The sequence below is a fragment of the Halichoerus grypus genome, chromosome 2, assembly GCF_964656455.1.
Source record: "Halichoerus grypus chromosome 2, mHalGry1.hap1.1, whole genome shotgun sequence".
Taxonomy (NCBI): Eukaryota; Metazoa; Chordata; class Mammalia; order Carnivora; family Phocidae; genus Halichoerus; species Halichoerus grypus.
Window position 1 is genome coordinate 190498811 of NC_135713.1, and position 70260 is coordinate 190569070.

The following is a 70260-nucleotide window of genomic DNA, read 5'->3' on the forward strand; positions in this document are numbered from 1 at the left end:
GATCGCTTGGCCGACCGAGCCACCCAGGCGCCCCTATTTTTTATTTTTTTAAAGATTTTATTTTTAAGTCATCTCTACACCCAGCCTGGGGCTTGAACTTACAACCCTGAAATCAAGAGTCACGTGCTCCACTGACTGAGCCAGCTAAGCATCCCTGGGAATTAGGATTTTAACATGAATTCTGGGGGGACACAAACATAGCAGATCTGCAGGTGCTATGGCAGAGTGGGAAAGAAGCAGCGTGAATCGAGACTGGGAGAAACACGGAATCTGGTCAAAGCCTTCAGGAGGAAGAGCGGCGGCAGAGGGCGTGTGGTAAGACCAGCTCAGCAAAGGCCCTGTATGCTAAAATAGAAATTTGGATTTTATTCTATTGGCAATGGGGAGCCATTGGAAACTTGTAGGCAGAAAATGGCACTTTTTGATCTGTTTTTAGAAAGAGAACATTGGCGGCCATGGAGAGGAGGGATGGAAGTTGGAAACGTCTGGAAGTAGAAAAGTCAGTTGGGATATTTTGCCATAATCCAAGGGAAAAAATGCTAAAGGCCTGAACCGAGACAGGGGTGGGAGGGATGGAGAGCAGGGATTGGGGTTAAAGAGATTTCTGATAAGAGGCTACACAATTTGGCGACTCAGTAGATATGGAAGATGAGGAAGAGGGAGGAGTTGGAATTGATTTCCAGGGTTTTGAGTTGGGTGATTGCATGTAGTGGTCACAGCCAACAAAACAGGGAAATATGGGAGGAGGGGCAGGTTGGGGAGCAGAGGGTAGGCTCCTTTGGGACTTGTTGATTCTGAGCGTATGAAAGATGTTCAGATGAAATGACCAGATGAGACAGGATAGGCTCAAGTCTTAGGGAAGACTTTAGGCTGGAGATGTTGCAGTACAAGCCAGGGAGGGGCATTTGGGCTCAGAGGAGCTGAACCAAGAGAGGGTATAGAGGGAGAAGAGAGCTGAAATAAGATGCCGGCAGAGGGAGGGGTGAGGGAGACCAGAGGCTGGTGAGAAAGAGTGGTATCTGGGGGAGAGTGGAGGCACTAAAGGAGAAAGGGTTCCACGCAGCTGAGTGGTAAGGGCATGAAGACAGGAACCAAACCATAGTTTAAAGACAAGGAGGTCATTGGTGACTTTAGCTAGAGAAAGTTCAAAATCAACCACAAGCTGCATCTCCATTAAACCCATGGACTAGCGCATCTGTTTCCATGGAATGGTGGGAAGAGGGTTGAGAACTCCACAGGAGTTGAGGAAATGGTGGTGGTGAGTGTGGCTGGCTCCTTCGAGAAGTTCTGGCGAAGGAGAGAGGGTGGGGCATGCAGGACTGGCAGCGTCCCCCTGGAGGTAGTGAGAAAGTGTGTCTTATGAAGTGAGAGAGACTAGAGTAAGGCTTTAGGATTAAGAGGAGTGAGGCAACAGAGGGAGAAGTGAGATCTCAACTGGGCTGCCCAGGGCGCTATGCTCAGGCCCCAACTCCTCATTAAACTGGTTGTTTCAGTCAACACTCATTTTCCCATGTAACGCTTAGGTTCTCCGACCAGACGCCCAAAGCTATTTCACCTGAAATCCCCCAGAAGCACAGGACAGATTATCCATGGGAAGGACATTCTTCGCTCCAGCTCAGAGCTCTGGCATATCTGGAATATCTCACCATTTTAACGATGTTGAAACGAGGAAACTGGTCTCCCAAGAGTGGGCAGGATGGACCTATTCTGATTTGGGTCATGTATCTACGAGGCACAGAGCCTTGCTTAAGTCCCACCAAGGAAAGGGGAGCTTAGGGCAAGGACACATATAGTGGGGGGTCTAGAACCAGAATGCAAATGGCAAAGCCTTGGAGAAGGTGACGGTGTTTGGCCCTTGTCTTGTGGTTGCTCTGTTTCTCTCTGGGCATCTCCGGCCCCCTAGTCTCTGGTCTTTGGGTTCTAGCGGTCTGAATGGACTAAGACAAGGTCCTTGTCTGAAAAGTGCTAGTCCATCTGGCACATTCTACTTGAGCGGAATTCAAGGTCCTGCTCTGCAACCTCGCTGCCCCCCCCACCCCGTAAATTCCCGTATTCCTTTGTCTCTAAAGAGCTCACCTCGCTCTGTATTGCAGTCCTTTTTCTATGTCTACCTGGCCATCAAGTTGTAAGGATCTTGAGGCCAGGGATCATGTGCGATGCCAACATGCCTGGAAGCAGCTGGTAGAGACGGCTCTTCAGTGGATGCCTATTACCAAATGAATGAATGAATGAATGAACACATGAATGAATGATTTTGGTCTCTGTTTGGGCCTAGCTCTTTCAAATATGTGCATATAAACTGCAGTGGTGGGTGCCTGGGTGACTCAGTCGGTTAGGCGTCTTCCTTCAGCTCAGGTCATGACCCCAGGGTCCTGGGATCAAGTCCCGCATCGGGCTCCCTGCTGTCCGCTGCTCCCCCTGCTGGTGCTCTGTCTCTGTCTCTCTCTCTCAAGTAAATAAATAAAATCTTAAACAAACAAACAAACCAACCCTGCAGGGGCAGGTAGGGGGGTGGGAATACATTTCTCACGGGCTGTTTATCACCATCTCCCCAGGACATTGCCTGACCCATGGCATGGGCTCATTGTTGGTGGACTGGATGTACCAAAGGTCCTGGGTTTGGGTCCTGCGCTGGGGCTGACTTAGATATCTTTGAAGTGAAAAGCAATAAACATTCCTCCTTACATTTTACAGATGAGGCAACTGAGCTTAGAAAGTTTGTACAACCGGGGCGCCTGGGTGGCTCAGTTGGTTCAGTGACTGCCTTCGGCTCAGGTCATGATCCTAGGGCCCTGGGATTGAGTCCCTGGTGTAGTCAGGCTCCCTGCTCAGTGTGTGTGTGTGGAGGGTCCTGCTTCTCTCTCTCCCTCTGCCCTTCCCCCCACCTCATGTTCTCGCTCTCTCTCTCTCACTTTCTCTCTCTCTCAAATAAATAAAATAAAATCTTAAAAAAAAAAAAACAACAAACGAAAGAAAGTTTGCACAAGCCTTCCCAGGTGCATGGTAGCATCGGATTTTCCAAGCGATGGGGTGCTAGGTTCTGTAAGACCTGTCGGTTCCGAGTTGCTGCTCAGCACGGAGTCCTCGGCGCACATGAGCTTGGACAGCTCTCAAGCAGAATTCAAGCAGGCATGTTGTTCTCTGCAGGCTGGAGGGCTCCTCACTGGGGCTTGGATTCCAGGAAGGGGCTCTCTCACCCAGGTCTAGGGTGAGGGGAGCGAGGCACTTGTCACCGGCTCAAAATGCAATGGGGCACCCAAAAAGTCATCAAGAGCCATACAACACAACACAATACTAAAAAAATATCAGGCTGGGTCCCTGTTTTTTATTTTTTATTTATTTATTTATTTTTTTTAAGATTTTATTTATTTGCAAGAGAGAGAATGAGAGACAGAGAGCATGAGAGGGAGGAGGGTCAGAGGGAGAAGTAGACTCCCCGCTGAGCAGGGAGCCTGATGTGGGACTGGATCCCGGGACTCCAGGATCATGACCTGAGCCGAAGGCAGTCGCTTAACCAACTGAGCCACCCAGGCGCCCTTATTTTTTATTTCTAAAAAATTTTTACTGGGACGCCTGGGTGGCTCAGTCGGTTAAGCATCTGCCTTCGGCTCAGGTCATGATCTCAGGGTCTTGGGATCGAGTCCCTCATCGGGCTCCCTGCTCACCAGGGAGTCTGTTTCTCCCTCTCCCTCTGTCTCTTCCCCCTGCTCATGCTCTCTCTCTCAAATAAATAAATAAAATCTTTAAAAAAAAATAAAAATAAAAATTTTACTAATTTATTTTTTTAAAGTAAGCTCTACACCCAGTGGGGGGCTCAAACTCATGACCCTGAGATCCAGTGTCGGAAGCTCTACTGACTGAGCCAGCCAGGCTTCCCTGGCTGCCTGCTTTTTGAAACTAAAGTTTTTTTGGAACCAGAGTTGGGATTAGGGTGAGGTGGATGAGGCAGAAGATTGGATGTGAAGTTGGATCTTTATTTAAAATTTTCATATTTTTTACCCTAAAGTTTTGCATTGATTTTGATTTAAAAAGTACTGCATTGAAATATTTTTATTTCTTGATTTCTGAGTTTTGAGCCTTAAATTTCATGTCCCAGGCATGGGACATTGCCTTATTGGAAACCCTGGGTTCCAAGACAGGTCAGGGCCAGGCCACTGAGATTCACTTCCCCTGGGTCCCTGGCTGCCTGTACGAAGGAGCCGTGGGCCTAGATGCTTTCTGTCGTTCAGACGTTATGGCATGAGGTTTTGCTTTGGCTTCTCTAGGAAGTTAGGTCTCCCCTTGCGCACCCATGTCTGAATGTTGAACTCCCATCTGCCAGCCCCCATGGGTATTCTAATTGGGATTGCAGATGTCCTCTAAACCCTGCCCTTGGGCGCCTGGGTGGCTCGGTTGTTAAGCATCTGCCTTCGGCTCAGGTCATGATCCCAGGGTCCTGGGATCGAGTCCCGCATCGGGCTCCCTGCTCAGCGGGAAGCCTGCTTCTCCCTCTCCCACTCCCCCTGCTTGTGTTCCCTCTCTCGCTGTCTCTCTGTCTTATAAATAAATAAAATCTTTAAAAAAAATAAAAAAATAAACCCTGCCCTTCCCTCCATCTCTGCTGTCTTATCAGCCCCTGGTCCCTCTGCCTCCAGCTTTCACAGTGCTCCCAAGGTCACCTGGACAAAGTGCACATCTGACCTCAGTGTTCCCCAGCTAAACTCTCTAGCACCTTTGGCATAAGTCCCAACAGCCTAAACAAACCCCCTTCCTGAGCCAGCCCAACTCTCAGATCCTATCTATGTCCCAGGCACACCGGACTCCTCGGGATATGGGCGTGTGTCTGTCCCCTTTCTTTCCTGCGTCTCTGTGTTTGCACACATGGTTCCTTCCCCTTGGATCTACTTGTCCCCTTCATCTTGTCCCCTTTCATCTACTTTCAGAGCCAGCCCAAGGGGCTTCTCCTCTGTGCTTTGTGACTCTCCTGCTTACCTGGGTGATCCCATTTGCTCTTCTGTAAGGTAGTTAGAACAGTGCAGTTCTTTATTTACAGGGCTCTGCCCCCCACCCAAGTGTGAGCGCCTCAAGGGCAGGTCATGCCCATTTTGTATCCCCCCTGCCCCATACCACACCCCCAGTACGGGGCCTGGCACAAGATAGGCTCTTAGGGAACGAAGGAATGCACGCATGCAAAGGACATAATTTTGTTCGCCCCTTTAGGACTTGCCACACTGCAAGACTTTGAGGAGAGCCCTAATCCCTGGCTTTCTTCTAGAGCTCATAGCATCAGATTTGGAAGTTAGGGGGTTCCTGGTGCCCCAGCACCGGGGAGGACAGATGAGGAGGCTGCTTTGGGACAGCTGGGCCATTCCAGGGGAGGAAATTAAAACTAAATTGAATTAATTAGTGTTCATATTGAACCCTACTTCTTGAGTGTGCTAAATCTGATTAAACAAACAACAAAAAAGATAGAATCACTTTGCTACCTTTTTTTTTTTTTTTTGGTAAGAGAAAAGGAAAAAACAACAACAACAGCAAAGATGTTCATTTAAGATACGGCCCAGGGCTGGGGGCCGGGGGAACCTGGTGAAGGTTCCTGTTGTTTGGGGTCGGAGGTCGCAGGGGCAGCCGCTGCCTGGGGATCAAGCTCAAGGTTCTGGAGTGATGGAAAAACCTGGCCTGACGCTTTTCCTCAGTGGACCCTTAACTCGCTAACAGGAGCCAGCTGAGCGAACACAAACAGAGGGGCTGGAACAGGCACAGATCCCAGCTTCCTCTGAAATTTCCAGGCCTCTTTTTTCCTGTCGGATTCCAGACAGATGAAATTTTCCTGGCCCCAGCCCTGTTCCTGGCAGCGTCTCCTCTCTGAATCACCGTAAATCAGGGCCGGGGGTGAGCAGAGGGATTTTCCTGATTGACAAGCGGCTGCCCCCGGGTAAAATGGGGGCTCCATTTCCTAGGCTAAAAATAGCTCTGGGGTGCTTGCCCAAAGCCCTCTTCATCCCAAGGTCCTGTAGGTATCTGCTTTGGATTTTAAATACTCGTGTCTGCCTATGATGATTATTTCATCGAGAAGGGCTGCGGACGTGCAGATGTGAGCCTCCGGGGGCCCCGGTGGTCGTAAGCGACACCACTGTTCGTGGGATCACACGGGGAGCCTGTGCATTCCTCAAAGCCTTCATCATCCGTGGAGCCCCCAATTAATTTCAATACAAACACCGGATTTGGCCTCCCCCACTCCTTTGCAGCCATAACACATGAGGTCATGCCGTTTTTTCGTTAAGTTTTGGGGAGACGGGGTGGGGGGTGGGGAGGGGAGCTTCCAGGTCCCTGAGGGTATGTGTCCTGCATGGCTCAGGCTGGGCTGTTTACTGCAGGGGGTCCACCTGCCCACCTGAGTTCTCTTTCTCACCTTCCTTCCATCAGAAATTCTGAAATCTTTTACTCTTTCTTTTCTCAATCCCTCCAGTCTCGTCTGCAGCCGTTTGGCTGCTCACCCACCACTCCCGTAAATTCTGTGAAGACCCCCAGAGCCTCCTCACCTTCTACGCATTTGCATGCACAGCTTTGTCTACCTGGGACAGCTTTTTACCTCTTCACACGGCACCTTGTTCTGGAAGGTTCCACTGCAGGAATTTCTCCCTCCAGGAAGCCTTCCCCATCACTCCATTCAGGGAGAAGTACCACTCCCTCTTCCATATTCCGATAGCTCCCTGTTCTCGAGGAGAACTGTAGCCTGCATTAGAATCACATGGAGGGTTTGTTAAACCACAGACTGCTAGGCCCACCCCCAGTTTCTGAATCAATAGATCTGGAGATCAATAGATCAATAGATCTGCAAATTGGCATTTCCAACGAGATCCCTGGAGATAGGCATGCTGCTGTCAAGCCCCCTTCCCCCGGTGACCACCTCTGCTGACAGAACCCAGAACTACTGGGTTGCAATGACCTGTTTATCTGTCCTTTCCTTTCCCCAGGAGGGCCAGGGCTGTCTTTTTCACCTCTACATCCCAATGCTTAGCACAGCCCCTGTGACACAGTGAAGCTGCCCACTAGAGATTTGTTGATTGAATGAACTGTGCATACGTTTGTGCATAAGAACGACTTGCCGGTTGCAGAGCTCAGCCGAGGGAAGGAGGGCAGGAGTCCCTTTCAAGGACTCGGCTCCTGTCTTCCAGTGGGGCGCTGCTGGGCAGGAGGGCCGGTTACTGGGGCTCTCGGGCTCATGAGTGGGAATCACCAGTCAAGGTGAACGAGTGCAACCCCCTCTCCCAGAAAGCCGGAAACAGGCGAGCCACTGATTCAGCTGCGAGCCAGAGATGCCAGAAGGAGGGATGTGGAGTCAGGATTTCCATTTCATTTTCTCCCTCTGGGAATGCCTGATGGCAAAAGGATGCTGGGCACCCTGTCCCTTCCCTTGAGCTGTCCCTTCCCCTTCTGTACTTAGAACTGTGTTTTCTGCAGTTTCTTTAATGCACCCTTTCTTTTTATTTATTTATTCATTTGAGAGAGAGAGAGAGAGCCAGCGAGAGCATGAGAGGAGGAAGGGTCAGAAGGAGGAGGAAGAAGCAGACTCCCCGCCAAGCAGAGAGCCCGATGCGGGGCTCGATCCCAGGACTCCTGGATCATGACCTGAGCTGAAGGCAGACGCCCAACCGACTGAGCCACCTCGGCGCCCCTTTAATGCACCCTTTCTTTCGGACCCCCACACCTTTGCTCATGCTGTCACCTCTCTCCATGCTCCCCTTTTTTCTTCTTTGCTGGTGGACATCCAAAACAGCCACTCAAGACTGAGTCCAAACGTGGCCACCTGTGTGCAGGTCAGAGGCTCATCGTCTCCGCTGGGCTCCCCCACGGCAGCAACCTTGTGGCCTGTTGTGTTAGTTCAGGTGGGTTTGGTTCCTGCCCCCCATGGAGAGTCTTGTCTGTGCCCCTGTCTCTGTCCTCCCACCCGGTTTACAGCGGGCGCTCAGGGCACTCTGAATCGGATCCCATCTGCTCATCTTGGAGAATATGAGGGGGTGAGGGGGATCAGCTTGGGGCTCCATACCACAGGCGTCCCTGTCCAGCCACGTGCTCAGCTGAAAGGGATAACAGGTTGGGGGCGGAGGGGCGGCTAGCGCCCAGCAGCTGGTGTGGCTCAGAGAGCAGGCATGCCGAGTCCAGTGGGAGAGGGTGGAAAGCCTGGTTCTGCTTCTTACCATCTCTGTCAACTTGAACATGTTACTTGTTATTGAGCCTCAGTTTCTTCTTCTGTAAGATGGGGATAACAACCCTCACTTCCAAGGCTGTGGTAAGGAATAAAGAGGATAACGTATGCCAGGCTTCAGCCCAGGCCTTGGCATGGCTGCCTTCCCCCTTCTTCAGAATCGGGTCCCTAAGCTTTCTCTTTGTCAGTCCCAGAAGTGGTCAGCTTTCCACAGATCCCCTCCTTAATTTTCATATCGTAGTATAGGACAGCAGTCTGAGAAGGGCTGGGGCAAGTGGTTTTATCCAGGCTGATTTCAGCTGGAAAACCAGCCCTCAGACAGGAGGGAGGAAAAATTATTAAAGGATTAAATCCCAAATAATCCTATAAGCCCCAGGAGGCTCAGAAAGCAATAAGCCACAGACTTAAAATCTGATCTGTGAAGTCATGGGGGCGGAATCAGCATCCGAAGGCTGGGAGTGGACTTCAAGTGTGCAACACGGTCAGACCTCTTCTAAAGAGTGGCCTCATTTTCGTTGCTCGGACAGCATTTTTCTTTTTCTTTTTTTTCTTTCTCATCTTGTCATGGTTTTTAATAACAATGAGTGAGCTGTAGGAGTAGGGGAACTTCAGCTAAAATTGCATAAAAATAAAAATTTAATTAAAATACACAAGTCGTGAAATTCCATCCTTGTAAAGTGAGATGTCTTGGGACTCTGCCCCAGCAGATCTTGCTCCCCAGGCCCCAGGTTCACACTGGCTTCTGCTCGACCCCTAAGAGGAGGAGAGGCCGAGAGGCCAGCAGCCTGGCCTCCCGTAACCAGATGAGCAGGGAGGTGCTTCCAGCCCCTCCTCCACAACTCTCTCCCGGATGAAGGAGACCCCCGACTGGCCAGAGAGGCTGGGGGTGGGAGGGAGGTGGGGGAAAGCAGGACGCTGGAGTGGGGGCCATTTTACGGGACTGGAGGCAGGCCCCCCGTGTGTGGGCTGTCGGAGGGACTGAACACCCTGAGCTTTTCGGGGCAGAAAGTGTGGCTTTCACATTTTCCCAGGCAGAGAGTAGAGAGAAGACCTGGCTACGGGAGCCCGGGAGTCATACATTCTAGTCCCAGTGATGTCACAACTCACTGGACCACTTGAGCAACACTTCTTTGTGGGCCTCAGTTTCCCCATCTGTAAAATGAATCGATTAGGCTAGACCAGGGATTTTCTTTTTCTTTTTCTTTTTTTTAAAGATTTTATTTATTCATTTGACAGAGAGAGACACAACGAGAGAGGGAACACAAGCAGGGGGAGTGGGAGAGGGAGAAGCAGGCTTCCCGCTGAGCAGGGAGCCCGATGCGGGGCTCGATCCCAGGACCCTGGGACCATGACCTGAGCTGAAACTAAGAGTTGGAAGCTTAACTGACTGAGCCACCCAATGCCCCACAGATTGGGTTTTCTTGTTAAGATTTAGTTTGAACCAAGGGTGCTGAGCCTGTCAATGTTGAAACACCTCTCAGGGCTCTTCTGGTTGGAGCAGCGTGTGATGTGCCCATTAGGCCGGAGCCCAGCTTCCTTTGCCTGGCAGTGCTCTCCTCCCTCCTGCACCTGTGCATGAGGCCCCCCCTCCCCCCACCCCACTCCCATCACCTTCTTGTTTTCTATCTTGTTTTCTGAGTCATGGGACTCTTTGAGAATTGAATGAAAACTACCAATGCTCCCTCCAGAGAAATGCACATAGAAAAAAATACATACGTGCTATGAAAATCTTCCTTTTTTTTTTTTACAGATTTTATTTATTTATTTGTCAGAGAGCGAGCACAAGGAGGGGGCGCGGCAGGCAGAGGGAGAAGCAGGCTCCCCGCTGAGCAAGGAGCCCGATGCGGGGCTCGATCCCTCCCAGGACCCTGGGATCATGACCTGAGCCGAAGGCAGACGTCCAACTGACTGAGCCACCCGGGCGTCCCCAGATTCGTTTTGTGAAAGAAAATGCCTTCATCGGAGATTAGCTGATGGGGCTGTAGGCCCCAGGTCAGGGTATGAACGGTGGGAGCAGAGCAAAGGGACAACTATCTTGCATGAGAGAACCACTCAGTCTGGGAGCCTCTCGCCATCCGGCAGGTACCTCCCTCTTTCTGCCCTGGTTGGCCTAGACATGGAATCAGCACTTCCCCATGACCTCAATACCGAAGAATGTGTTGCAGACTTGGCTAAAGGTTTGAGGACCAGCAAAGTAGAGTAGACGGAAACCCTTTCTGTACTCAGTCTTTTGGTAGCAAGTGATGAAACATCAACTCAAATTTCTTAAGGGGAAAAAACCCAGGAAAAATGAAATATATTGGTCCCCTTAACTGGGAAGGTGACAGTGGAGTCAATGTTCCACTGAGTTACAGAACTCAAGGGAACGCCATTAGCATTGTGGCTGTTCTCCCATTGGCTCAAGGGGATCCAGAACGCATCTCTTCTCATCTCCTTGTCTCTCTTGGCTTGGCTTCTCTTGGTATTGGCTTCATTCTCTTTCCTGTAGAGAGGCCTCTTCCATATAGTTGGGAAGATGGTCCCAACATCCCCAGGCCTACCTCACGCCAGCTAAGTCACCTCAGTATCGGGGGATGGGGTACCTTCATTGGATTGGGCTGGGCCTGGGTCAGGTGCTTACCCCTGGCTGGTGGGCTGCGATATTATATAGAACAACATTTCCAGAAACATGGAATTAGGGAGTAGTTCTCTGTTTGTTTGTTTTTGATTGTTAAGATTCTATTTTTTTAAGTAATCTCTGCACCCCACGGGGGGCTCGAACCCACAACCCCGAGATCAAGAGTTGCACACTCCACCAACTGAGCCAGCCAGGCGGCCCAGCAGTTCTTTGTTTTTACTGGATGGTGGAAGGAACACTGGGCAGATAAAACACACACACACACACACACACACACACACACAGCAACATCAAAACAAAACAAATGTCTCATCTACCTCGCTGGTCCTTGAAACTTTACCCATATAATATGTTGTGTATGAATGATTCTGTATGTGGATTGAAGTCATGGAGGGAGGCTGATTTCTACCTCTGGGTGCGTCCAGTACCAGCAGGGTGGTGAGATGATTCACAAATTGTACTAATTTGGAAGAGGATGGGGTCTGATAATTGGGAAAATCATAAGCAACATCCCAGTATCCCTGGTGGTGCTGGGAGGAGTGCATGGAACGGGATAGGCATTGACTTTATTCAAACTCAAAGGATTGGGTGTCTTAACTGGATACCCCTGGATCATGCACACCAAATCATACAATCCTGTGGATTCAGGATGCCCTGAAACCCATCCAGTGGAGAGCCCCCATCTTGGACCCTGCCTCTTTCTGGCCGTTATTTTTTTTCTTCATGCTCATTCACTCACTTAAAAAAAAGATTTATTTATTTATTTGAGAGATAGAGAGAGTGTGTGCCTGCGAGCACCAGTGGGAGGAAGGGCAGGGAGAGAGAATCTTCGAGCAGTCTCCCCCGCTGACAGCAGAGCCAGACTTGGGGCTGGACCGCATGACCCTGAGATCATGACATGAGCCGAAACCAGGAGTCGGATGCTCAGCCCACTGAGCCACCCAGACGCCCCCATCCACGCACTTTTTCTCAGGCAGCAGGCCCCAACCTCACTTGGCTGCCTCTAACTCCACTCTGAGTTGTGATCCCTACACCCCCAGGAGAATTTTCTGGACGGTTCTCAAAGGACTACTGGGCAAGCCTGCTTGCTGCATTCGTACCAGTTTTCCTCCCGCTCAGGATGAGGTAGCAGTCCCAGGAGACTAAAAAGTTCCTGCTGCCCCACCCCTCCCTCCCCCCACCCCCCCCACCCCCCCGCCCCGCCCCAGCTGCAAACCTGTCCTTCCCGATGATGTCATCTCTGGCCCCAGGGCACCAGCTGGAATGAGCAGCTGCGGGGGTGACCCGCTGCAGGCAGCTCCAAGCAGGAGAGCTGCCACGGCGTGGTCCGGGGCCTCGGGATTTACTGCTACCTGCTTTTTTGGGATCTGACAACTGCAGAAAGGGTTGGAGACAAGATTTTGAATTTGTCCCAAGGAAATAATTCAAAAGACACAGGCAAGAAAGGGGTCCACTGGTATGGTAGTGACCCTGACGAACAGCATCCTGAAGGGCCAGTAATGAGGATGAGCAGCATTTTGCCCCGCAGGTCACGTTTCTCCACCTGCCTTCACAGTTACGTCATATGCTAGGTAGGGACTTGGCCCAGGTTTCTATAATGAGTGAGAGGCAGAGCTAGACTTTAAGCCTGAGCTCTCTCAGCTACCTATCATGCGGGAAACAAAGGCAAAAGAAAAATTCAATTTCCCTACTACTTACAGCCCACTGACAAGTCCCTGAGACGGAGTGACATTCCTTTAGGAACTCGGCTGCCTCGATGTTAATACCTTGCTAAGGGCAAAAGGCAATCTTAGCCCGACCCCCAGGATCCTGTAAATCTACCTTAACATATAAAAATTCCTTTGGAAACCTCCTTTATCTCTACCCCCCAAGATACTTGTTGGCAATCATCCCCCAAGCATATGACCCACCGATATACATCTGAAGGATCTCATGACTAAGGCTTTATTAGACAGTAATAAATGACCCTTTCCTAACAATAACTAACTCCCTCAAGCTCCGGAAACCTTGCTCCCAAATTTCCTTAGAGACTTTCGCTATCCCTAATCCCCTCCCAACTTGAAAGTATATATTGCCACTCCTCATGACCCCATTGTAGCTCTTTCTGCCCACTGGTCCTGTCCCCGTGCTTTCATAAAACTGCATTTTTGCACCAAAGACCTCTCAAGAATTCTTTCTTGGCTGTCGGCTCTGAACCCCACCATCTTTCCTACATCACCTCCTCCAACTAGATCCCCTCTGTCTGGTTTTACCACTTGCCTTGCACAGTTTAGGTGAGCTAAGAATGCCTTCAATTTTCTTAAATTTATTTTTTATTTTTCAATTAGCAATAATCGCGCCTCGGATAAACCTCATTGGCTACGATACTGCCACTGCGCAAAGCTTATTTTTTATTTTTTTAAAGATTTTATTTATTTACTTGTCAGAGAGAGAGCACAAGCAGGGGGGGCAGCAGGCAGAGGGAGAAGAAAGTTCCCTGCTGAGCAAGGAGCCCAATGCGGGACTCGATCCCAGGACCCTGGGATCATGACCTGAGCCGAAGGCAGACGCTTAACCGACTGAGCCAAACAGGCGTCCCGAGAATGCCGATTAATTGTGTCTTACTTGGTGCCGGGCACTGTACCAGACATGCTCCCATCAAATCTTCCCCTGACCTTGTGGGATGGATGTTATTTTACAGATGACTAAACAGGCTCAGAGTGGGTAAGCCATTTGCCTGGAGTCACAGCTGTCTCTGTAGAACTTTCTGGAATCTAGTACTCACTCTGAGCCAGGCCTCAAGTTTCTGGATGGCTTGGAGGGCTGTGGGTAGAGGCCGAAAGCAAAAGGAAGCAAGGGGAGCTAATCTGGTTCTCCTGGTCTGCATAGCCCTGTGCTGAGCTGCCCCTCACGCAGCCGCTAGCATAGACCGAATCCTGCAGTGCTTACCGTTACAATAGATTGCCACACCTCTAAACAGCTCAAGTCTCCGTGCGCACTGACCAGGTGTCCCACAGATCTACCTCAGTTCTGACACTGTCTATCTGGAGATAGCATCAGGTCCCAAAGGTTAAGGGCTCTGTCCCGAAAGACTGCGGCTTCTACCCCCACCCCCACTTCAGAACCCAACTGCAAGTCCACCTGCGCTTCTGACTTACCGGCTATAGATCAGAGGTTCCCGTGACCCCCTCCTTGGTTTCAATTAATCTGCTAGAGCGGCTCCCGGAACTCAGGGAAACATTTTACTTACTAGATTACTGGTTTATTATAAAAGGATATATAACGTAGGGACAGCCAGCTGGGAGAGGTGCATAGGTCTCCGTATGGGGGAAGGATTGTGGAGTTTCCCCGCCCTCTGAGTGAGCCACTTTCCTGGAATGATTCAATCATTGGCTTTTGGTGACTGAACTCAATCTCCCGCCCCTCTCAGAATCTCCCCAGAGGTCAGGAGAGGAGGGAGTGAAAGTTCCAACCCTCTAATCACGTGATTGGTTCCTCTGGTGACCAGCATCCCCCTTCCTCTGGTGACCCAGGTGCTTCCCCAAAGCACCTCATTAACATCACAGAAGACATGCTGATCACTCTCTAAGCTTAGGCAATTCTAAAGGTTTTAGGAGCTCTGAGTCAGGAAGGGGACAGAGACCATGTATATTTCTTCTTAGAAATCCCAGTATCATACCATGTTATAGTGTCATCATTTATTTATATATCCGTCCCTCTCCTTAGACTGGAAGTGCCTCGAGTTTTTTGGAGCCCAGCACTTGGACCAGCTCCTGGCACATGACAGGTGGCTTGTAAATGACTATTGATTAAATGAGTTAATCGGAGGAAGTGTGGGTAAGGGGAAGAATGGTGACAGGATCAGGTATTAGAGGGAGCCAGAGTTTCTGTGCTGGTCAGTTTCGCTGCACTAATATCCCATAATAAGCCATCCCCACACAACCAGTGTTCACATATTTCCCGGCTCACAGCTGTACTTGGCTCCAGGCTGAGGGGCAGATAGGCCCCACGTGTTTCTTCATCTTCTTGGGCAAGCTGCTATGTGGGACATGCCCTTTTTGTGGTGAACAGCAGGAGCAGAAGGTGTCCCTTTAGGCTGTGACTTGGCACGGGTACCTTGTCACTTCTGCTCATATTCCATTGGCCCAAACTGGTCGCATGTCCAAGCCCAACATTACTGCGGTGGGGAAATATATTCTGCCCGCTCTCCTGCCTAAAGGTCACAAGGTGGGTGAGAGCAAAGAGCTGAGAACAGTCTACTACAACCTCCCTTAAAACAAAGCCCTGAACCTACTTATGCCTTCAGCGAGAATCTAGAAGTGTGCCTGCTGGTCCCAGAGTTCCACTTGAGGCCCCCGTACCACGCCCCCCGCCACCCCCCGCCCAACTTTCCTCTTTGGGTTTATGGCAGAAAGTGACAATTGCCCCCATCATCCATTGTCCCTTTCTTCTTTTTAGTGATAGACTACCCCAGATTTTATGTAGTTGAGCACATGGTGCCACTGGAGGCCACGATTCCCAGCCTTCTTTGCAGCTAGATGCGGCCACGTGACGAAGCTGTGGCCAGTGGGGTGGGTGGAAAAGTTGCAGGCACCTTCTGACGCCAGCTGTGTGAGGAGGCTGCCTGTCCTCCCCTCCTCTCTCCTCCATGCCTTGGTGAATCACAGATGGAAAATCAACGTTGGTTGGAGAGTGTTTCAGGCCCTTGCCTGTGGCAGCCAAAATGCCAGTTGGAGCTCTGTCCTACCGTAGGTGACTCACCCCATGGGCCCCGTACCTCTTCACCCTCACCTTTCAGAATGTCCAACTGGTACAGCTCTGTGGCCACTTTATGGAGTTTCTTGCTCCCCGGCTGTCAACCTGCTTCTATCTAAGCAGTGCCATCTTGCTTCCTTCCCTTCTCTGGCCTGGGCTCCTGGCCACACTCCTCTTTCTTTCTTGGCCGAGACCGGGGAGGTTCCCTCTAGCCCCCTGAACCCCTCTTCTTTATTCTGGCTTCAGTTCACAGTGACGTGTCAGCCCTGAGCCATGTCAAGTCTCTGATGGTGAAGACAGCAGGTAACCTGTGACCCATATTTCCCAGAGTCCTGTGGGAATTTGACATTTGGAAATCCTTCATTACGCAATAGCCTTTGCTTCCATAAGATGGAAGGGAGGAAATACTGAATGAGCATCTACTGTGTCCTAGGCGTTTTCCCATTTGCTTTCTCATCTAGCTGCCAGATAATATGGAGACAGCAGAGGCCCAGAGAGTTGAAGGCCCTTGGCCAATACCACCGAGCCAGTAACTGGTAGGGCTGGGATTTGAACTGAGGTCTCTCAGACTCCAAAGCCTGGGCTCTTCCTTTGTGCAATCTCCAAACAAGAATGTGCCCACACCCGCAGGGGTGTTGAGGGGGAGTGTTTGGCCAGAGATGCAAGAATATAGAAGGATCAAATGGGGGGGGCAGATAATGGAGGAGCAAGATGATGGAGAAGGAAGGTGACAGAGATGGGGGAGGGAGGTGATGTGAGGGTCAAAGGGTTCTGCTTTGACAAGGGACTTAGGAATCAAAGCATGGAATCTTTTTCCACACTCGCCTTGCTGGAAACTCCTTATATCCCCACATGTGATGAGCTCACCCTTCTGCTGGCACCGACCCGCCTCTCATCTTGGCCCTGGCAGGGACACACCAACATTTCTGCAGGAGGAATAAAGCAATAACAGGAATCTCATTTTTCTCCCTAAAATAATACTTCTCTGTTCTGCCAGCAAGCAGGGAGCTGTTCCTGCCTGTAGTCCTGTGGGAAGCCCGTTCCCAGTCCTGCAGGATTAGTCTGCCGCTGGCTTCCCAGGAGCCCCCAGCAAGCAAGGCAGCCCTCGGGCCCCCTGAGCTCCTGGTGACACATCCCTGAAGTCTTCCTCAGCCCTGGAGGGTCACTCACCTCTAGGACCCCGGGCCAGACTTTCCGGAGCAAAGGGACACTGCTCTCACCAGCATGGGCCTCAGGCTCCAGTAGTTGGTGGTTTCTTCGGCATCTCTTTAGGACCTAAGCAATTTCCTACAAGGAAAGGATCATTGGAAAAACCATTTTGTACAGGAAGAATTTAATTTTTCTGCAACAGGCTTTTGTTCCTCTAAAAAAAAAAAAAAAAGGAGTCCTCATTTACCTAAGGGTCTGAACGCCTGGAAATTTCTTCCCTATGTGCACATTATCCACTTCCTGGCTTCAGGGATGGAAGGACTTGCAGAATTTGGAGGATATTAAACAGATTCATAATGGACCCAGCAGTATAAACATGTCTCAAGTGCAGACAGGAATGTCACAAGCTCCTATTCGGTTTAATGTAAAACATAGCAGTTGTGTCTGTGTTCCCATTTTACAAATAAACAAGGTGAGGAGATGGACTCAAAATTGTCCCCAGGGAGCCAGGTGCCTCTGTTCCTGGCAATTTCCAGGCTGCTTCTGCCCACAAACTACTCAGAAAAGAACGCTTAATGTAGCCTGGAGCACCCTGGCCAAAAGGCAGAGCAAATGGGAGGGGCCCCGTAGCCCCTGTAGCCAGATGGTCTACAGCCCTTCCTACCCTTCGCTGGGACGTCCCCAGTAGCTGGGGGGCTCCGAGCCCCTCGGAGTGTGTCACCAGAGGGATGGGCCGGGCGGCCGGGAAGGTGCAGGTGCATCGGGAGACCTGGGTTCAAACATCACCTCTGCCCCCACCAGCAGCGGGCTGTGAGATCCCAGGTAGCCGACTGCACCCCTCTGCCCCCCTTCGCTGTGAAATGGGAGAATAGTCCCAGACCTGTGTATCTCACCTCGCGCTGGTGAGTGCCTCCTGAGACCAGGTGGGTCAGTGTCCTTGGTTAAGAGGTAAATGATTCGAGGGATGGCCATTTGCCCATTTTAATTCAAAAGCGGTATTTCCTACCACTGATTCTTTCAAACCCAGAGGTGGAAGGATGTGTCATTGTCAGAAAGTCTAAACACGTTGAGGCAGGATCATTGACTCAGGGGCCAAAATGACTAATTTGGCTCCATTACTAGTTCGGTGTGGGGAATAGAAGCCAAACCAATGAGCTGGCTGGATTGACAAGAGGGTTCCGTCAGAATGCGCTGCCGGGTGGCCCCGGCTGGGGACACGGCCTACATCTGGACAGGGAAGGATGGTAGATGAGACATCGGGAGGATGGACCGTGGAGCCAGGCTGCCCGGGTCTTGCTGGGTGACACAGGGCAAAGTCCCTAACCCTCCTATGTCCCGGGTTCCTCATCTGCCAAATGGGGAATAATCGAAGGCCCCTCAAAGGCCCCCAAAGGGGACGATGAAATGACATCATGTGTGTGGAATGCTTCAGAGAGTGCCGGGCCCCCAGCAGGTGCAAATGTTAACTATGACTTGTGTCAGGGGAACTCCGGGCATTAATAGTGAAATATTTCTGGAGAATAAAATAAATTCAGATGAGGAAACTGAGACTCATCAATGAGACATGACCTGCTGCAGTTCATACAAGTTCAACCACCATTTGACGGACATTTCCCAGGCCTTGTGATCATTGTAATAATCATGTGGTTAACCTTTGTTGATCCTTTTCTCCATTCCAGGCACAATGCTAAGCGCATCTTGTGCTTTACCTAATTAAATCCGCACCACCATTCTGTGAAGAATACGTCATTATCCCCATTTTACAGATGAAGAAATTGAGGCTCAGAGAGGGATAGGACTTTGCTTGAGCTCGAAGAGCCAGTAGCTGGGATTAGGAGAGCTGGTTGTAGGTTGGGGGGTCTCAGAGTCCATGTTCTTTTTTTTTTTTTTTTTTAAAGATTTTATTTATTTATTTGACAGAAAGAGACACAGTGAGAGCAGGATCACAAGCAGGGGGAGTGGGAGAGGGAGAAGCAGGCTTCCTGCTGAGCAGGGAGCCCGATGCGGGGCTCGATCCCAGGACCCTGGGATCATGACCTGAGCCGAAGGCAGACGCTTAACGACGGAGTCACCCAGGCGCCCCGTTCTTTTTTTTTTTTTTAAGATTTATTTATTTATTTTAGAGAGAGAGCATGCAAGCATGGGGAGCGGCAGAGGGAGAAGGAGAAAGAATCCTTGAGCAGACTCCCCACTGAGCGCAGAGCCCGAGGTGGGGCTTGATCTCACAACCCTGAAATCATGACCTGAGCTGAAATTGAGCCAGTTGCCTAACCAACTGAGGCACCCCGAGTCCATGTTCTTCTTCCCCAAAATGCTCACCACCGCTTCAGCCAGGCCCAGACCCATGGCTCTTGATTCTTGGTCCAGACTCCAGTCCTCTCTGCATTGCCCCCTATGGCCTCTTCCTCTTTACTCCAGGCTCACCAGTGCTTAGGTATGCAGTCTCACCTGATGGAGGGGCGTGGGACAGGAAGGCTTTGCTTCCAGTCTCGGGTCTGGATCTCCTCTCCGGGTGGGCATCACCATGTCCCCAAGTGTCCTTGTCCAGCCCTGCATTTTTCACTGTGCTCGGTGAGTGCTTGGAGTGCCCCCCTCCCTCCAGGTTTTGCTCTGCTCTTATCTAAGTCTCTAAGGATACTCTGTTTTCAGACAATACATTAGAAGCCTCGAAGCCTTCCTGAGATGTGGGAAGGGAGATACTTGCTGCTCCGAGGCCTGAGGAGGCCTTGGACCTCACCCAAGAGTTCCTGGCCTCCTGGCTCTTACGTCCCCCAAGGCATCTGATCTCCCACTTCTCTGACTGGCTGGTGTGTAAATTATCCCCAAATTTGTCCCAAGGAAAATAGAAGAGAGAGGAGCGGAGAATCAGAGCGAGGAAATGAGGAAGGAAATGCCAAAATCTTGGGGAGAGAAGAATCCCTCTTCCTTACTATCACTTTGGAGCAGTACCTATTGTCTTAATGGGGCAAAGGGGCCCCTGACCTAGTGCTGTTTCCTCTAACCGCGCCCCGTCCATGGGGCGAGCAGTGCGCGGGGCCAAGCGAATGTGCCCACCTCCGGCCGACAGCCCCCTCCTCCACCACGCAGAGGAGCCCTCTTCCAGGATCTGCACGAGCTTCTTTCCAGAATCCATTGTCTCCAGATACCCTGATGTGTGTACCTCTAGCTCTACAGCTGTTTGCAGTGTGTATGTGTGTGTGTGTGTGTGCACGCGCATGCGTGTGCATGGGTTAGACCTTACGGCTGGGCTATGCTCATGGGTCTGCATGAAGCCCTTAGGGTGCAGGATGGAGCTGGCGGTGGGAAGAGAAGGGGGCTCTGGGCTGCAGGCCAAGGGGCCGGAGGCCGCCTTCCCCATGCGACAGTGTTTCCCGTTGAACTCCAAGGAGTCCAGGAGCTCCAAAGTCAGATGGGGCCTTCCAGGTTCTTATGACAGAATATTTATCAAAGTTGGAGGATACAACATATTTCATGTAAGAGCCCGTTAATATTTAGCTCCCCAGGATTCAGACACACGCAGGGGAGCCTCCATCTGTATTCTCGCCCCAGGCCCTGCACTGTTGGGGTGGCCCTGGTTTCCAGAGCCCCCCTCACGCCCCCTCCCACCTGTTTTGTCACCACAGCAAACCCGGCTGAGTCTGATCATCTTCACTTATAAGTGAAGGTCTGGGACACTTGAGAGCGTCTGCAAAGCTGGGCAGTGGCCCCTCCAACTCCACATCTGGCCCTTCCTGCTCCCTGGACCCCCTTCCCGCATGGGGAGCTCTCGGAGGTGGTGCTGCGCTCCCCTGTGGGCGCACAGGCCCAGTGGTTAGCCGGGCAGAAGGGGGCACCTGCAGGCTGGCGATGTAATAGGACAGACTCAGCCGGGCAGAGGAGGCTCTAAACTGGGGTCAACCAAGAGCACCTACTTAGAAGAAGGAAAAATGAGAGCCTTGTCGACCTTCAGATTGGCAGTTCCTGACAGCTCCTATTTCAAAACCATAACCTCATCAAATTCCCCCCGCCGGCCCCCCTAAAAGCTCCCTTCTCCCAACTTAGAGTTTTCCATTGTAGAAAAGGGAAGAAATGCGGCTCTAATCCTCTTTGTTCCATGATTTCATCTCCTTCTCTCTCTTCCCAGGGGACTCCCGGCAAACAGTGGGAGGAGGGAAGGTGGGGCAGGGAGGGTAGCCAGCACTCTTTACATGGTCTGGGGGTGTCCTCCCAGACCTGGGGAAGGTGGGGTTGGGGCAGAAGGGAGGGGAGCAGGAGGGGATAAATCTACCCCTCCCCCAACAGCCAACAGGAGTTGGAAACCTGGGAGGCTTCCTTAGGCCACCCTCCCCTTCCCTCCGTCCCAGCTCACACACGACTGATTTCCCCTCCTTGACTCTGTCCCCAATGATCCATCACGAATCCGCTCGCTGCCTGAGTGCAGGCGTCATCATTTCTCACCGGATTTTGCAACAGCTGCCTAAGTGGTCTCCCAGACTCCTGTGCTGTCTGCCTTGGGCCCATCCTCCACCCAGCTGCCCAAATGAGCCCCCCGGGGCCACCGCTCAGCGCTCAGTGGCTCCGCACCAGCCGCGGGATAAAGCCCAAGCTCCCGCGTGGCACTCCAGGTCCTCTTGTCCAACCGCAGTTGTCCCAGGGCCCCCTTGGCACCCTGCGGCCCTTACGGTGCTGTCCTCTGAAATGTGGCTCCTGGGACTTTTCCTCCTCCAGGATGCGTGCACGCGCACACGCACGCGCGCGCACACACACATGCACGCGCACATACACACACTGGCTGCACCGACCCGCTCATAGGGGCTCCTATAACCCCATGCTTGTCTCTATCATGTAACACTGATCACTTAAAAAAAAAAAAATCATGCACTTACCTCTCACCCACTAAGAACCTCGAGGGGAGGATCTCTTGGCTTTCCCAGGCCCTAGCAGAGCTCTCGGCCAATCAGCCCTCCCCCCCACTCATGGGCTTCAGGGAAGCCAGGCAAGCGGTCCACTCCCTAACCCTCCGCCTCTCATTTCCCTTCACCTAATCTCTCCTGCTGCCAGACACACACCACCGTAGAGCTCTTCTTTTCTCCCTTTGGTTCAGTCGGTGGAGCATACGACTCTAGATCTGGGGGTTGTAAGTTCGAGCCCTATGCTGGGTGTAGAGATTACTTAAAAATAAAAATAATAATAATAATAAAAGAAAAAGGGCAGATGAATGTGCACACATCAACTCTTGCTCCCTCCTAAACTAAAATCACACTAAAACAACAACAACAACAAAATTTTTTTGAAGGCATAAACCCACAAGAACAAAAAGACCAGGAGAGGAAGGAAACAACCCACAACAGAAGAAAGCTCAATCTTCTATCAGCCGCAGGGAAAGCTGAGAATCAACCTGATTCTCATTGCCTGGATTTTAGAGGGGGGAACCGTGACACTGGGAACCCCTGGAACCTCTGGGGACTATGAGTGAGTGCTCAACTAAGGGAGACGGGTTGGCTATCTGAGAGTGTCAGATCCCTGCCACACTCCGAACAGCTGGTGGCACAGGACTTCTCAGGGCCTTTAATAAGCTGCCGTGCAGTGTATATTGAGACTGTCCAGAAGGGGGATTCACTAGGCAGCCTGTTATAAACATTTTGATCCTCGAAACATTTTGTGTTCCACCTTTTAATGTCTTGGGGGACACAGCTTGGGCAATGCTGTAAACACTAGCCTGTGGCTGGGAGCGGGTGGGAACACCTCTCAGAGGTTAGTCCAAGTCACTGTTTGAGTAACCTCTTCACTCAGGTCAGCTAAGTCCAATAATTGGTTCATTCATTCCTTCATTCCTTCATTCATCAATGTTTATTAAATACCAGGTTGGGCATGCTGTGGAAACAAAGATGAATAAGTCACTGTCCCCACGCTCAGGGGGCTGACCTCCTGGTGGGGAAGTCATTCACTGTCTGCTCCCATAGGGCCTCATTCAGGTAACAGAAGGATCTAGCTTTTTCCCTTCCTCTCTCTAGAACCATCTTCTTCTGGAACATTCAGGGCAAGCACGCTGCCTCTGTGGGCTCCGGGGTCATTTAGTCCTCTGTGTGCCTTCCCTCTGCAGCTTCTCCCTGGCTCCCCCTCTCTGAACCTGCCCAGTTCTGTCTGGGGCCTCCTCCACCTGCTGGAGTCCTTCTGAACTCCACTAACAGAGCTGGTGTGTCTTACAGGCTTTCACTCGAGGCTTGAGATAATATGGGGTTTTCAGACAGGAAGCCACTTGAAATTGAAAATCATCCATTGCTAGACCAGGGGTCAACACACCAGGGGCCAGATAGTAAACATGTCAGGCTTTGTAGACCAAGAGGCAAAAGCAAGCATATCAAGTATATACTTATATAACAATAGAGAGAGCAAATTTCCACAAATTTTTAATTAATGAAATGCAAAGCATAATAATAATTGAGTAAATTTCTTTGTAATACAGGTCTACTAATGAGAGGAATGGAATTATTTTGGGGGCGGGAATAAAACATTTTGCTTAATCAGTGTTCAGTCAGCGTTCCCTATCATCAAACTGATCGCAAATGATCATCTGTAAAAACCACTTTTGGCTCACAGGCCTTACAAAAACAGGTGGTAGGTGGGTTTGGCCTGTGGACCATGGGACATTCATCAGCCGTTCCCTGCCTCCCCAACTAGCTACCAGGCCGGTCTGTCATCAAATCGTCTTCTTCTGGCCTTTCTTCCAGTCTTTTCTCCATTTACCCCTCCCCCACCCTGCACTGTTTCTTTATTATGCAGAGCATTTAAATCTGGTTGGGCAAAATGTTTCCTATCTAGGTCAGGAGTCAGCAAGCTACTGTCTGTTAGTGTGGTCTGTGAGGAACCTCCAAACAAGCTCTCAAGGATATTTTCTTTTAAAGCAGCTTTATTGAGATACAATTCACATATCATATAATTAACCCATTTAAAGTGTACACTTCAATGGTTGTTAATATCTGCACAGATATGTGCAACCATCACCACAATCAATTTTAGGATATTTTCATCACCCCAAAAAGAAACCCTGTACCCTTTACCAGACACCTCCCTACTTCCCTAGTCCCCCAGTCTTAAGCAGCTATTAGTCTACTTTCTGTCCCTATTAAGAATAGTTTTTATTTTTTTATTATTATTTTTCTAATAGTGCCACCTCCAATCTTTTTTTTTTTTTTTTAAGATTTTATTTATTTATTGACACAGAGAGAGAGAGAGCATAAGCAGGGGGAGTGGCAGAGGGAGGGGGAGAAGCAGGCTCCCCGCTGGGATCATGACCTGAGCTGAGGGCAGACACTTAACTGACTGAACCACTCAGGGGCCCCAAGAATAGTTTTTATATTTTTAAGTGATTTTTTATTTTTTATTTTTTTAAAGGTAATACACATTTTATTTTATTTTTTTTTAAGATTTTATTTATTCATTTGAGAGAGAGAGACAGAGAGCACAAGCAGGGGGAGAGGCAGAGGGAGAGGGAGAAGCAGGCTCCCCGCTGAGCTGGGAGCCTGATGCAGGGCTGGATCCCAGGACCTGGAGATTATGGCCTGAGCTGAAGGAAGATGCTTAACCATCTGAGCCACCCAGGTGCCCCTTTAAGTGGTTTTTTTAAAAAAAATCTGGGGCACCTGGGTGGCTCAGTCGTTAAGCGTCTGCCTTCGGCTCAGGTCAGGTCATGATCCCAGGGTCCTGGGATCGAGCTCTGCATCGGGCTCCCTGCTCAGCGGGAAGCCTGCTTCTCCCTCTCCACTCCCCTTGCTTGTGTTCCCTCTCTCGCAGTGTCTCTCTCTGTCAAATAAATAAAATCTTTAAAAAAAAAAAAATCAAAAGAAGAATAATATTTTGTGACATGGGAAAATTATATGAAATTCAAATTTCAACATCCACAAATAAAGTTTTATTGGCACACAGTCACACCCAGTCATTTACATATTGCCCAGTAGTTGCTCCAGAGACTCTGTGGTTCATAAGCCAAAATTATTGACTCTCTGGCCCTTTACAGAAGTTTTCTGATAGCTAATCCGGACTTATGCCCCGGGTGGGGGGTTAGGGAGGTTGGCGGGGAAAGCTTTTCTTTCCAAGCCTAATGGGCCCATTAGAAGAGCACTTCTCATCTGTAGAGGAACCGATCTGCTCTCCAGGACCAGTGGCTCTTAGACTTCCTGTGGGGACCTTGGTTCCAGTGCTGACTTCTGGGCCCCATTCCCGGAGGTTCTGCTTTCAATAGGTCCAGGGTGGGGCCCAGGAAGCTGCCTTTCAACCAGCACCTGATGCTTCTGAGGTAGGTGGACCCCAGAGACACTGCCCGTGTGCCCAGACACTCAGATTCCGGCTCCTTTCATGGAACAGAGATGTTTTCTTCCTGTTTCAGAAGCAGTGACCTTGAGGCGTGAGAAAAGCCACGGTGACGTGTGTGTGTGGAGTGGAGTGGGGGCCCAGAGGAGGGCTACTGAGTGGGGAGGGAGCATCCCGACCAAGCAGCCGCCCTGAAGTGATCCAACCATCTGGTATCCAGAATGTGCATGTAAGATGTAAGGGACCAGGCAGGCATAGGCCACAGAAGAAGATTCTGGTCAAACGCTGAGCTTTGGGGGGCTGGCCTGGAAAGCACTTGGTCAGTTCTTCGGGGCCACGGATGTGAGGGCGAGAGATCACACCTACTGCCTCCCTGCGATCCCAGGGGAGAGGAAGCTAGTGCTTCTACCAGGCTGGCTCCTCAGAGGGAATTCTCCTCTTCCTCTTCCTCTGTATTATGAAAAATGTCAAATGTACAGAAAAAACAGAAAGACTAGTACAATATGTAGCTCACCACTTGGACCCAACAACAGTCAACATTTTGCCACATTCACCTCATTTCTCTCTTCTCTCTGAATAGATTTGTTAGAGAGATTTTTTAGATAATACAATAAAGTTGGCAGGGCACCTGGCTGGCTCAGTCAGTGAAGCATGCGACTCTCGATCTCGGGGTCATGAGTTCAAGTCCCATGTTGGGCATAGGGCTGACTTTAAAAAAAAAAGATTCATATAAGATAACACATTAAAGTCGGTTCTTTGGTGCACAGCTCTATGAATTTTAACACGTGTATTGATTTGTGTAGCCACACCACAATCAGGATACAGAGCAATTCTGTCTCCCCTCCAAACCCCCTGGTGTCTCCCCTTTAGGGACACACCCTCTAGCAATTGCTGATCTCGTCTCCATTCCTACAGTTTCTTTTTGAGAAGGTCATAAAAATGGAACCACGTAGTATGTAGCCTTTTGAAACTGGCTCCTTGCACTTAGCATAATACCTCTGAGCTTTATCCAAGTGGTTGAGTCTGTCAGTAGCTTTTTCTTTTTTATTGCTAAATACTATTCCACTGTATGGATGTACCACAGTTTTGCTTATCCATTCACCTCCTGAAGGATAATTGGGTTGTTTCCAGTTTTTGGTAATCATGAATAAAGCTGCTATAAACATCGGGTAAAGGTTTTCATGTGGGCATAAGATTTCATTTCTTTAAGGTAGAAATCAGAGTGCAATTGCCAGATCATACGGTGTATGTTTAACTTTATAGGAAACTACCAAGCCATTCCAACCATTTCATAAATCTTTTTTTTATTATATTTATTTATTTGTCAGAGAGAGAGAGCACACAAGCAGGGGGAGCGGCAGGTAGAGGGAAAAGCAGGCTCCATGCTGAGCAAGGAGCCTGACACGAGACTCGATCCCAGGATCCTGGGATCACGACCTGAGCTGAAGACAGACGCCTAACTGACTGAGCCACCCAGGCATCCCCATTCCAACCATTTCAAGGACTTAACAAACACCATGACAATTTACTCCAAAATACTTGAGCATACATTTCCAAACACAAGAATTTTGCCCCCCAAATCACAATGCTAGTATAAGCTAACAAGTGTTTCTAATACTTGTTTGTTCTTTATTTAAATTTATTTTATTTTTATCTTTTCAAAGATTTTGTTTTCAAGTAATCCCTACACCCAGTGGGTGACTTGAACTCACAACTCTGAGATTGAGTCACATGCTCTATAGAATGAGCCCCTCCAAAACCTGTTTTCTGTTTTTGGGGGGGAAAGATTTTATTTATTTATTTATTTATTTGAGAGAGAGAGAGAGCAGAGGGAGGAGCAGAGGGAGAGAGACAAGCAAACTCCACGCAGGGCATGGAGCCCGACACAGGGCTCGATCCCACAACCCTGAGATCATGACCTGAGCCGAAATCAACACTCAGATCCTGACTGTGCCCCTCAGGCACCCCTCCAATACCCGTCTTTTGAACAACTTCTTGAGCCCCCAGGCAGAAGACTGGCTGTTGTAGGTAGACCAGCAAGCCCGTGGACGCAGAGATGAGATTCCAGGGCCCCAGCCTGCCACGGGGACAGCAGGCACTAGGGAATGAGCATCCCAGAAGGTCTCCGGGAGGACCAGGCACTTGAAGTCCACGTACCCCCCGTTTCTCTGGGTAAGAGGCTGGCTTGGTGGCACAAACCCTGGGCACATGGGGAAGAAAACAGAAACACTGAGGTTAAAGTTCTTGGCAGACTGTCAGGATCAAGTCTGAAAAGAGACGGTTGAGTTATCGAAAATACAGCTTTCATTATCCCCTTCTGAAGTTTGTGGTCTGACAGTTATACCTCCTGCAAAGGTAGATGGTGGACCTGGGAATGGAAGCCAGGTGTTCTGACTCCCAAACCACAGCTGTTCTCCTGCACCTGCTGTCACTTCTATTATATGTATCTGCCCCGTGTCTCCTTCCTCAGTAGCTCGGAAGCCTCTGAGGCCAGGGTCTGGGCTGTGTTCAGCTTCAGAGGCTAAAGTCTGGCACATAGCTCGTGTTTTATATAAGTGTATTGATTTGGTCCAAAAGGGACTGGGCGGGGAGTGGGGTCTTGATGACTTTTGGTCTTCAGGCGGGATGGTGGCCCCTTGGTTACTGATCAGCTAATGTGCAAGAGGGAGATTACAACAGCTGAATTGGGAGCCAGGGAGTGAAGGATGGGTTGGTCTCCGCTTGGCCACTGTGCTGTGTGTGGCCCTGCTCATGTTCGGGCCTCAGTTCCCCAGAAGTGATATCTCAGGGCTTTTGCCTCCAACATCTTGAAACTGTGGGTGGGCCATGAGGGTGCACTGTGGGGAATGTGGAGTTGGGGTGAGGGGCTTAAGAACAGACCTCTCACTTCACTTTGCAGTCCTGGATTGAGGGGTGTTACCCCAATGAGGAAGAGGAGGAAGAGTGGGAGGGGAAGGGAATGAGTAAGGACTGTGGGTGGGTCATCTTTGCAGACTCATGGAGCTAGGGGGAGGGGACCTGATTTTATAGAGAAATCAGAGAGAACCGGAAACGCGAGGTTACTGGATGCGAGATCACAGAGCTCAAGTTGGGCAGCCAGCTTCAAAGAAGATCTCATGACTCCCAGGTCAGGGATCAATCTGCAACACCTCACAGTTCCACTGAGCTCCGACTCTATTTCTGGAATACGGTGGCAGTAAAGATTAGCCCCAAGATGGCAACAGAAGTGTCCACTGATGGCCACACATCTATCCCAGGAAACCAGCCACCAGCCGCAGCTAAGGGAAGGCGGGTGGAGGGAAGGATGTTGCATTTCTCTGAGCATTTTTGTTGCCTACACACCGCTTTCTATTAACACCCGCCTCTTTTCTTTCAGACCCCACAACTTCGGGTCTGGCCACAGAAAATCACTGGGGTGGTAGAGCACGGATGTGATGCTTTCAGAATCCTGGGTTCTTTTTTTTAAAAAAGATTTTATTTATTTGAGAGAGAGAGAGAGAGCACAAGCAGGGTGAGCAGCAGGCAGAGGGAGAGGGAGAAGCAGGCTTCCCGCTGAGCAGGGAGCCCAACGCGGGGCTTGATCCCAGGACCCTGAGGTCATGACCTGAGCCGAAAGCAAACGCCTAACAACTGAGCCACCCAGGTGCCCCTCATAAATAAATAAATCTTAAAAAAAATTTCTGGGGGGGCGCCTGGGTGGCTCAGTTGTTGAGTATCTGCCTTCGGCTCAGGTCATGGTCCCAGGGTCCTGGGATCGAGCCCTGCATCAGGCACCTGCTCAGCGGGAAGCCTGCTTCTCCCTCTCCCTCTGCCCCTGCTTGTGTTCCCTCTCTCGCTGTCTCTGTCAAATAAATAAATAAAATCTTTTAAAAAAATATTTTTTTTCCTTGTGATGAGAACTTCTAGGACCTACTCTCTTAGCACCTTTCAAATGTACCATACAATAGTGTTAACTACAGTTATCATGTGCATTTTAATATTCTTCTTATTAGATTTATTACTATTTTTAGAGACAGCTCTGAATGGGAGTTCCTGGGGGTACCTCTGCGGCGTGGTCTACACCAGCTCTGACCACCAGAAACAGAGCCACACGTAGTTCTAAACTGTCTAGGAGTCATGTTAAAAAAAGGCAAAACTGAACTGGTGAAATTAACTTTCATATTATATTTTACTGAACCCAATATATCTAAAATATTATCATTGCAATGTGTAAACAATAAAACAGACTATTAGTGGGGCGCCTGGGTGGCTCAGATGGTTAGGCGTCTGCCTTCAGCTCAGGTCATGATCCCAGGGTCCTGGGATCGAGTCCCGCATCGGGCTCTCTGCTCCTTGGGAGCCTGCTTCTCCCTCTGCCTCTCTCTCTCTCTGTCTCTCATGAATAAATAAATAAAAAATCTAAAAAAAAAAAACAAAAAAAACCCCAGACTATTAGTGAGATATTAGGCATTGTTTTCATCCTTAATCTTTGAATTGGTGTGTATTTCACACAGTGCATGTTGAGGCGGACTTAGCCACAGTGCAAACGCCCACGAGTCACCCCGTGGCCAGTGGGACCGCACAGGACAGCGTGGTCCGTACTCGTTTCCCAGCTCCCTGTGCTCTGATTGCCCAGCACAGGCAACCGGCCATGACACCCCCTTCACTGAGCTCTTTCCCTTCCCTGCCCCAGTCCTCACTTCCCTGCTGTCATTTCCTGGCCTCCCCTCCCAAATAAACCATTTACCCTCGAAGCCTTGTTCCAGGGTCTGCTTCTGGGAGAATGTGGCCCCAAAACAAGGGGGGGGGCTCTTTTATCCTCCCACCACTTCAGGGAAGCAGGGAAGAAAAGCCCCTTTTTCTTTAGAAGGAATGCTGGGGTGCAGAGAGGGCCCGAGAATTGCTGACAGTCCCCCAGGAGGCCTGTGGCCCAACCACATGCAGAAGTTAAGTGTTCTCCTTGCCTGCTTCCACGAAATATTTTTTAAACCAGGAGAACAGTGTTCCCCTGGTTGTGGGGAAATGGGTTTGTTTGCTGCCTGTGCCCACGTTGGTTCCTTGCAGTGTGGACAGTCCTGCCTGGCTGGCAGGGAGATCCCGTGGAGGCTGTGGACACAGCCCGAGACACCGTGAGGGCCAGTGGCAGCTGGAGGGGACATGGGCTCCCTCGAAGGGCATGATGGGAAGAATGCCCTTGGGTCCCCCAGCCTCATATATCCAGCAAGGGCAGCAGACAAGATCTCCTGGAAGAGGGGGGGAGGAAGGAAAAAAAAATCTCCCATCTGTTGAGTATTAACCTCTGAACCATTTAACCAAACATTGGCTTCTTTTGTCATTTGATAAGGTGTATTCAGCGAAGGGAGATGAGAAAATTGGGAGGTTATTCTTTTAAATGACATCAGCAGGGAGTTCGTTCCTGCTGCAGAGCTTGGAGGGTCTCGTCTGAGCCATCACATTACCACCAGCGCACTCAAGGACAGATCTGAGTGCTTTCCTCCGCCTGGGCGTTCAGGCATTCACAGGGATATTTAAAAAAAAAAGAAAGAGAGAAAAGAAAAGAAAAAGCAAGAGGGATTTGAAAATAAAGCCCATGCACGGCGGGCTGTCTGCCTTGGGCCAGTGCTGCAGGGAGGGTGATTATGGAGGAAGGACTGGTTTGTGTCACCGTCACATGGAAATGTCCGACGGCTTTTCTGCAGAGACAACACCTCTCAGTCTTCCAGAGACTCTGTGTGCAGACTTCCGGACCTGTCGGGGACCTCCAAGGCCATCTTGCCCGTCCCGGCCCCCTTGAGTCGAGTTTCTTGGTGGGATGGGCCAACAAGCAGTCTAGACAGATAGGGACCTCCAGGGCTAGCCAGCTGGCTTCTGCTGGCAGATCTGACCTGTCGAGAGGACATCAGGCCCCGGACAGAAGCGGGGGGAGCCCAGGCTTTGGCTGCTGTCTCTGGTCCAGCTCTGCCTCTCCTGACCTCCAACTGATGGGAGCAGGCTATCTCCTCAGGCCCCACCCAGGCCTCCTGGGAAGTGAAATGAGTCTTGGAGGGAGTCAGGAACCTGTTGTAAGCGCCTTGTATGACCATGAACTAGCTCCTCCTCTGTGGACCTCAGTTTCCCCATGGGTCAAAGGAGCTGGATGAGATGGTCTCCACGATTCTGTCATTCCTGCTGCTTGGCGGTGTTTGTTCATAGCGTTCCTTCAGTGGGGAGGAAGCTGCATCTGCTTCGGCCAATGACGCACAGCCGTGCGTTGCAAGTCTTTTCCGCCATCTTTTCTAGACCCGTCTCCCTGAAGCTTCACTCTGTTTCTCGGGCCCTCCCTCCTTGGTTGCCAGAGCTGATGGGGTCTCACCTTCTCACCTGTCTCCTCATCTGGACTCACTAGTCTTGTATATCATATGTCACTTTTCTGGGGAAAGAGAAAAGCAATCTGCTCTCCCTAAGCCCTAAGCCCAGGCTCCGAGCTAGGCTCTTTTGTACATGTTAGCTCATTTAACCTTCGCAGCCCCTCAGAGTCAAGGATGAGTCTCATTTCAGGGGAAACTGAGGCTCAGAAACCCTGGCTTGGCCAAGCTCCCACACTAGGAAGGGGTGAGACAAGATCAGTTTGATTCTAAAGGCCAGATTCTTTATGCTGCATCATATAACACCTTCCCTGTGTCACTTAGCCATCTGGATTCTTCCTAGGCGAGATTCCTTCCTGGGTGAGGCTCCAGGCTCCTTGAGGGCAGAATGGTAGAGCATGGAATCTTCCTCCAAAGACCTACCTCCTCAGAGACAGGGGAAGAGGGAGGTAAGTAATGTCTCCGAAACTGGTTGGGACGTGAAAATAATTAACTTGAGCCCAAGATTCCACTGCATGTGACCTCACACCAGTTCCGTTTTCTACCTCAGGCCATGCCCAGTTTCGTTGACCAACCTGGCTCACTAGAGACGACTTCTATCATGAGTCCCACACGGCAGCCCCCATGGCATAAGGCAGGGTGCCATCACTTCCAACACAGGGTAGTTGTGTGACCTTGGGTTAAGTCTCTCCAACTCTTAGAACTTGGTTTCCTCATCTGCATAATGAGCCTAATCATCCACCCGCCTTAACAGGCAGCGACCGTGAAGAGACTTCATTGGCTCTGACATAAAAATGCTCCTTTTCCTGCTCTGTCATAGTGCCCATTCCGAGGGTCACCTGCAGCGCAGGCCTGGCAGACATTTGGTGGATGTATAGGAGTCACCAACCTTTGGATAGCCCTTTAAAGTTTACCAAATAGCTCCACACTCTAGAGTCCTTAATTCTCCTGACAGACCTTTCAGAAGGCAGGGCCGCCCTTGCTCTTGGCCTTAGTCTACAGTCAAGGAAACTGAGGCCCATCTTTTATGGCTCCCAGTGGGCCGAGGGGTTGGGGCGCTTCTCACGGACAGCTCTCTGTCTTCTTGTCATTTGGAGAGAGCGGGCCTGGAAGGGCAGCTCGGCAGCCAGCTGCGGCCCAGATGTGGAAGCCTGGCCGGCCACAAAGGAGGTGGGTGGGTGGGAATGTCCTGCCATTTCCTCCCTCGAAGACAAATGGCTCAGGGGCCACTGGAGGCCCTGGAGGCTGTGGCTGGATTAGGAAGCTCCCCAGAGCCTCTGGGAGGCAGGAGCTGTGTTCGTCTTGAAAACGGCTCCTCCGTGTGAGGTGGCCACTTGGAGGATGCAGTCTGAGGGCCTGGGCTCGCTCGGTAAGCCGCCTTCCTTCTCCTCAGAGCACGACTCTTTAAGTTAGTTTGTTGAGGCCCTAGGTCCTAAAGGCCCTCGTGCTGGTGTGGGCAAAGGCAGGCCTGCTGAGAGAGGGAGCCGTCTTGGATAGCATTCTGTTTGTTTAGTTGGTTTTTGTGGGGGAGCAGCATTTTGAACTCTCTCTTCTGGCTGTGGAGTGAACAGACGGACAGACACACACTCACACACAGAGAACATGTACACACGACGTACCCACTCATACACCCATACACACGTGCACACACACACACACACACACACACATAAGCACACACATCGCCTTCATCCACACCTCCCAAGAGCAAAAGTGAGCTCCCTTGAGCCCTCAGAGCTCCCTTAAGCCCCTCAGGGGAGGAGGGAAGGAAGCTGGGTGTCATATATCATTTCTCTCCAAACAGGCAGTGTCCTCTCTGCCCAAAGTGGGGGGTGGGGATGGTCGGCAACCAGGAACGGGTCTTGGGAAGGAGCCCCTCTGGCCCATATTTCACGGACACCCCAGACAGAGCCTGCTGTCAGGAGTGCTGTCTAATTTCCTCCCCTGACTGCCGGCCCAGATCCCCCCAACAAAGAGGGGCATTGTGTCCTCCTCCCTACCCCTGGCATCTGTTCCACAGAGATCCGTCGGGGGATGCACGGAGGGGATTTGGGGGATGAAGGCGCCGCATCCCCCAGAAGGGCCACAAATTCTTGAGCAGAAAGAGCTTGGTCCGGGCCGAGGGGTCCCCCAGCCTCCCAGCAGTCCTCCATGTTCCCCCCTCCCCCCACCCAAGCTCTGGAATAGCTTCTCCTCAGGCCTTTCAGGGAAGAGGGGGTGAGGAAAACATTTAAGGGGTAGTGGCTGAGGATGAGAGAGCATTTTAAGGGGACTGGGCCTCCCCACCCTCTCCCAGAAGAAACTCCGCCTTTAACCCTTGGTCTCCCCTTCTTGGCGGGGCTGGGGGGGGGACTTGCAGGCCTGTGGGGCGGCCTTCAGGGTGGGCTGCTGGGAAGAGGCAGTAATGCTTGGTTTTTCCTGCCTGAGATCTTTCACAGGTTGGACATTCTGGGAAGGGCACGGGGGTCCTGGGAGGCAGTGCTGGGGCCGGACAGAATGGAGGGAGAGTGGCTGGTGAGAGGGGCATCCGGGCTCAAGAGCCACTGCAAGACTTCCAAGAATGCGGGCGAGCAATGCCCTGGTGTCCACTTTCTGATTCCCTCCTGGGGACACCTCCCAAGAGGCGGCTCCTCTCCAGGTGTCAGGCCACCGGGTCAAGTCCCGAGGGGGGCCTCCCGTGGGGAGTGTGTGTGTGTATTGGCTGGGGGGATGCTTTAATAGCTGAATCACTAGCATAGGGTGCACTTGGGGGTGGTGTTTGTGGTCACAGCATGGAAGTGGACAGGGCTTTGCTCTGGGCCGGCACATCAGAGGCAAATATGGGGCCAGCAGCCTCCATGCCCTTGACCTCCACCACTATCCTCTAGGGCTTCTCAGCAGTGCTTCTTCTCTGGACAGCTTGGTGCTTTGAAAACATTTTGCCCAAAGTGTCTGTTTATCTTTTGTACTCAAGGCAGAGCAAGCTCTTAGAATGCTCAGGAAATTGGCTCCGAGAGGGTAAATGGCTTGCTTAAAGTCACACAGCAAGCAAGTAGGAGAGCAGATGCTAAGACATAGGACTCCTCTCTACTTTGTGCTTTGTTGTCACTGGGTTGCAGTCTTCCTGTAGAAGGAGAGGAAAACTCTGTCTAGAACGTAGGGTGTGTGTGTGTGTGTGTGTGTGTGTGTGTGTGTGTGTGTGTGTGTATGAGAGAGAGAGAGAGAGAGAGACAAGAGACAAAGAGAGGGAGAGAACTTTACCCTGCTGAGGGCCACTTTGAACCAGGCCCTGTGCTAGGCTCTCTGCAGACTGGGCCCCATTGTCCTGGGGACAGGCTGCCTCTGTGTCCACTCACCATGCCCAGGACTTCACACATAATTGGCACTCAAGAAATATTTTCATGGAATGAATGAATGAATGAATGAAGCCAATCCTCCCATCAACGGTGAGCAAAACACGATCTCTACTTCATAGAAGCGTTTTTCAGCAGATGTTTTCAAGTACAAGTTCAGTAGGCCCCTGGGATGAGAAAACTAAGCTCAGAGAAGTTAAGTGACTTGATGAAAGCCACACAGCCAGGCCGTGACAGAGCCCAAGTGGGAGCTTCTGTGTGTCAGTCTCTGAAGCCCGGGGGGTGGCGGGTGGGGGAGCAGAGCTGGGAAGGTGGTCAGGAGGAAGGGATCCCTCCCCCAGCAATTCAGAGAGCAGTAAAGGAAAGCAATGTGAAGGGAGCAAGGTCCCAGAGGCAGGCGGCCCGCGCAGACCCAGGCTGCTCTCTAGCCAGGTGTGCTGGGTGCTTTAGACAGGATTTGTGTTCCTGGAAAACTGGTTTTAAATCACTTTTAAAAACATACATAAAACCCATCCTTTACAGGCACTGGGGAAGCCTGCAGCTCGACGGAAGGTTGCAGCACGTTTTCTTCTATGCCACGAGGGATTCTGTAGAGACTTTTGAGTTTGCCCTACTGGATTTTCTCCAAGCGTGGTCAATCTGCGGGATGGTGGAGAAATCCCACAATGGGGCTCTGGGCCAGCTGAGCACAGCTCTTCACGGGGGCCCGCAGACCCAGCTGAGCCTGCTCCCTTCCCAATAACACTGGAGTTAAGCCCAGCCATGGGCCCCAGGTCCGGGGACAGGCTGGAGTTCGGGGCCAGCAACTCCGGTTAGGAAATTCATAAAGAAAGAGAAGCTCTTGCAGCCAGGCCCACGGTGAGAGACGAGTTAGGTCATGTCTCTTTCTGTTCAATCGGATATTAGTCCCGACCCTGATGTCACCTTCAAGCTATTAAACATCACCCTCAGAAATGAGCGTGAATTGCTCACAAGGCTCTTATCAGGCATGCCTCTCAGCTTGCTGTGGTCAGGGGCCAGGCAGTGATGCTGCTTCTTTGCCAATTGCAGGTCAAAGGGGAGAAGTTCGTTTAGACTTCAGACAGGACTCTGGGCTGGGAGTGGGGGAGAGAGTGACAGAGAATCTCGGTCCCTTGGCCAGAATCAGATCGTTCCCTTGGGCCGCAGAAACAGGGTAGGTGGCCAGTGTCCCTCTTTTGGGGCATGGCATGCCGGACCTGGTGGGCGCAAAGGACCTGGACTGCATCAGCCAGCCCGTCTAACCCGCTTCTGGACCACAGCTTCCCCTACGTCATGGGCCGTGTGGCCAGCAATGGGCACTCATGAGCTGAGAAGCCAGGCTATGCCTCTAGTTGAAAAATTCCCTCTTCCATCCATCCGTCTATGCATCCATGCGCTCACTTGTCCATCCAAGCAGTGACTGTCTATTGAGCATATATTATGAGCTGGGCATCATGCTAGCAGCTGGAAGTAAAACGGTCAGAGAAACACATCCCCTTTTCCTCCCTCCGGCTTGGAGATCAGACCACAAATGTATATGCACAGAGCAAAGACAAGAATTATAAGTTGTGGCAATAGCCATCAAGGAAGAAACACAGGTGAGAAGACAGAGATTAAAGGGTAGTAGTGGTCTGGGGATGACGTGGCAGTAGAGAAGGGTGTCAAGATATTTTTGAAGGTGTCTCGGGGTTTACAGCAAAGGGGACAGAGAGGGTGCAACCAGTGAGGGAAGGACCACGGGGACAGCCCAGAGCTGGAGACGAAGCGATTGGCAATTGCTGCGTTGATAATTATAAGGGATTACCTGGCACAGGGGCCTCTGCCTGGCTGGAGAATATATAGCTTTCAAGGGAAGGAAAGAGAGCCGCCCACCATGAGCTCTCCTGGTTACCGGAACTGTGGTGCTTTCGGGGTACAGATAGGAAAGCGCGAATCCCTGCCTGACACCCGTTCTTTTCTTTGCATAGAGGAGCCATCAGAAATGCTTGCATCCCGGGGCGCCTGGGTGGCTCAGTCGTTAAGCGGTCTGCCTTTGGCTCAGGTCATGATCCCAGGGTCCTGGGATCGAGCCCCGCATCAGGCTCCTTGTTCGGCGGGAAGCCTGCTTCTCCCTCTCCCACTCTCTTGCTTGTGCTCCTGCTCTAGCTATCTCTCTCTGTGAAATAAATAAATAAAATCTTAAAAAAAAAAAAGAAATGCAGGCATCCCTCCCAAGCCCCCGGCCCAGGCAGGTGCATTTCTGAAGCCCTGAGCCCCACCGAGGCCCTTTCCCGGGGCAATGGATCCCCTACTTGCTTCACTTTCTCTCTGCCTCTCTCTGCAGGGCAGCTAAACACTTGCTTGTCCTTGATGCTCTCTCAAGGATGAAGAAACCCATTCCCGAGAAGTTACTGTACGGGAATTCTTGCTGTTTGGATTCCTACCAAGCCATCATCTCTGTCACAGTCACTGGTTCACACTGGGGAGTCGCCAGTGGGTGGCCTTGCTTCTCTTGTCCAGCTTTGTACCCGAGACAAAGCAGAGGATTTTTACTCACTGGAGGAGCGGCCGGTCCCAGCTACCGTTCGCTGGTCAATCAAATGGCAAAGCTGAAGTGTGGGAGGAGCGCAGGGAGTGTTCCAAAGAAACCAGAAAACCCTTGATTGATGTGTGCGTGCACCTCTAATTTCTCCATGAGACTCTCCTCAACAGACTTCTTAACTGTGTTCATTGGGGAGATTTAAATTCTCACATGGAAAGAGACTTTTTTTTTCTATTGATTTTAGAAATCAATGTTAATGTTGCTCCTGATGTTGAAAATTAGTAGGGCCATGTATATACATTAAAATGTGCTCTGTGTTCCTTTCTGGTAGGCCCTTTAAGTGCTCCTAGATGCCTAAGTCCTTGGGAAGGGAATGAACAAGGAATAAAGGAGAGAAATCACACGTGGGGCGAGTGTGTTTATACAGAAGGGTGAGTGGTTTGCTGTTGCTGGAGCACAGAGTTTGTGGCAGGGGTGATGGGACGAGGTGGTAGAGGCAGGAAGGGGCCAGGGCATGAGAACCTTGGATGCCTGTGAAGAGTTTTGAACTTTATTTTGTCGATGATGGGACGCCATTGATAGATTTTAAATCTGGGGTGACAAAGTTGGATTTTGTGTGTGTGTGTGTGTGATTATTCTACAGATGGACTTTGAGGAGTCTCAGATCAGAAGGAGGGAGCACTACTGGAAGCTTTCATTCAAGTGAAAGATGTTGACAGCCTGGAAAAAGGCAATGGTGGTGGGCAGACAAAGAACACAGTGGGAATGAGGAATACCTACACAGGAAGTGAAATGAGCAAGACCCAGTAATTGATGAGCTCTGCGAAGCAAAGCGGTATCAACAACGTGTCCTAGGTCTCCAGTATGTGTGAACGGGTAGGTTGTGGTGTCACCCACTAAAATGGAGGCTTCGGAATACAGAATATGGAGTTCAGAATATCGGGGTAAGGGAGATTTTCCCTTAAATATTTTGAGTTTGAGATGTCTGTAGTCACCCAGGTGGTATGAGCAGTAGGGAGTGGAATATGGAAACTTAAGCTCTCAGATCCCGGTAGGGGAGTGTTGGCCTGGTGCCAGAATGCCTGGATTCAAATCCTAGCTTTATCACTGGTGCTCATTGTTCACAAGGTGGTGTGGAAGTAACAAATGATCCTCATATCTAATGGCTTACAACAAACATTTCTGTCCCCACTGACATATATGAAGGTTTGGCTTTGACTTTGTTCCACGTCTTACTCATTCTGGATCCTGGGCTCATGGTGGAATCCCCATTCCAAACTTGTGCAGAGGGAAAAGAGCAATGGCAGGGACACAAGGACTCTAAAACTTCTGCTAGCCCGGGTGCCTGGCCTTTCTGTTCACATTCTATTGGCCAAAGCCAACCACACGGACAAGCCTGGGGTCAATGAAGTGGGGAAGTACACTCCTCCCATGGGAGGTACAGCATATGGCAATGATCAGGGAGCCATATTTCCTTAGTGGAGAAGGGAGGAAATAATTGGGCCCAATCATATGCTCTACCAAAACCACTAACCAGCTATAAAACCTTGGTGGTTTACTCAACTTCTCCCTGCTTTGGTCACATCATCAGTAAAACAGGAATACTGGTACTACCTCTTGGGATGGCTACATAAAACACTTAGAATAGTGCCCAACACAGTACAGAGTAAACGCTATATAAATGTAGGTAGATGGAAGGGACGAGGGAAGGGGGAGCTCTTTCTCCATGGGTATAGAGTTTCAGTTTGGGAAGATGAAAAAGTTCTGGAGACGGATAGTGACAATGGTTGTACGACAGTGGGATAGTACTTAACGACACAGAACTGTATGTTTAAAAATGGTTAAAATTTTATGTTATGCATATTTTGCCTCGATAAAAAACTTGTAGGTAGATGGGACCATCTGGGCAGAGCGTGAAGAGTGGGGAAGGCAGTAGGTAGAAGGCAGAAAGCTCGGGAACCAGCAGTGGGGGCAAAAGCAATGGAGACAGAGAAGGAACATTCTGGATAGACAAGGAAAAGCAGGAGAGGTCAATATCTTCTGAAGCCAGGGGAGTAGAGTTAGGAGGGAGTGTTGGAATGCTTGAGGGTGTCTGTTTTGCTTGTCTTTGAACCTGAACCTTCTCTTTGGCACCTTGATTTTGTGGGTCTGCTTTCCTGTGCTAGCTCCTGATGATGTCATTTCTGGTCCGTGCCCACGCTGGGCCCAGACTGCCTCAAGGCCGAATCCTGGCCTGGTCTCCTCTCTTGGCTCCCTCCGTCCCCTCTCTGTAGCCAGTTCTATTTTGTCCATGGCTAACATCTTGGTGAGACAAATCTTTTTTAATTAAAAAGACATAGGATTGAGGACATTTCTTCTTGCGGCATTTTTTATTACTATTGATGTATATTGTTTTATCCTGAGACACAAAACCTACAAATTCTGAACTTAAAAATTGGGGGGGGCACCTGGGTGCCTCAGTCACCTGGGGTACCTGAGCGTCTGATTTTTGATTTTGGCTCAGGTCATGATCTCAGGGTCGTGAGATCGAGCCCCGTGTCAGGCTCTGCCCTCAGCAGGGGGTCTGCTTGAGATTCTCTCTCTTCCTCTCCCTCTGCTCCTCCCCCCCCCCAAGTTAGGGGTGGTTAGTTTATGGCCAAGATTCCTTTATTAACAAAAGAATTCATCTTTTGTTTACAGAACTGCAATGATTTGATAAGCCGTAGGTTAGGGAAACTGACAGCTAACATTTTATAAGGGGGAATGAGGACAATGCAGTTGCAAAGGGAGAGCAGCATAGTTTTTCCAATGATGACGTTTGCACCCCCACATTTTGAAGAACCTAAAAGGGGATACCTTGATCTAAGTGATTTTTTCCCTTTTTTTCTTTGTTTTTAGACATTGTCCGGCTGATCATCACACGAGCATCAGAGGGTTGCCCACAGAGAGAACACGGTTCTTAGCTCTGCAAAGAAAAAGGCCTGAGAACTATGCTCTTTTATTGATTTTATTTCTCCAAGAGTTTTCTTACTAAGTGAATTAACCTTGCACCGTTAACTTGACGTAATCTTAAGAAAATATATGAAATATGCTTTAGAAAAAAATGACACGTGCTCTAACCAGCCATCTCATTTGGCAATCATTTTCCAGAGCGGTTGTCCTTTCGGGATGGGGAGGTGGGGTTTTTTTTTACATGTGAGTGATTAAATCTACACACAAGAGCTCCAAACTCTTGCTGACCTCCCTCTGCAACACCAGCTGGTGTTGGGAGACAGAGTACTGAGGCCAGCAGGGGTCTCTCTCCAAGGCTTGGGTCACCCCAGGCTGTTTGGCCATCAGTCCTGGAGTGTCACCCCAGAAGATCTGGGCAGTTCCCGTACATAAACTTAGCAGCTCCTCCCATCGTAACAGCAATCGTGGAACACATTGGAAGGGCTCAGATGCATCCCATGGAGAAAGAGGGATTGGTTTTTTGTCGCCATTTGCAGACCGGGTCCCTTGAAAGCACAGGATACTTCTACTGCAGGGTTCCACATTTCTAGGCTGTCACTCACTGGGCCTAGTACGATCTCTTCATCCTCGGGACATGGAAACACTTCCCAGCCCCCAACTCAATAATGTGAGTGTCTGGATAGGTGTTCAATCCCCAAACTATGGATTTAAAAGGAATAGCTGCTCCGTGGCTCTGGGGCCGGCTCAGCAGTCCCAGCTTTATCCCTGAATCGACTCCGAAGAGGCAGGTGCTGTCCTGGGTCCGTTCTCAGCCACACAGTCAAGCCAGTTCAAACGGGCCCGTATGGGGACCACCTACACCAGGCTGTTTCTCCGACCGTCTTCCTCCAGCCCGTGTTATAAACTTGCCCACTCAGCCAACAACTTTGGGAGACAAGGACTGGGTTTCTGATTGGCAGCAGCTGAGTTTCTGTCCTCAACGCTCCTCATACTGATTCTCCCTGGGGTTTCGGGACAACTGAAGGCTCCCCAAAGCCTCAGGTACGGAACCCAGAAAGGAAGGGTGGTCTAGGGTATGTGTATGTGTTCTAGTCATTTCCTTCCTTTGGAGCATTTGCTTTCACACATCACTAGCTGGTCCCAAGGCTCCTCGAGGACGCAGCAGACCACGTGGTGTCCGGGCCTGGAGGAGGGCTGGCTGGTGTCGGAGGGAGGGGGTGGCAGGAGGCGCGGGCAGCAGCCGAGAGACCCCGAGCAGCAGTGTGTCTGGGGCTGTTCCCAGATTCGCTTGGGTCCAGTCTGTAGGATTCGCTTGGGCTTCTGTAGGATTCCATGAGAACTGTGGGAAGTAACGGCCTTGGGGAAGGGGCTGCTAAGACAGAGCAAAACTGGAGAGAACTTTCTGGGAAACTTCAAGGCTCCCAGGGATGCTGAACAGCTTCGTGTTTAAGAGTCATTGCAAGACGTGGAGAGGTTGCGCTGGGTAGGGGGGCGGTGGGAGAAGGTGAAGGTGGGGTTGGGTGAGGACTGGGGTGAGGGTAGCTGGGTAGGGGGCTCAGTCCTCAGTCTTTCTTTCTCCGTGGAGAATCTCACTCTGAACTTGGAGAGGCAGCAGAGTCCCCATCCTCAGGGTCCTGCCCATTGGGGGAGATTGGCTGACCCCCTTTCACACGCTTCCACTTCATCCTTCGGTTCTGGAACCACACTTTGACCTGACGGAGGAAGCAAAGGAACCTGGTCATCAAGGGAGGTGCAACTACCTCCCCATATAGATGCTCAAGACAGCAGGTTGCAGTTCCAGGGACCCCAGCTGGAACCTCCGCTTGTCCTGCCCAGCTCCTCCAAAGGCACCAGGAATCGAGACAAAAGGGAGGACACATCAATCTGCCCAGAGACCTCTCTTGTGTCTCCCTGTCTTTGTGTCAGAAAGCCTGCCGGTCTGGGGACAGGGTCTAAAAGTCACTTGGCATTTGGCCCCACCCACTTTCACATGCCCCGCCCCTCCCATGTCAACACCTCCTCCTCCTTCTTTTTTTTTTTTTAAAGATTTTATTTATTTATTTGAGAGAGAGAGAGCACATGAGAGGGGGGAGGGTCAGAGGGAGAAGCAGACTCCCCGCTGAGCAGGGAGCCCGATGCGGGACTCGATCCCGGGACTCCAGGATCACGACCTGAGCCGAAGGCAGTCGCTTAACCAACTGAGCCACCCAGGCGCCCAACACCTCCTCCTTCTAGCTTCTGTTACCCAAGGGTCTGGGAGCAGAGGATCACCAGCCTCATCCTTAGGCACGTTCATAAAACACTTGTCAGTTTAGATAGCTCTGGTCTGCGTATTTTCTCATCTCAGCTGCAGCATTACCCGCAGGGTAGGGTCATGACCCTGGAGACCCAGAGAGGTCAGGAGACGAGTCCCAGAGGTCACAGGGCTAAGAAGTGGTAGAGGCAGGATCTGAATCTTAGTTTTCTAAACCGAGCACTCTGGCAGAGCCCCTCATCAACTGAAAGCTGCTCTCAAATACTATTATTATAATAATACTTTACTCCATGTTAGAACGTGGGTGTGGGTGGAATGCTCTGAGGGAAAATCCCAAACAAAAGCGCTAGGAAGTTTTTTTTAGAGGTGTCCAGGAACCACCTGGGGAACTTACTAGAAATGCAGACTCCCAGTCCCACTTATTGTTACTGCAAAGTCACTCTCCAGAGTTATGGAAACTGCATTTTTTTTTTTTTTTGAGTTTTAAATTTTATTTTTGAAGTAATCTCTACACCCAACATGGGGCTTGAACTCATGACCCCAGGATCAAGAGTCGTCTGCTCCACTGACTGAGCCAGCCAGGCGCCCCTTCGAATCTGCATTTTAAACAAGAGCTGAGGTGATCGCAGTGCACACTCAAGTTTGGGAATAACCAGATCAGAGGTTCCAACCCTGGCTGCATGTGAGAATCACCTAGGGGACCTTTGAAAAGATGCTGATGTCTGGACTCCATCCCAGACCAATGAAAACAATCTCTAAAGCCGGACATCGGTGTTATTAAACTCTCTGCCGGTGATTCAGGTAGAGTCACAGTTGAGAACCACTGGACTGGGCAGAGGGAGAAGAGAAAGGAGAAGGTTCAGGGAGGAGTGGTGGGAAGGTTGGGGGAGGAGAGAGCAGAGGAAAGGAGGGATGGCCAGAGGAGGAGGGCCCCCCGGACCGCACCTGCCGCTCGGAGAGGTCCAGGTTCACGGCGATCTCGTATCTCCGAAGCCGGGTCAGGTAGTTATGATGCGCAAACTCGGCCTCGAGCTCCCGCAGCTGCTCCTTGGTGAAGGCTGTCCTCTCCTTGCGAGCCTTGCTGCCGCCCTCGGGCTTCCCTCGGCTCTCCTGGTTGTCTGGGGAGAAAGCAGCCCAAACGGGAACATGTGAGCCGCAGAGGTTCCCTTTCTTTTGTCCTTAAGAGTCAGGGCAGCCTTTCCTTGTCTCTCTTGTTTTTATTTTTTATTTTATTTTATATTAAAGATTCTATTTATTTATCTGAGAGAGAGAGAGAGAGCTCGCGCATGAGCATGAGCAGAGGGGAGAGGCAGAGGGAGAAGCAGACTCCCCACCAAGCAGGGAGCCCGATGCGGAACTCGATCCCAGGACCCTGGGATCATGACATGAGCCGAAGGCCGATGCTCAACCAACTGAACCACCCAGGCACCCCTGTCTCTCTTGTTTTTTAAAGGATATTGAGAAAGAACCCACATTGTCCCTTTATCATTCTTTCTAGTGCTTTAACCCCCTGAGAACTGGGAAGTCTTCTGGCTCCCAACCTCAGGTGCATCCACCACACCCCCCACCCCAAACTTTTTTTTTTTTTAAGATTTTATTTATTTATTTGAGAGAGAGAGAGAGAGAGCATGAGCGGGGTGAGGGGAAGAAGGAGAAGCAGACTCCCTGCTGAGCAGGGAGCCTGATGCAGGGCTCGATCCCGGGACTCAATCCCGGAACTCGATCCCAGAACTCCTGGATCGTGACTCCAGCCCAAGGCAGGCGCTTAAGGGCTGAGCCACCCAGGCGCCCCTACTCCAAACCTTTTTTTATCCCCAAAGCACGAGAAGCTGCTCTTGGCTGTTTAATGATTTCTACTATCCAACCTCCACCCCCACACCCCCTGTTTGACATTAGTAATGGCTATAAGTTTGTGGGGCAAAGGTTCTAAAACTGAGGCTCTCTGTCCTCAGAGACATCACCATCACCTGAGAACTGTCAGAAGTGCATATCCTGGGGCCTCATCCCAGACCTACTGAATCAGACACTCTGGGGGCGGGGCCCAGCAATAAGTCTTCAAGGTGATTGTGACACACGGTCAAGTTTACAAACCCCCGCTCTAAGACCTCACTTCTCAGAGGGCGCCGTGGCCATAGCAGCAGGGCCCGGAAGTTGGTCAGACTTGCAGGATCTCGGGCCCTACCCGTGACCTGCTGAATCAGAATCACATTTTAGCCAGATCCCCAGGGGAGTTGTGTGCACATGTAAACTGAGAAGTGCTGCCTTAAGCTTCTTTCCCACTTTGATACCGGGAGGGGCCAAGTCTGGAAAGTTCTGGGCTCTGCGTTAGAGACAGCAGGAGCTCCATCATAACGGGTAACAGGGGTGCGGGGAGCAAACACCTTACATGTATCAGCCACTTAATCCTCCCAATAACTCAGCCAGGTGAGTTCTTGTATTAGCCCCACACTGTATAGACCAGAAAACTAAACCCAGAGACGTTTAAGCAAGTTGTTCAAGTTCATCTAGTTAGTCCAGCCAGTGACTGGCTGAGGCAGAAATCAAACCCAGGCAGTTTGACTCACATGCTGTTCAAGTAAAATCCACGTAGGAAGGGGTTACAAACTGTAGAGTGCTGTACAAAGGACAGGGACTATATGTTATCCCCCCCCCGAGCAAGCTGAGGGGCGGCTCTACTTTCACTTCAGTGGTGGAGCTGGGTGGGGAGGCGGCCCGAAGGAGACCAAGACACCCACACAATTAACAATGAGGGCCACGTGTCCGGTGAATGGCTACAGGAACCATTTTTCTTGCAGGGCTCTAAAATTTGGAAGTCTTTCATTTCACTGTCCTTTTACAGACCTGGAGGCCCCGTGGCTCAGAGTTAGGTGCTTTACTGAAAGCGGTGTGCCCACCCTGAGCCCCCTTAGGGACCTCATCCGTGCCGGGGTGTGTGTTGGGGGGGAGTCCTTGTTTTGGGGGGGAGTCCCTGTTGTCGGGGGCTGGCCCGGGGGTGGGAGCTTTTAGATGGGTTGGTAGAGGGCAGGGAAGACCCCCCCACAAAGCAGCCACACTGCGGAGCGGGTGGGGAGGTGGAGACCCCTCGTCAGACTCGGTCCAGTCGGGAACCTCAGCCCCCTGGTTCCCTTCTCCGCAGTTCCTTCTCCTGCTTTCCATTCAGTCCCTTGTGTTTCAGTTTCCAGGCCCTCCATCCCCGCCACCCAGCAGCCGGGCGCAGAGCCGGGGTGGCGGCTCGGTGGAGGGCGCATAGTAAAGCGATCGGGGCGCCCCTGCGGGAACCGAGAAGGCAGAGGGGCGCCGTCCCCCCCGGGGGCTCCCCGGTGCCCGGCTGCCGGGTCAGGGTTGGCCGCCCACGGGGCGCGCCTGGGGGCAGGAAGGGGGCGCGTCCCACGGGCTCGGGGGAAGGCTGGCCTAGACCCCTCCAGCGGGAGCGGGAGCGTGGGCTGGAGGGAAGGACGCGCAGCCCCAGGCCGGGGATCCCCAGGAGTGAGCCGGCCTTGGATGCCGCCGGCCGGGGAAGGAAGGTCAGCCTTCCCAGAGCACATCCCCGCCGGCAGAGACCCGGCTCATTTCCCACCCACTCCTGTCCCAGGGCTCAGGGTGGTTCTCAGCCCTTCCCTTTCATGACTGAGGGGCTGTAAAACCAAGATGACTCGTGTCAGGGTTTGAGGCCTCCATCTCCTCGCTGGGGGCCTTTGAGGAAGTCACTTAACCTCTCTGGGCTTCAGTGGCCTCATCAAGAAATTGGGGACAATAAAGCACCTACCTCCCAGGGTTACTGGGAAGCCTGGACCAGCTCTTGTGTGGGGAAAATGCTTTTAAAACTTTAAAGTGCTTAAACAAAAACATATTCTTCCAATTCTTCCACTCTGAGAGATGCCATCTGAGGGGCTGGGAGAGTACCAGCTGTGGTTTCTTGAAGGCTTCTATGTTCTCAGATCCATTTCATCCTTTCCACCAAACACCCCTAGGAGGAGGGACTATTATTGTCCCCTTTAGCATCGTCCTGTGGAGTTGTGTGATAATTTGATTAATAGCGCTCTCTTTCTCCCCCCAGGGATGAAACTGCTTTTTCTCACTTGTTACTGTACCTGGTACAGTACTTGCTAAACATTTGCTAGATCCTACCCAGTATACAGAGGAGGAAGGAGCCTCAGAAAGGCCCAGGAACTTGCCTGGTGTCTCCAGCAGTTTGGGGGGGGGCGGGGTGCAGAACTGAGATTGGGACCCAGATTCATCTGACTAGAGGTGCAGTGGTCAATGCTGGCCTCAGTTTCTCATCTGCATCTGCAGGCTCAGGGCTGGACCTGGAGTCTCCACACCCAGTGCTCCTGGAGGCCCTGTCCTGGGTTGATGCCCTCACCCACACTCCCCTTCTCCCAGGCCTGCTCAGGTGCACACGGGTGCCTATGAAATCCCGGAAAACAGCCCACTCTCTCCAGTCCTGCACGTTAGCCTCCCAAGAGAGATGAGGGGAGGTAGGGAGAGGACCCCTTTGAGCTGATCTTGGACTGGTTACTGGGCCCCTCCCTGCCCCACCTCCCCACTCCTCTTACTGTCCCGAGGTAGGCGCTGGGCCTCAGGGTGGGAAAGAAGAGGAAATGGGACAGAGGAGCTGGGGCTGGGAAGTCAGTGAACCTGGGGCAACACCCGCGAAGGGGGGGTGGGAGAGGGGCACCCAGAGGACAGCTGCTCCTCATCAGCTTCTCAGGGAAGAAGGCCTCTCATCACCGTTAGAAATGACAAGAGGGCCTGAAGTATGGGAGGCTAGCTATGACAATCGGAGTGGAAGTTCTGGTTCTCTTTGTTCTGCAACATTGTCATCAACATAGAAAAAGAAGGATGAAGACAAACCAGGAGCCATTTCAGGCTGGGAGGGGGGTGGGGGTTAGTCTGCCCGCTCACATGCACACTACCCTCAGGATAGTTTGATCCCAGGAGAGTACACCTTCGTTGAGGTGCCTGCCTCCTACTCTGGGCCTCAGTTTCCTCATGGGGAGGGGCACGGGATTGGACTGGCGTCAGAGTCCTTTCCCAGTATGCAGCCCTGACATCCTCTTCTCCTCTCCCTACTCTCTCTTCTGTTAAGAACCCCTGGCCTTGAATTTGAGGTCCCTCCAGTTGCAAATATTCTTGTCTGGGCTCCTAGCTCCTCCCTTCCGTCAGATCTGGAGTCTTGCTGGGTGCGCTGTCCCCAGGCCCTCCCCGGCCTTCCCAAGGTCCTCAGCTCACAGGTCAGGGCTATGCCAGGGAGTTTCTGTCTCCTGCTGATGTGCAAAGCTCCCCGCCCCGAGCCGAATGGAGGAGATGTGTCTGAGGAGCCCTTGGAGAATCTGGGCCTGAGCAGGCTCCAAGAAAGAGCTCTCTGACCTTGGGCAAGTGTCTCAAGTTCTCTGAACTTCAGTTTCTTCCTTTGCAAAACAAGAACAGCCCCATGCACCATGCTTGGAAGGCTGCCGAGAAGGTAAAATGCTGCGGGTCACGCGTGTTAACCCCGAGCACCGTGGCGCTACTTCTCTGCGTCTCTGCTTGGGTCTGTGTCTGCTCACTGTTATGTCAGCCTTCCAGCGGAGGCGTGGTTCCAGGCCGGGTCCCCAGCATGGACCAGAGTCCCATCTCAGGCATCCTGGCCCTGCTTCTCTCTCAGGGGCAGGGGTGCAGAAGGAGGAGGCTGGTGCTCAGCAGGCTGCCTTCCGGGGCTCAGGAGGAGCAGCTCCATCCTGTCCCAGCCCCGGCGCGGGACCCTCCCAGCCAGAGCCAGCCAGCCGCGCCGTGATGGGGCCGTCGTGCCCAGAGCAACGCAAACAGGATGTATGTGTGATTGCGGTCCGCACCGTGAGCTTTTACACCATCCAAGGTAAATTATTTCACAAAAAGCTGTCAGTTTTGGCAGGCCTTCCTAAAGTTAGCAGACAGCTTTATCGGACTGCAAGGAAGTTCAGACAGACTCTGGGGAGCACGCCTTTTTGGAGGCCTGTATCCCTACTCCCCAATGGTCACAGCGTTTTACATAAATTCCTATCCAAGACCAGATAGAAAGTCACATGCGGTACATTCAAATAACACTTCCGCAGTTGACAATGGATCTCTTTTCCCCAGAGGTAAACGTCTCTGGGGCTTGCATATGTACTACGGAATCATAGAACAGTAGTGCCGGAAGAGGCTTAGAGCTGATCTCTGGGCACCTTTCCATTTTACAGGGGAGCCTAGAGCAGGCGAGAGAGGGCCTCAAGGCAGGGCTGGACCGCAAACCCAGATTTCCGTGACCGGAAGCTATTTTCACACATTAGGCTGCTTCCTGTTGCGTCCCCTTACGCATACTGTAGGGTAGATAAGGTACACATCAGCCCATGGAACAGAGGAGGAAATGAAGAGCCAGGGACTAAAAACCTTGCTGGAATTCCCCGGGACCACTCCGGGGCTGCCCTGGGAGGGGCGTGGCCAGCACGGAGGCTGTGCTCGCCCCAGGGATGTGTCCGTGTGCGTGTCGGGGGCGGGGAGGGGGGGGTCCCTGGGGCATAATGTCAGCAGGCGAGACCTTGGCAAACCCTCTGAAAACGGTGTCTGGGGCTTCCTGGGCTGTCACAGTGCTGGCCTTTGACATCCTTGTTAGTTCTGATACTTTCAACTTCAGGAGGAGTCAAAGCCCATCAAGATAGACAGGACCCAGATGGAGCCAGCCCGAGACCAGTTGGGTATTTGCATCCAGGACCTCCCTGGTTTCCTTTCTCATTGGGTCCCAGTGAGGCCCACCCACCTCAATGTCTGGGCCCTTTGTCTCTCCGGTAGGTGACCGAAGAGACATGGGGAGGGCTCCCAGCCTCTTTGAGGAGCCCAGCAGCGGGGCTGGGGAATTCAAAGTATGTTTTCTGGGAGAGAAGCAGATTCTTCCAGAATGGAAATGCCTGGTGCTACAGTAGTCTTTGCTGAGGGACCCCTGTGGGGTGGGGGCAGTGAGGCTATGAGGTACGAGGGAGAGTGGAATGGATGGGCGATGAGATGGGGTGTGGGGGACCGTGGAAGAGGGGAGCAGAGAGCTGAAGGCGAAGGGAGGCAGTGGAAATGAGGGTGGGGAGCTGCAGCAAGCCTCTGAGATGGGTTGGGGGGAGGCATGGGCAGCTGTGGGCTTTGTTTGTGTTTATACGTTCCAGATGTCGCCCTCAGCTGTCACCAAAGGAAGTGTGGGCTTTAGGACCAGGCCCCACTGCTCACACTCTTCCTCCACCACTGTGTTCAAGGAAAACAGGGAAAACATGAACTAGAAAAGGCTGGGATGGGGGGCAGGGGAGGAATCCTGGCCAGAGGCCAGGGAAGCCCAGCTCAGTGAGCAGAAAGGGCACTGGGGGGAAGGGGTTGCCTCCCGGGGCCTGCAGGGACCTCGAGTCCTGCCGTCAGAAAGAGCTGCTCTGCCTCTGGGCTCATCCCCACCTCCCTGGGCCCAGACGCCCTGACTTGCTCAAGCCAGAGAAAAAGGCGAGTAGGGCGGGACTCCTGAGCCCCTAGCCCGGCCGTTGGTAGGCAGGGCCGAGGCTACCTCTCCACTGACCTTCTTAGAGCCCAACTGCTCTTTGGGCCCTTATGTCTTAGGTGCTGGTCAGAATTTTGTTGCTTTGGTGGATACTGATTTTCTGCAGAACTTCCAGACTGTATCTGGGTGGGGCCTGAGCGGGCTCGGTCACGGGTTTTGTGCTGATGCCTCTGAGTTCAGACAGTGGCTAAGGGTCTTGATGGGGGCGCCAACCTCTGCCTGACAGGGGGCAGGAGCTCTGACCAGGAGGCAGGAGGCAAGAGGAACGTGGAGTTCCTGTCTCTCCTTCCACACTGGCCACTCTGGCTCCTGAGGCTTCTTCCTCGCTGGGGGTTCTGGGGTCGAGTTGGAACGAGAGGGGCTGCTGCCGCTGTGGCCCCTCAGACCACACCCTGCCCAGCACTGCAGTGACCCTGGACCAGTGAGCTGCAGACACAGGCCGGCCCAGCTGCTAGCAGGCTTCCGAGGCCTCCTCTGGCCTCGGGTCACTGCTTTGCCAGGCTTTGAGCACAGGCCGCCTGGGATGCAGCCAGGATCAGGGAAGGTTTTGAAAAGAGGAGGGCTCCTTTGTGGGTTTGGGAACAATGGATTGAGGGGCTACCAAGTGCTGGCTGTGTCTTTACATCTGTGATCCCATCTTGTCCCATAGCAACCCTATGGGGTAGATACCGCGATCATTTTTCAGGGAGTGGTACTCTGAGGTGTGGGACTCGCCCGAGCTCACGCAGAGCGGAAGCTGTGGATGGGGACTCAGTCTGGGTCTGCCCTGTCAGTGCACTTGACATTAGCCCCTGAACCCCGCCCCCCTGCCCCGCCCCCCTTTACGAGGCTGCAGCCCAGCAAGGAGGGTGGGCATGGATAGGAGATCACCTAGCATGGTACTCAGTGTCCCTCTGCTGACCCAAGTGACACGGACGTTGTCCGTGTATTTCATTATCACCTCCTTTCCTTCTTCCTCTGCCAAACAGCCCACTTCTTTAGATACATTCCTAAAAGTGTCTCTCCCTGGGGCGCCTGGGTGGCTCAGTCCGTTAAGTGGCTGCTTTCGGCTCAGGTCATGATCCTGGGGTCTTGGGATCGAGCCCCACATCCGGCTCCCTGCTCAGCAGAGAGCCTGTTTCTCCCTCTCCATCTGCCTGTCACTCTGCCTACTTGTGCTCTCTCTCTGTCTCTCTCTCTCTGTCAAATAAATAAATAAAATCTAAAAAATAAATAAATAAATAAATAAAAAATAAAAATGTCTCTCCCTATAGGTATAAGATAAGCATGCAGGGATCTATTTGTAGCCAGAAACGATGCTCTGAGTGGGAAAGCTGGAGTGGCCAAAGGGACCTGGGGCCAGGAAAACTCTGAGGTCACGCACCCCTGTGAGATGTTGCTTTTCACTAAAGGTTTTTGACTGGAGCATTGGTGCCACTGCTAAAACCTTGTCCTTGTCCCTGTGCCTCTTGTTTATGGGCTGAATTGCCTCCCCTGTGAATATGTTGAAGTCCTAACCCCAGGACCTCAGAATGTGACTGTATCTGGAGATAGTATCGCCCAAGGGATGATTAGGTTAAAATGAAGCGCTGGTTAGGGTGGGCCCTGATCCGATCTGACTGGTGTCTTTATAAGGAGAGGAGATTAGGACACATAGGGAGACACCGGGGATGCCCACACACAGAGGAAAGACCGAGTGAGGACATGGCAAGAAGATGACCATTTGCCAGCCAAGGAGAGAAGCCTGCAGAGAAACTAAAACTGGCTGACATCTTGAGCTTTGACTTCTAGTTTCCAGAACTGTGAGAAAATAAATGTCTGTTGTTTAAGCCGCCCAGTCTATGGTATTTTGTTTTGGCAACCCGGGTGGACTAAGATGCACCCCCCGCCCCCTCCCAGATCCTCATAGCCAGTGCTCACCACTAAGGAGAGGGAGCAAGGCCAGGAGGGGTGCTTGGCAAGGCTGATGCTAGTCCACAGGAGACCTCTCTGCAAATTAGAAAAAGGTGCCCTTTCCTCTAGACCGGAAACATAGCCACGTGTCCCTAGGACAGCTGTGCCCTCCAGCCGCCCAGCCACAGCCGCCCCCTTTAACTGTCCTGCCATGGGGTCCACCTCATTGCTCAGCCACAGCAGCCGTGGTGGCCCTGGTACTTAGGAGCTGACCTGAGTACCCCATGGGGAATCATGCAGAGTCAGCCCAGCCTCCATATGTGGCTGTTTATGTGTCTTTCTGACCCCAGCACTAGCCCTGACCCGGGCTGGTTTTACGATCGAAGTCGGGCTCTCTGCACACTGTTTCATGAGTGAGACTATAAAAGTCCTGATGCATTTTACAGAAGGATATCACACATGGTGGAAACCCTCAGGCCAGCCAGTGGAGGCCCTCTCAGAAAGAAGGGGAGAAAATGAATGAATGAACACCAGGCTGTAATGGAGACTACTGATCACACAGTGAATGAGCTCCTCCTGGGGTAAATGCTCCAGCAGGCGCGAGGGAGATTGCATAGGTGAATCAGATACCATCCTGGCCCTCCAGACACTTCAGTTTTAGGGAGAAAGGCAGTCATATGCTATAACTCTGGATGAAAGGTAAACTCATACTCAATGATGAAAGACTGAAAGCTTTTCCTCTAAGATCAGGAACAAGCAAGGATGCTCATTGTTGCTACTTCTAGTCAACATAATACTGTAGGTCCTAGCCAGAGCAATCAGGTGAAAAAATAAAAAATAAAATAAAGTAAATAAAAGGCATCTAAATTGGAAAGGAAGGAGTAAAATGATCTCTGTTTGCAAATGACATGGTCCTGTATATGGAAACCCCCGAAGATTCCACAAAAATACCTCTCAGAGCTAATGAATGAATTCAGCAAAGTTGCAGGATAGAACATCAACACACAAAGATCAGCAGCGTTTCTATCCATGAACAATGAACAATCTGAAAGGGAAATTACGGAAATAATTTACATTGACAATGGCATCAAAAAGAAAAAACAAACCCACTTAGGAATAAACTTAACTAAGGAGGTAAAAGATGTATACACTAAAAACTCCAAAACATTTTGAAAGAAATGAAAGACGACACAACAAAATGGGAAGACATCCTATGTTTCTAGATTAGAAGACTTAATATCGTTAAAATGTCCTTATGACTCAAAGTGATCTACAGATTCAGTGCAATTCCTATCAAAATCCCAATGGCATTTTTTTGCAAAAATAGAAAAAATCTCAGAGGACCCTGAGCAGCCAAAACAATCCCGAGAAAGAGAAACAAAGGTGGAGGCCTCACACTTTCTGATTTTAAAACATATTACAAAGCTGCAATAATCACAACAGTACGGCATTGGCATAAAGTCAGACACAGAGAACGATGGAACAGAATACTTATGAAGTAAACCCTCACATATATGGTCAAATGATCTTCAACAAAGGTGCTAAGGCTACACAGGGGGGAAAGGACAACCTTCAATAAATGATGTGGGGAAAACTGGATATCTACATGCAAATGAATAAAGCTGGACCCTCACCTTACAGCATATAAAAAAATTAACTCAAAATAGTTTAAAGGGAACCGGGGTGCTCAGTCGGTTAAGCGTCAGACTTGATTTTGGCTCAGATCATTATCTCAGGGTCGTGAGATCGAGCCCCGTATTGGGCTCCACGCTGGGCATGGAGTCTGCTTAAGATTCTCTCTCTCCCTCTCCCTCTGCCCCTCCCCCCACCACACACATTCTCTCTCTCTCTAAAAAAATAAATAAATAAAATAGTTTAAAGACTTAAACATAAGATCTAAAACTATAAAACTCCTAGAGGAAAACATGGGGGACAATCTTCATGACATTAGGTTTGGCAATGATTTCATGAATATAACACCAGAAGCACAGGCAACAAAAGCAAAAACAGAGAAATGGGACTACATCAAACTTAAAGACATCTATGCAGCAAAGGGACCAACAGCAGAATGCAAAGGCAACCTACAGAGTGGGAGAAAATATTTGCAACCCATATGCTGATAAGGGATTAATATCCAGAATATATAAAGAACTCCTACAAGTCAACAACAAAAGTCAAACAATTCAACTGAAACATGGGCAAAGGACTTGAATAGACATTTCTCCAAAGAATAGCTACAACTGGCCAGCAAGTGTATGCAAAGATGCTTAACATCACCAAGCATTAGGGAAATGCAAATCAAAACCATGATGAGATATCATCTCATATGAAAAGAGCAGGGGAGTTTCTCAAAAAATTACAAATAGAATTACTGTAGGATCCAGAAATTCCACTTCTGGGTATATATCCAAAAGAATTCAAAAGCAGAATTGTGAAGAGATATTTGCACACCCATGTTCATTGCAGAATTATTCATAATAGCCCACTTGGAAGCAACCCAAGTGTCTGTCCATCAACAGATGAATGGATAAATAACATGTGGTCTATGCCAACCATGGAATAATATTCATCCTTAAAAAAGGAAAATCTGTTCTCTGCTACAGCACAGATGAACCTGGAGGATATTATGCTAAGTAAAATAAGTCAATCACAGAAAGACAAATATTGCATGATTCCACTTATGTGAAATATCTAAAGTAGTCTAACTTTTTTTAGATCAGTCTTTAATAATATTTGCTATTAAAAGACAAAGTGAGATGGGTTTATCTTTGGCCTAAAGTTACTCCGTGTTCTGTTCAGATTTACTCCTCATCCAATATAATGGTACAGTCCCACATTAGCCCTGCTCTGGCCACCACCCCTGCGAAGCCTGAGGCGGACTGGCAACCTAAAGTAGTTTAATTCTAAGAAACAGAACGTAGATCGCTATTCGTCAGGCCTGGGGGAGAGGGAAAAGGTGAGTTGTCTTCCAATGGATATAGGGCAGTTTTTAAGATGAAAAGGTTCTAGAGATCTGTTGCAGGACAATGTACATATAGTTAACGCTACTGTACTGTACGCTTAAAAATGATCACGATTTGGGACACCTGGCTGCCTCAGCCGGAGGAGCACATGACTCTTGACCTCGGGGTCATGAGTTCAAGCCCCATGTGGGGTGTAGAGATTACTTAAATAAATAAAACTTAAAAAAATTTTTTTTAAATGATCATGGTGGTAAATTTTGTGTTATGTATTTTTAATCATAATTTTTATTTACTCATTTACTTTTTTCAAAGATTTTATTTCTCAATAATGTCTAAACCCAACGTTGGGCTCAAACTCACGACCCTGAGATCAAGAGTCACACACGACACTGACTGAGCCAGTGAGGCGCCCCTGATCATCATTTTTATTTTATTTTATTTTTTTTAAAGATTTTATTTATTTATTTATTTGAGAGAGAGAATGAGAGACAGAGAGCACGAGAGGGAAGAGGGTCAGAGGGAGAAGCAGACCCCCTGCTGAGCAGGGAGCCTGATGTGGGACTCGATCCCGGGACTCCAGGATCATGACCTGAGCCGAAGGCAGTCGCTTAACCAACTGAGCCACCCAGGCGCCCCTGATCATCATTTTTAAAGAGGAGATTTCAGATACAAGATGTCCCATGGTAAGAAATCTCAGAACTCCTTTATGAAGTTACGAGCTATCTATTTAGAAAATCGGCACAGGTTCTAGTGGATACTAAAACTTGCAACTTTTTCAACGGCTTTCACCGAAATGATGCTACGGACAAGAGGAGCCATACATTTTAAAAAACAGAGGAAAGGGGCGCCTGGGTGGCTCAGTCGTTAAGCGTCTGCCTTCGGCTCAGGTCATGATCCCAGGGTCCTGGGATCGAGCCCCGCATCGGGCTCCCTGCTCAGCGGGAAGCCTGCTTCTCCCTCTCTCACTCCCCCTGCTTGTGTTCCGTCTCTCCCTCTTTCTGTCTTTCAAATAAATTAAAAAAATATATATATTAAAAAAATAATAATAAAAAAAATAAAAAAACAGAGGAAAGATTCTTGGAGAGGGTGGCTTTTGAGCTGGATGTTAAAATAAGGACTTCCATAGGCAGAGGAGTGGAGGAAGGAAAGGAAGGGAAAGTGCCTCGGCGAATGGGGTTGGGGGGAGAAAAAAGCGGGGTGTGTTTGTGGGGCAAGTGAACCGGTGTGGCTTGCGGCAGGGAAGGTAGAGGTGGGAAGGCTGGGTGGGGGGCAGGGGGGCGCTACGGGCAGAGAGCCGGTGGGAGAAAGGGGCCGATCTGGCGAGGGTTTATAAACCTCAGGAGACGGACAGAGCGAGTCTGAGGAAGGCAGAGGGAGCACGTGAGAGCACCAGTGAGCAGGGCTGAGCCCAAGCACGGGGGGCTCTCCCTGGCGGGCGATCGGATTCACCTACAGCCAGGCGGATCACGCGCGACCTTCCCTTGAACCCCGCCAGGAAATCACCGCGAAATCCCTCATTCCCATAAATTAAAGACGACCACGGTAGCCAGACAGATGGACAGATTCGGGGGCAAGCAACAGTTGCCTCGCAGCTGTCCCTGCCAGCAGGGCTCTGTGACACCGTGGGCCAGGGGCTGAGAGTGTTTGCGGTGAGATAACATCACACTGGTCTCCTAAATCAGTTCTGTGCTGTGAACCAACAGAAGGTCTCTGAGTGGGAGCCCCTGCTTTCCTCATCATTTACTTGAGCAAATCAGCTCCACTTCCAGTGGGAATGACAGGGGAGGAGCTGGGGCTGGCAGAAGGAGAGGGGAGAATAGAGAACATTCCTCTTGAGACGAACTTTCAGTAACTTTCTGTTGCTGGAGCCTCCTCGGCCAGCCAGTAAGGCAGCCAGTTAGGGACCCTTTCGCCAAGCACACCTCACCCCCCAACCTCTCCAGCAGGTCTCTTGGTTCCAAGCTCCTAACTGACGACAACTGGATTTGAGGACCAACAATAATTGCAAGGAGTTCCCAGGTCTTATACCCCAGATTCAGGAATTTCTGAGTCAGCGTATTTGAAATATTCAACTCCATTGACCACCTCCCCCACCATGTTCTGAAGTCTGGTTCTGGAAATATGGGCCTAATAACACTCACAGCTGCCATTTATTGAACCCACGTGCTGATCTCATGGATCACTGCCTTTAACAGTGACTGTAGGGAAGGTACTTTGGTTCTGATCCCATTTTACAGCTGGGAAAATGGAGGCTCCAAGAAATTAAGACGTTTTCCAAAGTCCCACAGCCCAAGGTTGTGGTGCCGACATGCCAACCTGCCCGCCTGCCCGTGAAGAACTATGGAAAACACATTTCTGATGGATGGCTGGTTAAGCTTCAGAGACAGCTTAGCACGGGCCGGGGTGAGGCAGGTGAGGCGCTCACGTTGGGCGCAAGATGCAAGTGGTGTCGAATCCCTCGGTCATCAAGAGGAATAATATTTTTAATGCAATGTTTTAAGAAATCACAGTTAATGCAAAAAGTCCAAGATGAACAAAACATCAAAAGTTTAAATAGAGACTCCACACGGTGGCTCGGAATTGGTGGAGTGGGATGGGGGTTCTTTGTGGGTTTGTCTCTTGGATTCCAGATTCCTAGAGTTGGTTGGGGGCCTTGCTCCTCTGCTTTTCCCTTCCTTCAGGCTCTTACGAAGCTAATCTTTCCTGCCTCCTCCCCCTCCAGTTCAATTCCAAAGGAAGGCTCAGGCAACTGGCTGGGACAGAAAGATTCTCATGCTGAACAGAGAGCGGGTCTGGAACCCCAGAGAATGAATGAAACTCAGCCTGCTGTGTCCTGCCTGACTGCTGCCATTGCCGCTGCTCCTGAGGGGACGCAGAGGGGGAGCCCAGGGCCACTCCTGGATAAGAACTACCCCCCTGCCCCGAAGAGTTGCAGGACATTCAGTGGAGGGAGTCCATGTGCTCTTGGGATGGCCAGCTGCTTGGCACGTGAGCTCGCTCCCTAACACAGTGCCACAAGCCACCGACCCAAAGGAAAGAAGGCACATGTGGGGCTTGCTGGAACGCAGAATGATTGCGCCTAAGCCCAGCCCTTTGCCTGTGCCTTCCAGTGCCTCAGCTCCCAGGTCCCCGGAAAGTGGCTGGATGCGGCCGAAGGAGGTGCGGGCAGAGATGGAGGAGCTACGGGGGCGGGTGGCCCCGGCACGGAGAGCTCTTCAGCCAGGCGCAGAGCCAAGTCGCTGAGAGCCCCTCGGCGAGGAGAAGCAGAAAGTGCCCCATCTCGGCACATCTCCAGCGGGGGCTAGGAAGAGTTGAGGATTTAACCAGCCCGGGACTTAAAGGGCCATCCTATTAGGCTGTGGCCATCCATTGTGAGCACGGGGAGGGGCTTCTTTAAGCGTGGAGACCAAATATTTCAAAATGAGGATTATGCTTGAAATCTGCTGAAGGGTGTGGGATTTGGGGTCTGAGGTCCAGGGTTTGAGCTTGATCCCGGGGTTACCAAGTGTCCTGATTGGCCCTGGGGCCGAGGGGTTTCCTGGGACACTGGACTTTCAACGCTAAACCCAGAAAAGTCCTGGGCCAATCCAGATGAGGGGGGCGCTCTCTATACCCCATTCTGGCAGGGTCCTCCTCAAACTCTCTGTCTCTCCTTTTCCACACGTACAGCACAGAGATACTGGTAAGACCCGCTGTGCTTACTTCACACACTGGTGGGACCCCAAAGAGCTAACGTGTGTTTCCTGCAGCACCTTGAACCCCTCTCTGGTCATAGCACATCCACTGCCAGACAGGCATCTGCAGGCCTCTCCTCCCTCTCAGTCTGAGCCCTCTGGGGGTGAGACCTCCATATTCATCTCTGCACCCCCCCCCCCCCCAGGCCTTGGCCAGTGCTCTGCAAAGAGAAGATGCTCGGGAAACTTGTGCTACATGGAAAGTGCTCTGCAAAATCAAAGCACAGAGTGTTCTCGTTGGTTGGTTGACACTCTCGTTTTCTGCCCGCCCCTGGTTAGCCCTGGGAGAAAAGTCCTCTATGGGTTCAGGAGGACACGGGCGGCAAGGTGGGGACAGGGAACCAGACAGAAGGTGAATGGGCAGCACGAGAAGCCAGGAGGGCCCCATGGAGAGATGAGGAAACCAGTCCCCACCGCAGGGAGGAGATGGACAGGAGCTGGGATCTTAATAAGCAGGCCACTCCATCTTCTGGCCTCTGGGTCTCCTTGGCTGCCTGCCTCCCTGGCTTTCCCAAGGCTGGTGATCCCTCAGGAGGACCCCTGGGTGGGGGGGAGGGAATGCCTTCCCTGGGGTCGCCCAGACCTTAGTACCCTGAGCTGCCCTCTTGGCTCAGACACGGGCAGAATGATAGACACCTTGGGGGCCAAATCTCTGCAATCCATCTCCTCCTCGCCCCTTGCCCCTCTGCATCCCAGCCGTCTGCTTCTCTGCCTCTAGGATCCTAGAGACAGAGGGTCCTGGCTCTGCTTGATGCCCCGGGGTCCCAGCCTCCGTCCTAGCCCTCCAAGCTCCCATCTCAGCTGACTCCCCCGGTGAGCAAACCCTTTGGCTCCGGGACCATTTGGAGCCTGCTGGGGCTCGGTGGGGAGAAGCATGACCCGGAGGCAGCCCCGATTCAGGAAAGCCCCTCTCCAGCCCTTGCCAGCCCGCACCGAGCCTCCATCCCATGTATCCTCCCAATCTCTGTGGATCTTATTTCATTCACTTGCGGGCATAACCTTCCTGGGGTCCAGGAGTGCTGGGGGCACAGACACAGCCCCCATGACCAGAGGATCCTAGAACTCTGAGTAGAAGAAACCCCAAAGGCAACTCTGCCTTTGGGTAGATTAGATAATATTGTTTGCAATTCATGGTCAGCTTGACTCAGAGAGGGCAAGTGACCTAGCAAAGGAACGCTCAGCTGCTCCTCGGTCACATACCTGGACTCTCCTTTTTCCGTCTGGTTGACTTCTTCTCTGTCTCATGAGCAGTGCTCCCGAGGACCTCGTAATCCTCACCTGGGCCTCCCGTGGTGTCCATCAGGCCCGGGCTGCTGGCCCCCATCTCCCCAGAGCCCCGAGCTGGGCCCGGGTTGAGCCTGCGCTGGGCCTCGGAGACGGGGAAGTTCCAGTCGGGGGGCTGTGGGAAAGCAGGGTGCTGCTCAGTGAAGAGGCGCTCCTCCCGGGGAAGGCTGTGTGGGGTGGCTGCCAGGCAGGAGGCCGAGAAGTCGGGGTACGCTGCCGCTGCTGTCGCCGGGAAGTCTGGTTTCTGGTGGAAGGAGAACGGTGTTGGCGGGTAGTGGGGCAGCCCTGAGCCCCCAGTGCCTTCAGCGTGGGGATTTCGAAGGCAGCCCCAGCCCGGGGCCGGGGGGTGGGGGCTCCTCATGCAGCTGCTGGCCACCGGATCCATCTGCCGTCTCCTGCTGCGTGCGCCTCAGTCTTTTCAAAGTTTGGATTCTTACACTTTGTTTATATTCAGATTTTTTTAAAATGCCAAAAAAAAAAGATAAATAAATAAATAAATAAGAGGGGGAAATGTTCAGCAGAAAATTCACCCCAGGAACCAAAACAAAAACCAAAACTAAAGTCTCCTTCAAGTACACACACGTGTGGCCAGCTGCACGGATGTGCGTGCACACACCTATGTCAGGCTTCACTCCTGGCTTCCTGCCTGTCCCCCCCCCCGACACACCAGCCTGTCTATTGGGGTCCCCTGGACGTGTATTTGTCGCCGATGACACTAAACATTTTCACTGTCGCCGCCCAGACGCACCAGCTGACGAGAGCTTGTGTTGGAGCCCGCAGCGAATGCCTGCAGAGGGCTGGCCCGGGGCTGTGAGACACACTTTTAAATCCTGCGGTGGGGAGAGAGTGACAAATTTCTGAAGTGAAACGTGAGAGAGGAGAGGGAGGGGTTAACCAGCACACACACGGTCCCCTCCAACCAAAACCCGAGCAGGCAACTATTAATCATCAGAAACCTTATATGCACATCTAATGGGATTTGCAGATGGAGACTTTTAAAGAAACATGGTCTGTATTTCTTTTTTTTAATTTTAAGGAGAGAGAGCAGTGCACACACACCACTTCTTTAATGTGCCTCCTGTACGCTATGAAGTTATTTTATTGCACTGTTAACAAAATTCCCCAAGTCTTGGATTTGGAAAAAGCCTTAAGTCAGATCCAGAATCCGTCAAGTGCCAAATTCCAGGGAGTGAAGCGGGGAATAAGTGCAAGAGACAAGTTTGCTGATTGCATTTGATTTAAAGGCCCTTCTACTGCTGCTTGCAAAGAGGAAGGTGGATTAAAAGAAATCTTTTTTTTTTTTTGCAAGTCTCAGCGGCCCACTAGGGTCTGTAGCATAAAGAAAGACACACTCCAGAAAAAAATTATTTCTCTCCACCCAAAGCGACATTCTCACTTTCTCAGTAACTTAAAAAAACAATCAGATTCTTCCTTCCGTTCTTTAACCCCGACTTACATGCCAATTAGCCACACTCTTCTCTAGGGGGTTTCAAGTCGTTTTTCTCCACGGCAAAGGGAAGGCTCTTAGATAAGGTTCTTGAAGTTTCTCCAGGCCCCCTCACCTCCACCCACCTGCTTCCCCTACCCCAGCCCCGAGGCCACGGCTCCTGTGAAATCTGGGCGTGGAAATAGGAATCAGGGGGATTCTCGTTCCCAAAGGAGTTCTCTTTGGCAAACGATCACATGGTCTTCCAGGCCAGTGCCTGTCACAGAAGGGCCAACTGCCATTTCAATCGGTCCATCAGTCTACTTGATCCCCACGCCCTGCTGGTCTCTCAGGAGGGTTAATATAATTTCTGGGAGGATGACATTCCAAGCACACGGGCCAGAGCTCCCCTCCCACTGAATCTTTCCACGGCCCAGAGCCACGGGATCGGGGCCGAAATGGGCACGGACATAACTGTGTGCTGGCTGGTTCCAAAGACACCAGGAGGGCCCACGGGCCTCAGCCCTGCAGCCTGGAGGCCGCACACACACTCTCCATGAAACTGGCATCGGGCTTCTGGAACAGGCAGGGTGTTGGAGGCCAGGAGAGGAGACGGCATCACTGCTTAGAACCAGACTCATCTCTCTGCTTTGCCCGGGACTTAGCTGTCACACACACATTTCTCCTCTGGATCTCATGACTCTCCTATTACGGGTAAATTAAGCATTATGTTCTATATTTTACAAATGAAAATGAGGCTTAGCTCAGAAGGACACAGCTAAGAAAAGGCAGAACCAGGAGTCGCCCTCAGGCATCCCCTCTGGGGCAGCTTGACACAGAGGAAGGAGCGTGGACTGTGGGGTTCGACAGGTGCGGGTTCAAATCCTGGCTCTGCCACTTCCCAGCTCCGTGCCCTGAGACACGTCACCCCATCTCTCTGAGCTTCTGTTTCCTCCCCTGGGATGATAGTCCTCGCTGACATTCGCCCAGTGACCTCAGCACCTCACACATATTCCCCCAAGGGATCCCCACAAAAGCACTGTGAGGCAGGCGCTTTTCTCATCAGCCCCGTGTTTCTGAAGAGGACTCAGAAGCACAGACAGGCTGGGTAACCTGCCCGGGGACACACAGCCAGGAGGTGGAGGACCCAGGCTTCTAAACCCCGAGCAGCCTGGCCCCGCTGCATCGGAATGCCCACCCCACAAACATCTGAGCATCTAAAGGAGTCATTTCTGGGACGTGGAGCTCCGAGTAGGTGACAGATAAACACGGTCCCTTCCTCGCCTATCTCGTTCTCCTTAACTCAAGGATTCCCAAAAGAGACTGCGAGGGAGGAGCGCTGAGGAAATTCTACTGCACAGCCTCGTGCTGTCCCTCGAGGGGCTCCAGGCTGTGGGAGCTCTAGAAGAATCCACAGGAGGCTGGGAGGAAGCCCTGGCTTGTCAGCTTCCCCAGGAAAACCTTCCCGGGGGGCCTGGCCCCGCGGCTGTAACCGGACTCCTGCTCCGGCCTCCTCTGCAGCTGGCCTGGGGGAGCCCGGCCGCGGGGAGGCCCGGCCCGGGGAGGCCCAGCCGCGGCCCCTGGAAGGGGTGGGCCGAGGGGTCAGGGGGGCAGCGAGAGGGGCGCGGCAGGGCTGCGGTGCGCTCCTCTGGGCCCGGCACCCCCCTGCACCCCGGCGCCCGCGCAGCTGCCCGCGTCTGTCAGCCGCCCCGCAGGGCGCGGCCGGGGGCCCGCTGGCCTCTACATCTTCCTGACAGGCCCCTCTTCGGAGGCCAGGAAAAAACAACAGTCCCTCCCCTCACGGCAGCCCATTTGTTAGCTGAAGGCCGGGCACCAGCACCTTTAACCTCCTCAAAGTCAGCATTTCCCCCTCCAGGCCCCGCAGGCCCCCAGACAGAGATGGATGGAAGTGGCTGTTTGTGGAAAAAAAGCCCTGAGGCTACACGGCCAAGGGGAGCAGGGTTTTCAGGAAGGGAGGGGACCCCGCTTCTGGTTGTTGTTGGGGTGGCAGGAGGAGGAAGAGGAAAAGCGTGCGTCAGGAGGATGGTCGGCCGGGCCACACCTGAGCCACCCCAAGGAGCTTTTGGAATTTCCCCCATTGTGTGCGACAAGCAGGCTTGTCCTTGGCGCCATGGACCTGCTTCCGGTGCGTGCTAGGCCACCCCACCCAGGTGTCCGAGGGGAGCCTGGGGCCCGGGGGCACGAGCCTGGGCACGAGGAGGGGCCTGGCCCTCCAACAGCTCTGTGGTCTCAGGCAAGTCACATCCCTCTTGTGGGCCTCAGTTTCCTCACTGGCAAGAGGGAGAGGACAGTTCCAGCCTCGTGTGGCTGTTGTGGGGATAAATGAACGGATGCTGTGACCAGAGCTGGCTGACAGAAACGGGTGGCGCACGTGAGGATCATTATGCCTTCTCTTTCCTTACTCTGCTGGAACACTGGGCAGGTCACGTCTCCTTGGAGGATGAAGACGGCCCAGCCTAGCCCCTCAATACCACCTTCTTCTTCTCCTCCTCCTTTTCCTCCCTCCTCCTTCTTATTTTTAGATTTATTTTATTTATTTTGAGAGATAGAAAGAGAGCAGGGGGAGGGGCAGAGGAAGAGGGAGAAAAGTCCCCAGGCAGACTCCCCACTGAGCCTGGAGCCCAATGCAGGGCACCTGAGATCATGACTCTTGGTTTCACCAAGAGTCAGAGGCTCAACTGACTGAGCCACCCAGGCACCCCTCAATACCTTTTTCTATGGCAACACAATGGAGGGTCATGATCTTGGCCTTGGGAACCAGGAGAGTCTGGGTTCAAATCCCAGCTCAGCCATAAATAAGCAGAATGGCTTTGAGCAACTCACTTTATCCCTTGAGCCTCAGTTTCTTCATCTGTAAAGTGGGAATAAACTTTTCCTTCCTTCTCCATTAAGTTGATGAGAGAAGTGTTTGAGGTGACCTAGGAAAGCTTTCGCCATTGTCTGGCTTACAGTTTTTAGTGGTAGTATCTGGATCATAATGATGTTGACGATGATGACCCTGTGGTTATTGTCTTAAAGACAACTCCAGAAGACCCTGGGAAATATTTATACGCCACCCCAGGGGACAAGATGAAGCCATTAGCCTTCACTCACATAGTAGAACATGTATATTGGACAAGGCAGCTGTTCCTGAGCAAGACCTCGAGGGATGGGACAGGAGACAGACAAGTTCTGAATATGGCAGCAATCATTCTGAATAAGGATGTTTACTCCCAGGCCTGGGATTTATCTGGAATGTAGATGCCCTTTGCTTCTCAGAAGGCTTTCTAAAAAAGATTTTATTTATTTTATTTGAGAGAGAGTGCATGCGAGTGGGGTGGAAGAGCAGAGGGAGGGGAAGAGAGAGAATCTCAAGCAGACTCCCCGCTGAGTGCAGAGCCAACCCCGAGATCATGACCTGAGCTCAAGAGGCAGACGCTTAACCGACTGGGCCAGCCAGGCGCCCCGCTTCTCAGAAGGTTTGAGACAGCACGGTTACCACTGTCCTATGGGACCTTTGTGAGACTCGGGTAATAGGATGGTTGGGAGAGAAGTGAATAAAGCACAGAGTACAGTTCTCACGACTGTCACAGATGCCCCCGTGAAGCCTGTCAGGTGGGACCAAGACATCCCCCCCCCCGGGGAACCAACGATGGGGCCTTTCCCTACGTCCCCGATAACACTGAGTTTAATAGAGCCAGCTACTTCAGATGAGAGTTTTCTCTTGTGCGCATATCCTTTCAACCTGTGGTGCTGCCTATCCCTTGTCTGCTCCCAGGAATGTGGGTGGAGGACTGGAAAACACAATAGTACCCACCGCGGCCTGTGTCGGAGCCCTGGCTCTTGGTGACCTCAGTTTCCCCAACTGAAAAGTGGCAGCTCAGCGAATAGAGGATGTGCAGGAGGACATTCAGGAGGTGCTCAGGAAACAGACCCCGTTCTGAAGGAGTCCGGGGGCCTGCTGACTTGTACGGGTGCAGGACGGGGCTCCCGGCAGGGAGTAGTAGAGTCAGCTTTATCAGAATAACAGGAGAGGAAACGCACGGAGACTGAGGTGGCAGTCCAGCCAGGGATGGCCACTCCTCCAAGTCATCAGGGGCCCACGCGCCGTCACTCTTTCTGCCTCCTGCCCCCACGGGCCCCCTCATCCAGCTGGAGGTTCACGCTCAGCTGTCATGTTGGCATTTCAAGTGGCAGGAAGGAGGGAGGACCAACGAGAGTGCCTCGTCTCTCTGCCCCATTCAATGGGGCTTTCTGGAAGTCCTGGTCAACAACTGCTCTTCAGCCCCTTGGCCAGCACCCGTCACTTGGCCACCTGTAGTCTCAAGGTAGGCTGGCCCCCCAACCCTGGCCTCTTCTTCCCCGGCAGAGCCCCTCCTTCCTCGGAGAAAGGAGCTAAGGTAGAGCAGCTGGAGAAAATACAGGGCGCCCAGTGGGTATATCCCATGCAACATTTGGGACACACTTAGGCTAAACATTATTTGTTGCTTACCCGAAATTCGAATTTAACTGGGCATCCTTCCCGCGCCCCCTCCCTGCCCCGCCCAAATCTGGCAACCCTCATCTAAGGTCAAACTCATCTTTGGGCTGGTGAGGGCTCTGGCCTTACCTTTGGAGCCAAGATACATGCACTTTAACCGAAGGCTCTGGAAGGAGCGTTACAGGGAGCCTGCCAGGGGGAGGGGCGGCGGGCCATCAGGTAGGTCTGCCTTTGGCGGCGGCTATCTAGCTGTTGGAGGAGCCCAGGGTCCCCCAGGAAGGTTTCCCTTGGAGGAGTGAGACAAAGCAGCAGGGAGGAGGAAGGGCGTGCAGGTGGAGGGCGTGAGGACAAAGGTGAGCGCCCCTGGGCAGGAAGCGCTGAAAGAGAGAAGGAGGGCCGCCGTGGGGCTGGGCAGGGCGCCAGCCTGCGAGACTCCAGAGCCACCCACTTCCCGGGGTGCACTTTTCCAGCCCGCGCTTGTGAGGCAGCGATGCCATTATTGGGGAGGGGGGAAGCAGCTAACCAGATAGGACAGCAAACTGGGGATTTATGTGGTGTGGGAACAGCTCGGGTTTCCCTCACTGTTTATCCAGCAGTATTTTTTAAAACAGAAATCAGCACGCGGGTAACCCCAGCTGTGAGTTGTTGGCTCTGGCTGTGAGGGCTGCGTGGGTGGGGGGGTCCCCTCCACAGTGCTCTGCTCTGCATGGGCCTGGAGGTTGCTGAAGGAATGTGCCTCTCCCCAGCCAGGGTCCAGGTGGGAAGGTGGCTCTGGCCAGGTCCCTGACGGCTCTCTGTTCCCTGGGATGAAGGCCGGCATCCCCGGGGCAGCTGGGACGGGTCAAGGGCCTTACGGATCACACGGTCTAAGGGTCATGAACCCACGTGGGGCCAGGCAAGTAAACACAAGCTAGGGAAGCCAGCCAAGGGGGGAGGGAGGGGGGTGCAATGAGAGATGGAGGGGCCGCTGCAGCTCATTGGCACTGCCAATTTTGCCCGGCAAGAACGTAGTCCTATTTTTGCCATTAAAAAAAAAAAAAAAAGAGCCATGATTCTCGATTTTTACAGGTAATCTCTCAATTTTTTAAATGTTGCTAATGACTTTCAAACCCTACTGGTCAATTAAGAAAGGCCTTTGGGCACGATTTAGTTCTCGAACTGCCAGGCTCTGGTCTTCTCCAAGTCGGCCTGCTCCCCATTTTACAGATGATAAAGCTGAGGTCCAGGGCTGCACCAGTTGCCGTTGGGAAAACCGTGGGTCCAGGAAACCTGTCCTGTGCTCTTTGCTCAAACTAGCGGTCTTGCTGGCCGAGCCCGCAGTCTTCCCAAGCAGTTCTCAAGTGCTTCCTGAACACCCCTCATTTGTATAGACATGCCATTTACAAACACACCCATAACCTACTTGATTCTGGCAATGACGATGAGGGAGCAGGTCTGGCGTTAATTCCATTTTTTACGGATGAGGAAACCGAGGCTAGAGAACCTAGGGGGCTGGCAGAGTCATCCTGTCAGGAAGGAACCAGAGTCTCCAATTCCAGATCTACAATTTTCCAGCCCCAAACCCTGTCATCCTTGGGGGATACGGCCCGAGCTGGATAATAAACTCCTCCTACAGGGAACAGAAAATGGATGGGGTACTTGGGTAAACGGAATATTCTTCGTAACTTAAAGTTAATTGAAAATCCATAGGTTATCAATTTTCCAAGCAAGAGAATAGAAGGTATTTCAAAGAGCAATTATACGAGGCATGGTTTAATCTTTCTTTGATGATTCTGACGGAATGTAATGCCTCAGGGCATCGTTATGAACACCAATAATTACTGCGTAGGGCTGGGAGACAAGCTCTCATCCATCCCCCCTGGCTGTTTGGGGCGGAGAGCACGGAGAGCACATGTCTGTTTTACGCGGCTGGCTCCGTCTTTGTTTCAGGGCAAGCGCCGTGTCCCAGCCGGGATCTTGCCAACCTTCCTCTTCTTCTCCTGTACAACGGGGCTAATGCTGACTTCCTCCTGTACTCACCGTACAAGCTTCTACCTAACAAAGGGGCTCCGATCTCTCGCAGCAGAGTGGGAAGGAGCTTCCCATCATAGTGTGTACTGGCTTTATTTTACTGCGGAGGAGGCTGAGGCCCAGAGAAGTGAGGGTCTTGTCCAAGGTCACTGCTAGAATGTCGGTTTTCGACTTCCTAGACTTTCCCGAACACTACGCCGAGGCCGAAGAGACCTATGGGAACGGAAAGATTAACATGGTGACAGATGCAAACAGAGATGCCTGGGAGCTCTCTGGCCACAGAGAGGCGAAGGTCAGAGCGCCCCAGACCTCAGGAGAGGGGCTGCTCTAGTCCAGAGAGGAGGCGAACCCACCATGAGGTTTATGGTTTCATGAATGTCAGAGCATTTTAAAATGTGGTAATTTCGATTGTGCAGCCTCCCAGGGCCTCTCTTCTTTTAATTGAAGAAATAAACAATGCCCCCTAAGGCACGCTCGGCCGCGGAGAAAGGCAGGTGCAGTGTCGCCAAGGAGGGCAGCAGCCTGGCAGGACTCTAGTCACGGAGGAAGAAATAGAGAGCAAGCTGGCTTTGCCTGAGCCCCAGGACAGGCAGGTCACAAGGGGTACGCCACACACCTAAGCACGTGTACACACGCACACACCTCCTGCCTGGGCCCTGAGAGTCCCTATATAGAGCCCAGGTAGTCGGGCCACATGTCACACAAAATCCGAATACAGAAAGGCTCAGGGCACCAGCGCCCGCATGTGTGTCCGTGAGTCCATGACAGATGCTCTGGGAGATGGTACTAAGTGTACTTGCTTACCCTGATGGCAGCGCCCTGTCATCTGGGCAGAAAGACCCCTGCAGGGGCTGGGACGGACACACACACACACACACACACATCCGGCACAGCTACAAATGCTCCATCAGGGTCCTCCCAACCACATGCACACACAGCTAGACGTGCTAGGAGGCACAGCAGGACAGAAGTGTCCCCGCATCCTTCTCCCTCTACACAAGGGAAGGTCTGCTGTCACCAGGTGCCATGCGGTACCGTTTCATCAGTCCAAACGCTCAGACAGTGGGACACAGAGATGAGCTCTGAGCCACTGATGTCACAGGCTCTCTTGTCTCTCACACGCGCACGCGCGTGCACACACACACACACGTCCATACACGGATGCACGTCCTCAGCCTTGGCTTAGTCTGAGTGCCGATATGAGGTTACATTTTCCAGTAGCAACAGTATTTGTTCGCTTAACTCACATCACAGCTCCCACATTTGGTGCCCAGTCAATGTCCCACTTCTTGGACCTTTGAAGCTTCTCACACCCTGATCCAAGGGTCTTGCCTCACAGCCTCTGGAAGAGCCTTCACCTACGCTGCGAGGAAGAGGAAGAAAAACTGGTTCCAGGGTTTAAGGCTGAAACATTTTAGCGCTAGGAACAAAACGATGAGCCCTGGGGCGCCACCTGGTGGGCTGAAGCAGAATTGCAGCACATTCTGCAACGCGCCCAGGCCTAAGCTTCTGCCTCTTCCAGAGTGTGAGGACCTGCTCCTGACCCTAGATGGTGCGGAAAGGACGGGGTGTCAAGCTTCTATGGCCCTTGTGGCCTCAGCTGCATGAAGACCTGGAGGGCGGGGAGAGAGTTACCTGCAGGTTACCGAACCCCTCCCCTCCAACACAGCCTCAGACTTCTGTCTGCCCCCATTTCTCTTTTCTGGATTTTAAATGGAAGACATGTGAAAGTCCGTGGGCTGGACTGGCTGTCCTCACTACAGGCCTTTGATCTTCCCCTGCCAGTGAGACCCAGTGGCACAGCTGGAAGGCACATGCTAGCAGAACCTGCCTTTGCCCGGTTCATGCCCACACAGGCCCAGGAAATCACCTGCAACAGCACTTACGGTAAGCAGGCATCTCTAATGTGGAAAAAGGAATTCCTGTCCCAGTAAATTCAAGGACCAGGTTTGAGAATTAAACATGATGTATTTTTCTGTTTTAAAATGCTGCGATGTGACCAAAGGAGCTTGGGGGTAATCTCTGCTTTCTTAGGTAGACCAGCAAAGGGTGGCCACATCTTCCCCCCGAATCTCGTGGTGTGACTCTTGGGCTAGAGGAAGTCTTCCCTGGGTACAGGGTTGGCTTGGCCAAGGAGCCCCTGATCCATGCGAACTGTTTGAGATTCTCTGACTCCTCCTTCCTTGGTTCCACAGCCCCTCACTGAGAGCCTTCCTCCCTGAAGGCAGGGGATGAATGAGCAGTCGTGTGGCCTGCATGGTGTGGGGGTCAGGGCCCTCCTGGAGGGCTGTTGGGATGGGTGTAGCATGATCCGATCTCCATGTTGGAAAAATCTGGTAGAAACAAGAATGTTTCCATGCATCAGGGTGTAGAAGTTTCAGGGCCCAACTAAACTCAGAGTCTGAAAGCCTCCAGTGACTACTTTCCCTGGGCAGCGCTGGCCTGGGAAGGTCCAGGGAGGGTGGGGCTGGAGCAGGGCCAGGAAGGAGGGCTATGACCCGGGAGGCCCAGAGGAGGGAGGAAAGTGTGTGAGCTCTAGGTGGTAGGGGTGTGTCGGGAGGGATGGGAAAGAACAAAGCAAGAATGCGCACGGGGCAGCCTAAAGTCGGGCAGTGCGGAACAGGA

General features: G+C 51.6%; 1 protein-coding gene and 1 pseudogene across 4 annotated transcripts; both read right to left on the reverse strand.

Moving 5' to 3' along the window:
• Nucleotides 1–13106: 13106 nt before the first annotated feature.
• Nucleotides 13107–13189, reverse strand: LOC118522331 (U4 spliceosomal RNA; annotated as a pseudogene).
• A 26936-nt stretch (nucleotides 13190–40125) lies between these two features.
• On the reverse strand, nucleotides 40126–60541 carry MEOX1 (mesenchyme homeobox 1). Of its 4 annotated transcripts, XM_078065801.1 has the most exons (4): nucleotides 60468–60541; nucleotides 59636–59963; nucleotides 43284–43456; nucleotides 40126–41796 (listed from the first exon to the last, which is right to left on the reverse strand). In XM_078065801.1, the coding sequence occupies exons 2-4, from the start codon at nucleotides 59757–59759 to the stop codon at nucleotides 41674–41676; spliced, it is 420 nt and encodes a 139-aa protein (XP_077921927.1). In that variant the 5' UTR covers nucleotides 59760–59963; nucleotides 60468–60541; the 3' UTR covers nucleotides 40126–41673. The 4 variants fall into 4 exon arrangements, with proteins under 4 accessions (XP_077921927.1, XP_077921926.1, XP_035927207.1 ...); XM_078065800.1 differs by lacking the exon at nucleotides 60468–60541 and having other exon boundaries at nucleotides 59714–60452; XM_036071314.2 differs by lacking the exon at nucleotides 60468–60541 and having other exon boundaries at nucleotides 59636–60452.
• Between the last annotated feature and the right edge of the window lie 9719 nt (nucleotides 60542–70260).

Excerpts from the sequence above, each read along its gene's own strand:
- MEOX1 (XM_036071314.2), bottom strand. The coding sequence starts at position 60,104 with ATGGATCCGGTGGCCAGCAGCTGCATGAGGAGCCCCCACCCCCCGGCC. Across the intron at positions 43,457-59,635 it reads ACGGAAAAAGGAGAGTCCAG|ACAACCAGGAGAGCCGAGGG; the intron begins GTATGTGACCGA and ends CTTTCTCCCCAG. Across the intron at positions 41,797-43,283 it reads TGGACCTCTCCGAGCGGCAG|GTCAAAGTGTGGTTCCAGAA; the intron begins GTGCGGTCCGGG and ends TTCCTCCGTCAG.